At 38.4% G+C, this 72,089-nt stretch overlaps 2 protein-coding genes across 6 annotated transcripts; both read left to right on the forward strand.

The window, feature by feature from the left end:
• Window positions 1–1,595: 1,595 nt before the first annotated feature.
• Window positions 1,596–47,674, forward strand: LOC129770564 (protein I'm not dead yet-like). 5 transcript variants are annotated; one of them, XM_055773483.1, is made up of 10 exons: window positions 1,670–1,688; window positions 2,101–2,205; window positions 34,876–35,038; window positions 35,100–35,613; window positions 35,668–35,750; window positions 35,809–35,876; window positions 35,934–36,321; window positions 36,396–36,493; window positions 46,876–47,156; window positions 47,223–47,674. In XM_055773483.1, exons 3-10 carry the CDS (start codon window positions 34,995–34,997, stop codon window positions 47,505–47,507), a joined length of 1,761 nt encoding a protein of 586 aa, XP_055629458.1. In that variant the 5' UTR covers window positions 1,670–1,688; window positions 2,101–2,205; window positions 34,876–34,994; the 3' UTR covers window positions 47,508–47,674. The 5 variants fall into 5 exon arrangements, with proteins under 5 accessions (XP_055629456.1, XP_055629460.1, XP_055629455.1 ...); XM_055773481.1 differs by lacking the exon at window positions 2,101–2,205 and having other exon boundaries at window positions 1,596–1,688; window positions 47,223–47,673; XM_055773485.1 differs by lacking the exon at window positions 2,101–2,205 and having other exon boundaries at window positions 1,603–1,781.
• A 10,613-nt stretch (window positions 47,675–58,287) lies between these two features.
• Window positions 58,288–60,149, forward strand: LOC129770563 (uncharacterized). Its single transcript, XM_055773479.1, has 8 exons — window positions 58,288–58,461; window positions 58,525–58,771; window positions 58,841–58,982; window positions 59,039–59,121; window positions 59,179–59,376; window positions 59,439–59,613; window positions 59,674–59,759; window positions 59,827–60,149. The coding sequence occupies exons 1-8, from the start codon at window positions 58,360–58,362 to the stop codon at window positions 60,036–60,038; spliced, it is 1,245 nt and encodes a 414-aa protein (XP_055629454.1). The 5' UTR covers window positions 58,288–58,359; the 3' UTR covers window positions 60,039–60,149.
• The last annotated feature ends 11,940 nt before the right edge of the window (window positions 60,150–72,089 follow it).

Below are 72,089 nucleotides of genomic sequence, written 5' to 3' on the forward strand. Positions count from 1 at the left end.
TATGAGACCCGTATATTTTTATTTTTTGTTAGGGTGATCATTTCCATTTTAGGGTGGTCCAAAAAACATTTTTTCGCATTTTTGCCAAAAATGACTTTTTTCAAAAATTCATAACTTTCGAACTTCTAAACCGATTCAGATGATCGACATATCAAATTCAAGCCAATCACCTGGTCTTTTACGAAAAAAATACTATACCTGCAGAAAATTTGAATTCTGCTCTCGTTATTATTGATTGTATTAGTTTTTTTTATTGTTTTCATAGTCTCGGGACCAAAGGCGCTATAGTTTTTTATATTTTTTCTGAAAAGCTGAGGATTTTTCACACAACATATCTTGAAACCAGGGAAGGGTTTGTTTTCGTTTTTGAGTTATGATTTTTCAAAGTTAGCCGATGGTCCAAAAATTTTTTTTCCATTTTTTTCACTACAAAAAAATCATAACTTATGATCTACTGGACCGATTAAGATGATCGACACATAAAATTAAAGCCGATGAGCTAGTCTTGTTTGAAAAAATATTACACTCTGAATAAAAATGGATTTTGTTTTTGAAATTATTGATTATATTTGTTTTTTAAAGCTTACATCGTTTCGGGACCAAGGGCGCCATATTTTTTTATATTTTTTCCTGAAAGCTGATGTTTTATTACATAATATATCCGAATACCAGAGAGGTGTTATTTCTCGTTTTTAAGTTATGATTTTTCAAAGTTAACATGTTTTTAGTTTTCGTTCAACATTTCTATGCGACTAGACTGGATGTATGTGATTATAACACAATTAATTGGAAATGTGTTATTTTTTCAAAAAAAGCCAACTAGTAGGCTTTAATTTGATATGTCGATCATCTGAATCGGTCCAGTAGTTCAAAAGTTATGAATTTAAAAAAAAAGTCATTTGTGGCAAAATTGCGAAAAAATGTTTTTTGGACCACCCTAAAATGGAAATGATCACCCTAACAAAAAAATAAAAAAATACGGGTCTCATAATTTGCGATAAAGAACAAAACTACCACTTTTGACGAAAATGTGAGAATCACTATATCGGTTTGGCATGGAATGGCTGTATATAAATACAAATGCTTTTTGATAAGGGCATTAGGTGCTTTTTACAGACGGAAATCGATTAAGAGAGCCACAGAAATCCCAGAAGATTAAACGTGTCCCACTGGGCTGCAATCAGATGCTAATTCTTTAAAATATTCATCTCAATAACATTCCAGCCACAAAAACACAATTTTAGCGTGTACAGCGCAAAACGATTCCCCGACTGCGTTGAATTGGCGCCCTTCTCTAATCAATGGATTGGAGCGCTGGAAATATAGAGTCGAGAAAGTGCGACCATGAATCAGATCCACCACGGTCAAGCCTCCCGCAAACAATGATAATAGTTCCTTCCATTTCGATTGCACTTCTTACCTCATTACCTTACCTTGCCTTCGTTTGGGATTCCCGAAGTGAATACTTTCACGTGTGTGAAGATTAGCGATTGACACTTATGTATGTTCTCCACGCTGAGTGACAGTGGGTTGACTGGGTGTATGTGCAGCCAATGCACCCCCCAACATAACTACAAACGAATTAGTACAGATCAAACGCTAGAATAGTGAGGGCGCGAAACTTCGTCGGTGACCAGTAGTCGTCGTCGTCGAGCTCAATTGAGCTGTTCGTCGGAGAGTGGTTGTCGGTACGAAATGCGGTCATTGTTTGGATGATCATTTTATTGTTTGGTTTGCCTTAAGAGTGTGGTTTTATGCGTTTATTTTGCATAGTGTTTTAGGTGACTAAAACTGCACCATATTGGTTTCTTTTCCGGAATGTGAAACGTGAACAATTTTCTCAGGGTATAACAGTTTTCAGTGAGAGCTAAAATATCTACACTTAATTGTATAATTTATCTGAGAAGTGAACGGTGGCGACGCAAACCACAACTCAAAGAAGTTCTAAAGTTCTAAAAATACCCGTCATATGTGGTTCTTTTGAGGTTCATAATGATATCAGTGGATTGTAACTGGATCAATTGGGTTTTGGGTAATCTACATTTGAGTCTGATTTGAATTCATCTAATCACATTGTAATAAAATAAAATCTTCAATTAGTGGTTTAAAGGTAAAAATAATATTGTTGCAAACAATGTACGTGACATGCGTTGCACAAAAAATACTGTTTTGAGGAAATGGGATATTCTTTGAAGTGCAGTGCCGGTAAGAACACAATTTCATTTGTGCTCAGTGATAAGCAGTGAGCTAGTACTATTCAAATAAGGTGTCGTCTTTCCAAAATTTTTATGTTACAAACCATTTTCAATTGAATTATAAAACAGGTCATTTAAATGAAGTAAAGCTTAGAGCATTTAGAAATCAGTCAGATGGTCTGCTTAGTGATTCAATGAATCAGAAGATTTTGATTGATTGAGATATAGATGATAAAATGTATTGGGTGTTGAACTTAATTCGTTCTGTTTTTTTGCATGAAAAACACATTTATTTGAATAATAAAATGAATTGAGGGGCTTAGAATGCAAGTGGTGTAAGTGACTTGATCGATTTCTCGTCATCAACTTTTTTTATACCATCCGATAGATGAGGTTCTGACCTTTTTTCAAGACTGTCAAATACAGCTGGGAATGAATTTGCAGCTAAGTTATGACCAAAAGAGAGAGTCGATGTAGAGAAATCGATCAAATCACTTACACTCCTTTCATTCTAAGCCCCTCAATTAATACATAATCCAAAGTATTGGCCATCACGAGCTACTACTTTTCCCCATATTTCTGACAACTTACGGATTCCGTCGCGAAAGAAGCGTTCATCTTTTGAAGCCAAGAATGAATCGGGCCAATTTCTGATACCCTATTCTGAAATAAAGCGTATTCCACTCAAAGCGTTCTGCATCGATTGAAACAAATGATAGTCGGAAGAGGCAAGATCTGGGCTACAAGGCGGGTGAATCAGTTATTTATTCGAACAGCAACATGAGGCTGAGTATAGTCATGATGGAATATTATCGACTCTTGTCTGGTTGCATAAACTGAACGTTTTTCGGCAATAGCTGGCGTCAAACGGATCAGCTGATGCACGTAGAAGTCACCATTGATCGCTTGACCAGGTTTTAACAGCTCGTAGTGGATCACAATTTTGGCACCGTGGATATTCGGCTTCGGCGTTGTTGTTCTTGGTCGTAGTGAATCCATTTTTCGTCTCCGGTAACGATTCGATACAAAAAAGATTTTATTTTGTGCCGTTCAAGTAACATTTTGGACATTTAAAATCGCCGTTCGACATCGCTCGCTTCCAATTCGTATAGAACATAATTTCCTTAACTTTGGATGCATTCTGTGGCTTTGAGTCGTTTAGTAATAGCTTGTCGAGTTACTCCCGTTTTTAGCTTTAACCCTAAAATAATTACTTGGAAATCATCCAAATCTATTCGATGGTGCAGAGTCATCATAAACTTTCACAAGCATTTGATATGCTTCAGCTGCACTTTTCTTTCAATGGAAACATAAAATAGGAACCTCCCGCCAATGGTGCTTATTTGTAACGAAATTCAACATTTTCGACGAATTACGTTGCACTCCCAATATTTTCAGGAAAAAATTTAATTATTAAATTATTAAATTTTTTAAATTATTAAAATTATTAAATTATTAATCGTTATTTTGAATAAATTGACTATCTTCTTCGATATCTCGACTCATATGCCGTCGCACGCAATTTTTGGTCACTGCTTTGTTCACACGAATCTTCTATTTTTCCATTTTCCGAATTCCGCTTCACTATTGCCCAAAACTTCTTTTCTATTTAGTGGAACTGGGGACAGTTACGAGTATTCAAAACTTTTTTTTATTAATTAGACTCTGTCACCCAGTACAGTTTGACAGCCAGCTACATCTGGCCAGAACGTCAGTGGATTTTTGATAAAGGTTCGAATCCGATTTATTCCGTTGCGTTGTAAAGGGTGTGTCACATCAAATTGCATCACGGAAAAAACGCTGTAGAAATTTAATTTTTAGGAATTATATCTTCAGCTTTCGCTTATAATCAGATAAGAGTGTATAGATCACGTTGGCCATACTTCACTGTCAATTTTTCGTAAATTTGGAAAAATGTCGTCGAACGAAAAAGAGCGTCGTGAATTAATCCTGTGCACTCATTTCGAGAATCCGGAGTTGTCACATCGGGACATCGGTAAGATGCTTGGAATCGTCCAATCCACGGTCAGCAGAGTACTAAAACGATACTTCGAGAACCTAACCATCGACCGGAAGGTGAAGAACGGCAAAAATGGACGCTCCGTCAGTGAAAAAGATCACAAGCGCGTAGTTAAGCAGCTTAGACGTGATCCGAGAAGTTCGGTCCGGGATGTCGCCAATAAGCTGAATTTGTCAAGTTCATTCGTCCAGCGGACCAAGCAGCGGGAGGGCCTGCGTACATACAAGGTTCAGAAGGCTCCTAACCGCGACGAAAGGCAAAACATGGTGGGGAAGACGCGAGCCCGGAAGCTGTACACCGAAATGCTGACGAAGCCGCATTGCCTGGTAATGGACGACGAAACCTACGTCAAAGCGGACTTTCGTCAGCTGCCGGGCCTGTTGTTCTTCTCCGCGGAGGACAAATTCAGCGTTCCGGAGGAGATTCGCAAGCAGAAACTATCTAAGTTTGCCAAAAAGTACATGGTGTGGCAAGCGATCTGCTCTTGCGGAAAGCGGAGCGCCCCCTTCGTGATGACCGGCACGGTAAACGGGCAGGTTTACCTTAAGGAGTGCCTACAGAAGCGCGTACTACCACTATTGAAGCAGCACGAGGGCCCGACCATCTTCTGGCCGGATCTCGCTTCGTGCCACTATTCAAAGGACGTGTTGGAGTGGTACGAAGCCAACGGCGTCACCTTCGTGCCAAAGGAAATGAACCCGCCCAACGCGCCGGAGCTTCGCCCAATAGAGAAATATTGGGCGATTATGAAGCAGGCCCTCCGGAAGAACCCAAAAGTTGTCAAATCGGAGGCGGACTTCAAGAGAAAATGGATTCCTGTTCAAAAAAAAACTACAACCTGACGTTGTACAGAACCTTATGAACGGCGTAAAGAGGAAGGTGCGAGCATACGGGCTTGGGCTCGAAGTATGAATAAAAAGAAAATGCCAAAAGTTGTTTAATAGTTTTTATTTTACTGTCTAAAATTTTCAGAAGGATCGGTCTACTGGGCGAATTTCTACAGCGTTTTTTCCGTGATGCAATTTGATGTGACACACCCTTTATTTCGAGCTCACAGACTTACTCGTCACACTAACTCCGGTTCTCTTGCTGCAACTATCCCTTGCTAAATGAAACGGTCATTCACGTTTCATATCATCGTCCATTTAGTCTTTATGAATGTAAAATCCTCCCAAGTTGTCACGATTCATTTGTAGTATTTCTGGGTTGGCAATATGGCCAAACTTTCACATTGTTTTTTTTCCAAGCGATGTTCCTTATAGTTCGAAGTTCGAAGATTCGAGTTCGAAGATTTACTTTAAAAAATCTTAGTTTTTGTTTACAGTCCCTTACCAGATTGGAGGTTTGCTTGCCAATTAATCAGCAAAAAATAACTTAAACTTGTTGGAAACATTTCATTGAGCCGAAGTAATGCAAACATTTTGTTCCGGATGTTTGAATTTCGTCCTTACGTACGTTCGTCTTTGAATAAATGGGTGGGTTATATCTATGATAAAACCGCAAGGTTGACGTGGGACTACCTTAGCTTAGCAATCATTTGTTTGTATTGATTAAATTTTCGATTGAATGAAACAATTTCCGAATTCAATTGAGTCCAATGTATTTGCTTTGTGAGTAAAAAGATTGTATAATGCCATGTAAGGTCAATTCATGAATTGTGATAGATTATGTTCTACGTTACAAGTAAATTTAATGACAGTCCTTCTACTTTTGGTATGATGACACCTAGGTTTAGAAGTCTGTATTAGGTAAACACATTTCAGTCGGAACAAAAATGCCCTCCACTTGCATATACTTGCAATGCCAATTTCTCCACGCTCCATGGATTTGACGTCTGTGTTAGGGAAACACATTTCCCTTGCATGATTTAAAGTTTATGTTAGGGAAACACATTTCAGTCGGACCAAAACGAACCCCGACTTTCACGTATTTGCAAGGTCAATTTCCCCACGCTCTTTGGATTTAAAGTCTGTGTTAGGGAAACACATTTCAGTCGGAACAAAAATACCCCTGACTTTCATGTATTTGCAATAGCAACTTCCCCAAGGCTGCTTGGTTATGATGACTGTGTTGGGGAAACCGTAAATCGGGCCAATCAAAACGAAGCAGTTAGGGCGTTTGGATAACGCTTAACATTTTACAGTTATTCAATTGTTTATCTAATGAAAAATAACATTTTATTAATTGCGATGGGAGCGTAGAAATATTCGCTATCAATTGTCGCAAACATCTTTCCGATCCAGTAAGAAATGTTCGAGTTATAAGCATTCGGAATCTTTCATTTTTTCCTGCATGTTCTGTGTTTAAGTTTTCATTTTACCCCCCATATAGTCCTGTTCTGACCGAGGGATTTCTCGTCAAAGAAATTTCCTCCCACTTACACTGTGGTCACGCGTATTCTAGAGCTTGCCCCTCGGAAGACATTCAAGGCGTGTTATTTGGCTTAAGAAATCTCAATTAAGTATTGATTAATGACGCTAGTTAATGCATACGGTTGAGACGGCAAAAGTTCCACGGGGAACGTTAAAGCCATTCAAGAAGACTAAGTACTAAGTAATAAGTACAACATCGTATTAGAGCTTACGATCGGTTTATGCAAACAGGGTGCTTACAGTGTATCTAGTCTAGTCCCAAGAAATGTCGGACAATCGAGCAGGTGCTCGCGATGACTGACTTATGGATGCCAACCAATTCTTTCTTCAGAACAATTTGAGTTCCAAAGTGAGAGCGGCAGGAACATTTTTTCAGAAGCTCCTACACAAATCCTTGAGTTCCACGGCCAATAGTCGGCACTTGCATTTTGCACAAGCTCTACAGGCACGTTATCGGTCGGGACTGTATTGCTGTCGTTCGGGATGAAAAAGATAATGTCACGGGTGGCGAATTCAGGAATTTTGTGTGGGTCACGTAGCACCTTGTTGAAGCACTAAACTATTTTTGGATGAACGACGGTTACCTTCTTGTGCCAGAAGCTCTGAGCATCATCAGGGCCAGGTGCTGTTCAGTTACACAGATACAGCGAGGCTTCACAGACTTCGCTCTCGTTGACGACGATAACTTAGATCTCTGCGATTTCATTACAACTCTCCTCCTTCCGTCGACGACATTTGTCTTTGACGTGGTCTCTTATATACAGGCCCAGAGGCTCGTCACATCGCTGATATTTAGTTGGTAGTACCTCGCTTTAATCGGGCTTCTCGTCAAATATGTGGTCGTAAAACTTTTTTTTTGTTATCTTAGAACATTCGAGGCGCTTTGCAAAGTCAGAATAACGTTTTACCCGTTTCGATTGAACACTGAATTGCTTCCTTCCTTTTGCGGTGCGTCTGCTTCGAATCCGTGGCTGCCATCTCTTTCGCCCCGCAGACTCAAGCCTTTTCCGGAGATTTTTTTATGGTTTGTGTGGCAAATCTGTGTGACCGTCTCGTCATAATAGAAGACCCTGATCGCGTAGCGGCTGTTGATCTGACTGTTTGTCTTCTGGTCAGTGGGGTTCCTGTTTGTAGCCTCCATTACACAATGGTCCAGGACGTGCATTTAAGTGGAAATCCGCATTTAAAGCTCGACAGTTATTATCTAGATAAAAATAGTATTTGACAAAGTTGTTACATAATAGAGCGCTAATTTTTCTGTTATAATAAATAGGGTTAGATGAAATAAACTTTCTTATCTTTATAGATACACATTTTTGTAGAATAAGGTTTTTTTTCTATCTCTCGAAATAACCAATATAACGTCTTTTATCTAAGTTGCGTTAGGGCCGACAGGAAAAAAAAAATTTTTTGCTTTAACTTTTATATTTCAAATTCGAGCATTCACATTTTCGGAGTGTTTCCAGTTCACGCCCGATCAAACGAGTTGTCATCATACGGTCTCGGACACGTAGAAACAATTGAGATCAACATGCAGAATCCTGCCCTTTGAAGAGTTGGAACCATTTTTACTATTAAAGAGACAGTTTCCTTCAGTTTCCACAGAAAAAAACTGTCGGAGATGACATGATTTTAGAATTCTCCTTACAACTCAATCCGTCGGATATCCGACCTCCTCCGAACATTTGTAAATTGGGCATTCTTATATAACATGTTTTACCTGGAACTATCTTTTTAGAAGTTTGTATTTTTTTCATTTGCTATAAAAATAATGAAAATTATTGAAATCATAAAATGTGGTAACGCAAACAAAATTTGTAACTGCTTCTTGATTTGTTTCCGTTTTTCAATCAAAAATTTGAAAGGGTGGTGTCCAAGACGCTATGCATTAAGATTTCGTAACCCGTAAACGGTTCAAATTGATGAAAATTTTCTCATGCTTTTGTTCCTCCTATTTGTGTGCTTTACTTGAATAACATGCCTTGAATGTACTCGGAAGCGGCAAGCTCTAGAATACGTGTGACCACAGTGCAGGCCGGAAGTTTTTTTTTACGAAAAATCCCCCGGCCAGAACGGGAATCGAACCCGAACCCCCTGCATGATTGTGTGGGGCGCTAACTACTTGGCCACGGCAGCACTTCGTAATAGAGGCGAATGAGCTTTTGAGGTGAAGGTGGAAGCAAACCTTTGTAGTAGTATAAGTAAAACCACGTGTAAAAATGGGATAATAGTGTTTGTAAGAGAAGAGCAATTTGTTTCGTTTGTTTTGATATTTGTACGTAAATTGATCAGTTCACTTATCAGACTGTGTGGCGCTTCACTGACACGAGTCTTAGAATACATTTGAAAAAAAAAAACAATTCAATACTGAAGTATTGCACGTTGCACGTTGGAGAGCCTTAACCCTGCTCTTCGTTGGCCGAGGCATTTTGATTGAATGTAATACTTTTCCGTTTACTTTTTTTGAAAGCATAGGCAGCCGTGGCACTGTTCCTAGCTCTGCAATACAATTTTCTTAACCAATGTTCAAGATACTAAAATTTACATTATAAACCCATTTAACATAAAAATAATAATTGTATTGATATCAACACAATTTTATTTTATTGATTTTCTTGGCATGAAACGCTATGACTCAGGACTACCATTTTATTGAGTGGTTTTTATATCTGTTTCAATGATGCTGTCTGGCATCAGTGTTGAACAAAGAAAGATGTTTCCACCAATACAAATAAAACCATTGCGGAAAATTGAAAAATGAAAAGTTAACTTTCAGAGCACTAGCTCGAGTTTTACGACGTATTCCACTATACATTGTGACGGCAGATGAAAATTTAATGTGAGTAATCGATTAGATTTTGGTCGTTATTACTTAGTGGGAAGTGTGTGCGAACGATCATTTTCTTCACACTGTTTCGCAAAATTATTGATTTTCGGGCGAGGGGTAAGGAAGGAAGAAGAATGAAATGAGCGCCATTGTGGCAGCCATTTGTGGCTAGCCTCCACCTTCACCTTAAGTTCAAACCCTCTATATATTAAACTAAATCAAACCGTCGGTTTACAACTTATTTGGTATGAATTCGTGTGACGGCATTGAATTTCGTTCACTGTTTTAGGGTAGTATTCTTGATTTTCTGGCGGAATGAAGACGTTTTTGAAATTAAAATTATGGATGAAAATTAAATTTTCCATGAGAATGATTCAGTAACAATGCTGGAAAGTTAAAAACACTCTTAAGTCGATGTTTACGCGGAGAATACGTGCCGAGTAAACAAAAACCGCGTAGATTCCAAAATCTGCGTAAAAATAAACCGGGTAAATTTCAAAATTCGTGTGAAATTCTAACAAACAGTAAATTATTAGTTTTAAATGCAACCCATAGTCTAACAATTGATTAACTGAAATTTTTTGCATGCTACGATCGTGATATCTGTTTCTCCTTTTATTTCTCAGTTACTAATCAGTGATACAATACAAACTTATTTCATGAAAAGTCACATTAAATTTTTAAGCGGTTGATACGTGCCGCATAAAAAAACCGCTTAAATTTCGGAATTCGCGTAAATTCCGAAATCTGCGTAAAAATAAACCGCGTAAATTCCTAAAACCGCGTGAAAAATAACCGAGTATAATAACAACGCGTGAAAAGCTAGGACATATCAAGCATTATCGAAATAAAAATCCCGCGATCTGATTGGTCCAATAGTATAAACAGTTTGTGCTCTCTCAGTTGTGTTGTAGAAAGAGCATGTAATGTAGCGATAATGATGCAACATGTCTTCTAATATGTTCTTAGTTGATACTTTTAGATATTGGGTTCAATTCCCAATCAGTCAAGGATCTTCCCGGGTTGGAAATTTTCTTGACAGGCCTTGGGAAAGCTTTGGATCTGAAGTTGAGATTATGATTATGTCAATGTCGATACGGATAGAAACATTTTTTTTTACAGTTTATAATGTTCGATTAATAGAAATTCATGCCTGCAACAGAGTCAGTTCGTTTTTGTTTTGTTTTATAATGCTGGTCTCTTAACTTTAATGTAAACATAAATACTATCTATATCATTTTTTTTTGTGTACAGTTATAGAAAACATCAATGACACGTAGAAATGGATTTATTTTTCTTTATTGTTCTGCATTTGCAATTTTTTCAAATCCTGGAGATCACGGCTTGACTCATTTTGCTAAATAATGTCACACTTTTCTTTGTTGAATTCTGATGGTTACACAGAAACAAAAAAAAATATATTCCTTTTCCACCACTTTACATTTGCTGCCGGTTACGACTGGTAACTTTCAAACAACTGCAGAGCCATTTTATTCTTCCTTTAACTATCTATACAATCCATTTCTTATTATCATATCTACAGTGAATTATAGTGACTCCTAATAGATACCTAAATCTACAACAACTATACCTGATACCTGACCGACCGACATAGGACTGTGATTGTGTGTAGTAATTGCATTTAAATTGAGTTTTTTATTGTTCCAAATCTGTTTTTTTTTCTCTTTTGATACATCAAATGCATGTCCTGGAAAATCCGTTTGCTGTATGTACTTGTATTCTTTAAACGGGTTACATAACATAACGTGGTAGAATTCGGTACCACATTCTGTTCAAAAATGTACACAAAAATACCATTAAAGCCATTACTACCCTTTTCTTCTGTTTATTCAATCATGCAGATGAAGACAAAGAGTCTTCATGTATCATTTTTAAACACAAATCTAAATAGTTAAGAGCCACATAGATATGAGCCTGAGTCAAATCAATCTATGACAACAAAAATATATTATAGATAAAAATAGTATTATCTCCTTCGTTACCACGTTGTCCGGAAAATACCATAATCTGATATACGTGATTATACCCTTTCGATCTTCTAAAGCAGCAGGCAGTTAAATTCATTAATTGCATTTTTACATAACCAAACAACATGTTCGCTATTATGACATCCTGGACCACAATTGCATAAATTGTTAGTAGCAAGACCTACACGATAAAAATGTGAATTGAGCACGAATTGATTGGGCAACATACAATACAATAACTGATAAATGCCTATTATCGGTAAATCGGAAAATTTGCCATTATACGCAACAACTCACATTGTGAGCTAACGCCCGAATCTAGACAAACATATTGCTCGTTGCGTCGTGGAGGAAAGCGAGTGGATAGTGCAATCGCAAGAAAACATACCCATTTAAACCGTTACATTGTTAATTTTTTTTTCTATATTCACTGTTCATGTTTTAAGCAAAAAAATAGTGGATAAATTTCCTGTCTAATGATATATAACACATCATATGTCGCAATAACCAATTTGAGTAATATGCGTTTGAAAACTCTTAATAAATCGTTACATTTTTCGTAGAGTGACTCCCCTATATAGAAATCAAAGAAATAGTCCTATGTCAAAATTTATAAGAAAATGATCAAAAATAATTAGCCCTTTCCATATGTTAGTCTAGATAAAAGTTCGCAAAACTAAGTATGGCAAGTTGCCTAATTAGGCAAGGTCTTCACGCTCAGAAAGATTCATTAAGTCCTGAGAGAATCATGTCAACATCTGGTCGAGTTGGCGCGAAATCCATCAACTGCGACATATTCTGATATAGAGGCGAATGAACTGCAAAATTTAAAACCTCTCGAAAACAAAGAAGCAAGCAACTATATTCTGTTAATGATATTCTAGACAGCGTTCTGCCAACGTCATATTTCGATGGAGAGAGTTACCGTCGTGCGGGGCTTCTTAACACTTTTTTTTTTCATTTTCATCATTTAAAAAATTTTTAACTCCGATTATTGCGGGTGGATTTTAACAATCTTGACATATATTTAACCTGAATGTATAGATGACATTTGTGCGAAATATGATCTGAATTAATTGAGAAATAAAACTTTTGTTCATAGAGCGATCAAAAATAGCTCCGTTGCACACGTTGGGGACTACTTTTGACATAGTCATTTGAAAATCATCATCATCAATTACATCAATTACATAGGATAATGCAGAATTAACATTTTTTGGAACAAGCGGTTATGGATGGCTATACATATGTGCATTTGAACGAATTTTTCAAAATAAATTTATTACATCAATATATTTTACAACGAGGTGATTTTGGGCTTTCATCCCCTTTTACCGGGTGTCTTAGATATGGGTTTCGAATCACGTTTTGGAATTTCATCAAGAGAAACACTTTTTCCAGGAGAAACCTTTAGTTTTTTTCTTCGGTTGAGGCCCAACTGGACAGCCGATCACGTCGTTACGATGTTCCTTTAGAAATTGTTCAAATGAGTCTCCAATCAACTCGGGCTTGAAGCTATCAGATGGCAGCTGGTTAATGAGTTCGTGGGGATTCCATGGTACGATACCGCATTTCCGGAAGCCCGATATTAGAATACGTCTAGTGTGTGGTGCTAGTGCCTTCAAAAGTTCACTGATAAGGCTTCCGAGGCGACCTTTGGGAATAGTTGCGTTTTTAGAACCCTCACAAGAGGCACGCCACCGTCCTAAAATTTTCCGCCATTCACGCTTCATTGGAGAGAAAAATGCTACGTCGAGCGGTTGTGTCAGTTGAGTTGCATTAGGTGGCAAGCAGATAAATTTAATATATTTTTGACGGCAAATTTCAATAACTGTTGGATTCAAATGAGATGAGAGGTTGTCTCCGATCAGCGCAATTGGTCTTTTCAAATGCCTTATAGCTGAAAGAAAAAATGTCTTGAACCAGTCCTCGAAAATTCTTTCGTCAAACCAGCCAGAAGCACTTCGATTGTAGCGTGTTCCTCGAGGGCCATTAAGTGTCCAAGAATCCCATAAATGTTCTGCCTTGAACACCACGTATGGTGGCAACAGTTCTCTAGTTGCACTTCCGCAAAACATAACGGAAGTAGCAGATTTACTGAAGTTCCTCACGTTTTCAAAAAACTTTAAGCCACGCTTACAGATAGCAAGCTTCTTACCCGGATCATCTGACAAATTCGTCTCGTCGTAATTAAAAATGTTGGAAGCCGGAACACCTTCCAGAGATTCCTTTAAGTTGGCCATGTACTCTGTGATTGTTTCTCGTGTTATTGCTGCGCGTTTTAACTTTATATTTTGTGCAAAACGTTTGCTTAGTTGCTGGTGATCGCGTAGGAATCGTGCCACCCAGTCTCGTGAAGGTTTGTTATTTACAAAAGATGGCACTTTTCTTTCCTGCTTCGTCAAATAAATTCGAACTATTTCCCGCAGATCATCGGTTCCAACGGGGAATCCCCACTCGGACAAGCAGCTGAGATGGTCTGAAAACGATAATTCTTCCGCCTCAGTAAAAGCTTTCTGATGTCCGGGCTGTTTCTAGTGCGATTCGCATAGCTTGTTGTATATTGATTGTCGGCTGCAATGAAGTTTTTCAAAAATAACTAATTTCAACGATAAAATAACGTTGCTGCTGTTGCGATTTTATTTTAGTCTTATCAATGCCCTAGACTAATGAAGGAGAAGTATGATAACTGCTAACTGCTACTTGCCTAATTATTTTCTAGCTTTTAGTACAGTGTTATGTTTAATCACAATTAAACCGTTTAACTTAAAAAGTTTTTTTTACTTATTTTATTTTCTACTTTTTAGTACATTATCTGTTTCATAAGAATATGCCTCTACAATAAAACCATTGTACTGTATTCTATCAGTCAAATAAATTCATTTGATACCGATATTAAGAGGATTGCAGAAATACATAATGTGTTCTCCAAGTCAAGTTCGTTCGTTTGATACACATATCTCAATGAACCTTTTTTTTTTGAGATGATATGGAATCAGCTATTTTGTAGCGGCGGCCAAATTTGATTTTTCAAGATAAGCAGTTTTAAAATGACAGCAGAGATAAAGGTGTTTTATAAATTCGGTCAGTTCCTATTGGTCAAATTTCTATTAAGTTGGGACAACCCTACATACATACAAACATACATACAAACAGTTCAAGCTAAATAAAACCGTTTAATAAAGTAATTTGCTATTTTGTGATTGCGGCCATCTTGGATTTGGATTTTTCATGATCTGCTGTGATCTACTATTCAAGCCTTTCATTTGATACCCATATTAATCGGGATTTGAGAAATATGTAGCCCGCCATTTGTTAGTGGCAGCCATCTTGGATTTGAATTTTATTAAATAACTGTGTTCTACTAGGCAAGCCCCTTCATTTGATACCCATATTAACGGGGTTTTGACATAATATGTAGCCCGCCATTTTGTAGTGGCAGCCATCTTGGATTTACATTTTTCATAAATAACCGCTTTCTACTAAAGGGCTTGACTAGCTTTGCTACTATGGAGCAAAGATGCGCACTTATTGAATTGAACTTCTGAACTAACTTATACCAAAAATAAATGCTTTATCATCAGAAGCAGGAGAAGCATCATTACTAGAGAGTATAGGCACCGTCCAGTTGTCAGGAGGGGGGTGTTCTGTGTTTTTTAGGGGTGGAGAAGAGTGGGTCTTATAGTCGAACATACCACGTGGAAATTTTTGGGAGGAAGGAGACTGCGAACTTCGTCCCACCCACAATTGATATATTGATATAAAGCATTTCGAACACTCAAGTTCTCTCAGAAATTATTTTTATGTACGTAATCTATACTCGCGGTATATCATTTCTTTTTTGACATATAAACTTGATGCAGTCTAAGACGCATCAATCCTGATACTGACTGTTTAAATCCGTGGCTCCGTTCTTGAGTTAAATCGTGAGGAACGGACCCCAAATCATTTTTATTTATATAGATCAAGTTTATAAATACATAGTTACCTTAACTTGATTTACTTGCAACTCATTGTGAAAACACAAACATAAACGAAACATAACCGTTATTGAAGAGACAGATGGTGGTTCCACATGAAGCTAGAAGCCCAATCTCTTCCTGCTAGTTTTGCAACTTTGTGGAATTCGTGTTGGAGGTTGTTGGCTTCCGAAAAATCGAACACCATGCGCCGTAAATCTTTGAGAGTCATACCATAGAAAACTTTGTCCAGTGGCCTGCAGATCCTCAGACTGCTCACTCGTAAATACCTATCTGAACCGCACTAGGTGTTTGCTGACACATTCCAGCAGAGGTAGAAATGTCAATATAAGAAGATTCAAATCATCAATCACTTTCTGATATGAGCCTCTTCCTCAGAGTTGATTCAGAGATACCGAGGTCTGCCGCAATCCGACGCTTCGAGACTCCCTCCCGAAGCCTCTGTAGGGTCATTTGACCATTTCTGGAGTGCATTTCTTCAAATCAGTTTTCTTCTTGTGGGTCCAGTTAAAAAATTTGTTGAAAGCATTTTATAATTTTTTTTTTTCAGAGCAAAACAGCCATTGCGCACCTTTGCCCCGCAAGCAATTTTTGAACTAATCGAATTTAAAAAAAAAACTCTTGAACTTTTTCACAAAGACGAATACGCACTATCATCTACTATAGAATGAAGGTTTCCTTGACAGTGTAGTTTCGAACTTTCCAGTTATTATAGGTAAGTAAATCGTCATCTCCAAAAGTGAAAAATTAGATCAAAACATCGGAAAACACCTTTTTACCTCATAACTTTTTGCCACTTTCATGAAATGTATCTTTTTTATATGTGTGAACTGCTGGTGTAATGATGTATCAAACGAATACACTGTTGTCGAAATTTTATGCTCGTTTGTTTCAAAATGGCCAATGCGCGCCTTTGCCCCGTATCACTCTATAGAATTTATCACTGCATGTTTTGGTTTTCATCGGTTTGAAGATTTTAAGTGGCTTGCGTTGGGCAACGACAACACATTTGAAGCTAAAAGGATGGTTGCGCAGTGCGAGCCGAAGATAATTAATTATGTGGATTAAGTGAATCAAAACAATTGTCGATTAATTTGCAGAAAAAACACGGATCACTACGGTTCACAGAAGAAAAACTTGTTTTTTTTTTTTTCTTAAATTAGACTCCTGATCCAGTCAGAGCTCTGATCAAGCACAGCTAATTGCTCGGTGAGGGGAATCATATATTCCTAGCTTTTTTCAGAAGCATCCTTAATTGCGTTTGATTGGACTCCAATTGATTGAAAATTCATGACATTATGTATTCGTTTTGTTTTTATTTCAGTATTATTGTATTATATTATATCGCTTTTTGCTGTATTGGTTATCCTTCTTCAATTTACTGATCAGGTCATATCGGAGCTCTTGTATATTACACAAAACAAGTTCATCGATCCATCTTGTAATGAGATATTAAAGAGTCACTCCACACCGAACTCACTAAATAAATAGTGAGCTGTACATGTAAGCGATATTGCGAGTTGAAATGAAATAAATATAACTTTGAATTGATAATTAATATTGTGTTCTATTGTCACGGTACAATTGCGACTTGTAACAAGTTGCCATCATGTTTAGAATGTTCTATGCTTTAATTAGATTTGAAACTAATTGATTTTTATTGCTCGAAGTAGGAGTATATTAGTTAAAGAACTTAAGATTCCTGAGTGATGAATGGAAACATATTAGAAGTTTGAGATCCAGTACAGTAAAACCTGTTTTGTGCGGTTTTTTTGTGCAATTGTTTTGTGCGGTTTTCTGTTCTTGTGCAGTATATGAAAAGAAGCATATTTGAAGAAGTTGTCGTCCATTTAGTTTTTTTTTCAATGGTTTATATGCATTTCAGTGCGAAAAAAGCATATTTGCGTCTCAATTGTCCACTTCTGAAATCATTCCCCTCCTCCCATCAAATGCTCTAAGTTCTTCTAAGTTTTTGCATGACATAATTTCTAACAGCAACACGTTTCGACATGCAACTAAAAGCATAAAACAGCCACGCGAAACCGAAAAGGCAAACTGTCCCATCGCAAAGCACGGAAACAAAAGGAAATTGAACGGTAAACTGCGTGAATTTGAGTTATTTTCTTGGGGGAATTTTTTTTATGCGGTCCCTATCTACCGCACAAAAAAAGTTTTTTTTTTCAAAACACCGAACACGACTTTTTAAAGCTACTGGCTAAGCTTTGCACGATTTTTTGTATAAAACTGATTTATTTCACCTTCATTTCATTTATTTGTATACCTGGATGTAGTCTTCCATGTTTCACAAAAAATACTGCGTCCGGAATAAACATGTTCACGCTGCTGTTCACAGTTTTGTGTTTGAGTACAAGCATGATTTTTTCGTACCTATGTTAGAAAATGTGACATGTTTGTATTCGTGGTATGTTTGGACATACGATGTTTAATCCCAATGTTTCACATGATGTTCGAACATGGTGTACAGTTTCTCTTGCATTTTAACCCCAAGCACCGGCAGTATGTAGAGTAGAAGAAGCGAATCGGACACCACACCACTCAACGCGTGGTGTGTTGGTATGTTGACATGGAAAAAATGCTTTCCTTTCATGACAATGGGTGCTTCATCAAAAATATTGGGCAAATAAAATAAACCTCGTTTTCTGTTCTGAACAAAATAAACATCGATTGATATGAGAGTTTTTCACATTTGATATCATTATTTAGTGGACGCATCAATTTATATATTGAATTCATGTAACATTCGCTATTATTAGCTATTTGAACAAGTACTAAAATTGAATTATTCAGCAGTGACATGTTAGGCGTGACGCTAACCACTCGACCACGGGAGCAACAATTTTGGCTGGCTCTTTGAATACAAATGGCCAATACTGCTTGTTCGCGACGATCATGACCTGAGCTATAAAACGAACGGAGAAGAGGAGAAGAAAGGAGGATGCAATCGCATACACACATAGCATATGTAGTGCAGTGTAATTGTAGCTTTTAGTTTTTTCCTTCATTCAGTTTGTGATAACATCGAGAAATTAATGGTGTGTTTTAGCCGCTGAAATTTCTCTGCTGGTTCTGCTGTGTGCCGTTGAAGGTTGCATCTAAAACTAATTTTTGGGTATTTATTTTTTTGGTCAGCATTTGTACGACGTCGCTCGCTATGCAGTCGGCTCCCCAGACTTTAATTGCCAACATGCACGCAAAAAAAATAGAAAGCTTCTTTCTATTCAGAGAATGTTGTATGATCGGTCAGCTGCATCCCAATAGGAAGTATCCCATGTCGGGCACACGTACAGAGCACTGAAGACTGCAACATCCCAATTATGAGAACACTTGTAATACTAACCTCGAGCCAACCGCGAGTAATCGGTTACATATTACTAACATAGTTGTAAGCAAACATTGTCAAAATATTGAACTCCCGGCCCCGTCAGGCTGACGACATATGAGCCTTAATAAAAATATATATTTTGGTGCATGAACTTATAGCCTCTTAGTTCGTGCAATTTTTGAAATGCGAACTAAATTTCAAGTTCGTTTCTGTGAAAAAGTATTCTACGAAGAAATGTTTTGGGATGAATAATTTCTTTCCGTGTATGAAAAGAAACGAAACGAAAGCAATGAATACTGCGACATCGGGTGATATGTTTGTACATGATGTTCTTGAATTATAAACATCGTGTTTGTTTTCACATGTCTATGTTTGTGTATCATTGTTCGTGTTGGGGATAGACACTCAACACTAGCGAGAATCATGTTCGAATTCAAACAAAAACATGGAATTTTCACATCGCGTGGACATGTGTAAGTGTTTTTCGGAAGACTGCCTGGATGTGGGTTTGAATGTGGGATGTTAACTTATTTAAAGTGAATGGCGGAATCGGCAATTCCAATAAATCACTTCCATTAATTTTCCTCTGTCAGGATTTTGATGGGACCAAATATTTTGTGGTCCTATTTTTCAAATTTTTAGCCATCATGAGCATAAATATCATAGCGATATAATAAATTTTCAAAAGCTTGATTGCAATTGTTTGCTTTGAACCACTCCAAAAGTTTCTATTGAAACTAATTGTTGCGATACGGAGATCAAAGGCTCCAAAACGTCGAGTTGAAGTGTCAGATTAAACTGTTGGCGCTGAAATAAGTATGCATGATTGTTCTATATGTAGGATGATATATTCTTCTTCTTCTTCTTCTTGAATGGTACTAACGTTCTTAGAAGAACTTCGCCGTCTCAACGTAGTATTACTTGCATCATTTTCATTAGTACTTAGTTGAGATTTCTATGCTAATTAGCACACATTGAGTGCATTCTGAGTGGCAAGCTCTAGAATACGCGTAAACTCAGTGCAAGTCGGGAGAACTTTCTTTGGCGAAAAAAATTCCTCCGACCAGAACGGGAATCGAACCCGTCCCCCGGTATGTTAGGTATGACGCTAACCACTCGGTTACGGGATCAATGATGGGATGATATCTGCAATCATTTTTTTTCGGAGCTGTAATCTTATCGAGGAAAGCACATGTCAATAAGTACCACATTTGATGTACCATATTTGATGTGACCAAAAACGAGATCGAATGCTGCGCATCAACATAAAATGAAAACACACACGAGGCAATTCCAATTGTCCAAACTGTTTGTCCTCAATCAATCAATCTCAAGAACTGTCTAAATTCAATGGTAAACATATTATTTTCATATAAAAATTGGAAGGAAAATTACAGCTACATCTCTATTGCTATTGTTTGAATACGAAACCACAGTGGAAGCCTAACGAAGAAAACTTCTTCAATTCAATCGAATATTGTGCTTACTGTCGAATCGTGACGGCTTAGGCAGTAAAAAATGAACTTATTGATGCATTAGAGAACGTAATGATCTTTTGTGTATCACCCTTTTCGTTTTTGCGAGAAAAATCTTCGAATTGAATTACACCTTAGTGCATCGGAACGTGTCAAGCCGAATAATCGAATATTCTCACGTAGATAGACTTAGACATTTTAGGCATCATCAAGGCTTGACGTGACCTCGGTAGACACCGCTGCTAGTTCTCAAATCAAACTACAATAGTGGAAAACACGTGTGCAAACAATTATTCGAAAATTGAACGTTATGCCCACTGCATCGGTAAATCATTGGGCAGTGAGGCAATTTGATTCCTCATGATAATTAGTGGGGATAAAGTTTAGTTTGGAGGGATAATTGCTATCCGCACGTGGCTCATCAGGATTATGGCATATTTTAGTGGCCTAGTATTGGTACTATGAGTATAATTATATTAGGCACTTTTAGTGAAAATAAACGTGAATTTTTATCGTCACTGTACACCTTTTATGTACACGGTGCAGATGTTAACATTTGTCAGATCAATTAATGCTCGGCTGATAATTCTATTATTATCAGTCATGATAAGTGTGGACAAATCATTTGGACCGTGACAATACCTTCTTGCCGTTATAGTGTCTACACGCGTTGATAAGCATTCCTCTCTGTATCGCTTTATTTTGTTTCATAAAACTTTTTAGAACGATATTTGTTTTGATATTATATTTCTCATGAGTTTGTCAACGCGCTAAAAACTGATAGGACAGTTTCGTAAACTTGAATGCGTTTAGTATAACTATTTCTTGATTATTTTTCAGTTTTGTTTGAAAGTTTAAAATATTTTTGAAGAAATGTTCTATGGAGAAATGACAATTTTTCATTGCTCTAACATCCAAACACTAGAACTAGAAGCAATTTTGTTTCCTGATTCATGATTTTTGAAACGGAGTTTAGTTCGTTCTTTTATACAATCGACAATTTTTCGTGAGAGAATTATCAATCGAGGTAGCCTCAAAGTAAATGTATATCTGAAGATGAAATATACGTGATTTTAAAGGGTAGTCCCTCGAATGCAAATAAAAAGAAAACACCCTAACCGTTCAAGCCAGTGGTACCTTCTACTCCCAGCACTCCAATTTGCAATGAAGTCTTTTTTACCCGAAACATTGATCAATCGATAAAAGGAAACGATTGAACATATCAACACGTAAAGTTTAAAGCCTCTTAAAAACAAAGAATCGAATCGATTATCAACACGATAATTTAGATACAGAGTTTTTTGGGGATACGTCAGATTAATAATTGACTTGGTGACTTTCTGCTGCAATATTTGCAAAATTATAATATTTTTTTCGTCTCCATAGTATCACCTCTATGACTCATACACAAAAAATATGAGTCAAAAATTCCACTAGAAACTTGTAGCTTTAAATGGTGCATATTTCAACTCCTAGTGTTCATTTATAACTAAATTATAATCTTTCAAAAATCACTGAAAATCTCGATTCTGCACTTTGCTTAGCTTTGTCAAGTTTAAAATCACTGTTCAACGTGGAAGAAATGTAAGCCCCTATGAAATGTTCTTATGAAAAGTCGTGTGGTTCATGGAGCAGTTAATGTAATGTGTTTTGCCTAAATTACGGCGATTGAAGCAACATTCATAATACACATCATGAATGGCCAAAGCATTGACCGTAGTTGCTCGCGTCAGGGTTACCAAATCTACAGAATAATCTGTATTTATTCAGATTTTTCAGGTTTTTTTAAAACCAAGTATCTGTAGTCACAAATTACAGATTTTTGGGAATTCATTTTTTTTTTTTTTTCCAATTCGTTTATTTGTAAGGCTCAATCGCATAAGCTTTGCGGAGCCGCTAACTCAAGTTTTGTTTATACAAAAATTTCATCTTAAATCTATGTTTAGTAGGTTTCGACCGATTACTCGCGGTTTACTCGAGGTTAGAGGGGCAAGGTTTGGGAATTCATACAGAATATAAAGATTTTTAAAATAATATTATTAGAGGCTTGATGTCAATAATTTTCCCCACCTCACCTATTTCATGAAATCATCTCTTTTTGACATTCGCGTGATGTTCTGTTTTTTCATGTTCGATGTAAGATGTAAAGATGCAAGAGTATATAATAAAAAAATAATTTAAAAAAATAACAAAAGCATAGTGAATGCGAAAATCAAATGTGCAATGATACTGTCGTTAAATTCGATACGTTTTAGATCAATTCTTTCGGAATTATATTGGGAGTAGGGGAAAAGGGGGGAATTTGGACCACCTAAGCAAATCGCCTAATATTTACCAATACGGTCTAAATCAAAAATGTCACATTGTATACTGAGCTACACTTGTTTTCTCTCAATCAATAATGTTTAATCATTATATCGAGCTTCACACTACCAAAAATATCATAAAATAAAAGAAATGATTTTTGGACATTAAAATTTGATGCGGGATGATTTGGACCGTCTGTGGGGTGATTTGGTCCAGTGTGTGTTTCATCGAAAAAAACATGCTTATGTTTATGTATAGTATTTTGGAATAATGTTACAATCAATAACAGTGTTTTGGGATCGATACTAGGTGTCTTGGCCAGCTTCCAGACCAGAAAAATTGGATTGACACCATCTCGAATTCTGCATGAATCTTTTCATTGTTGGTCGAGCATTTTCAAACACATTTTCAAAGAAAGTCCGTTCTTGATGACCTGAGTTGCTCTTTCATGCTCCTCCTTCATCCAATATTGTCTGCCCATTCTCTTCTTGTAATTCCGTGACATCTTGAATCAATTAGATCAAAGAAAAGCCTCAAACCTGTAGGACCAATTCACCCCACAGAAACGTGTCCATGTCACCCCACACAACATGCAAAAATTAAAATGCAAATAAATTTAATTTATTGTTATCAAACTTACAGTTTCGCTGCATCAAATTGTTCCTCTTCTGTAGGCGAACAGAACTTTATTGCACAATACACGAAAAGTTTGTTTAATCAACGGGAAAAACCTTAAAACCACGATCGGAAAACTCACGTTTTTTGACAATCAAAGTGCTTGTTGTGTTCATGCTACCGTTTCCTTCTACCTGTCGAATTCTACCAAAGTTTTTTTTTGCGTTAGTTACATACGGTTCAATAATAAAATAAAATGACATTATAAAAAATCCAAGTTGAGCCGTACTTTTTGAGATAAAGGGGTGGTTCAAATCACCCCGTATGTCCAATGCATTTTTTTAACACGGACCAGGAAAATCGGTGTAGTCCTTGTGAGAAAAACGCATTTTATAGATCTATCAAGTTGCAGTTATCAAGGAGAATTCCGTGGCTCGTGGCATTCCAAAAAGAATTCTGAGTTTACTTTTGGTGAAATGCAAATCTTTACACCCGAATGCGCTTGTGCTGAAATTAGTCCCTACATTACGAAGAGACAAAAGAAGAGTTTCAGCACGACTTCGAACAATGGAAAAAACGTATGGAAAGGTGTGTGAGGAGCCAAGGGGAGTATATTGAAGGGGAGCATACCGTTGTACCGTAATTTTTAAAATATAACCCTTTTTCGTAACCAGTCTCGTTATTTAATAGCCATGCCTCGTATATATAAAAATGGATTTTTGTCTGTCTGTCTGATTCTTATAGACTCGGAAACTACTAAACCGATTGACATGGAAATAGGTATGTAGGGGTTTTTGGGGTCGGGGAAGGATCTTATGATAGCTCGAAACCCCACCTCCTTCTCTAAGGGGGGGGGGTGGTCTGCCATACAAATGAAACACAAATTTCTACATTACTCGAGAATTAATCAAGCAAATGAAACGAAATTTGCCACTTGAAGGTTTTAGGGTGCAATAAATGATTCTATGGTGGTTAGACACTCCGCCCCCCTCTCTAAGGGAGGCTACTCTGCAAATGAAACACAAATTTCCGTATTACTCGAGAATTAATCAAGCAAATGAATCGCAAATTAGGCATATGGAGGTTTTAGGGTGCAATAAATGTTTCTATGGTGGTGAGACACTCCAACCCCCACTCTTAGGGGGGTGGGCTGCCATACAAATATACAAATGAAAGACAAAAAAAGACAAAACTAATCAAGCAAATGGAGCCAAATTTGACATGCGAAGGTTTTAGGGGACAACGTTTCTATGGTGAATAGACACTCCTCACCTCTCTCTGAGGGAACAACTGGAGAACTAATCAAACATATGGAATCAAACTTAGCATATAGAGGTTTTAGGGATCGATAAACGTTTCTATGGTAGTTCGACACTCCTCTCGGGAGGGGCCTCCCATACAAATGAAACACAAATTTCTGCATAACTCGAGAACTAATTAAGCAAATTGAGCCATATTTGGCATGTGGTGGTTTTAGGGGGGCACAAAACGTTTCTATGTTGGTTTGACACACCTACCCCCTCTCTAAGGGCATGGGGGCTGCCATACAAATGAAACACTAACTTTCAATCAAGCAAATGGAGCTAAGTTTGGGATGTAAGGGTTTCTGAGTACGAGAAATGTTTCTATGATGGTATGACACCCCTCCCTCCTCTCGTAAAGTGAGAGGGTCCCATAAAAATAATGCACATATTTCAACCAAACATATTCCAACCAAACATGACAATTGAAAATTTTCGGAAAACTCTGAAGGATAATGAGAAAATTCGAAAAATTAAATTCGCATGCGTTCTACAATTACATATCCCATGAACGTGCGCTTAGTAAGAAAACGTCAATGTGATAACGAAAAATAAATGTTGGGCGGGACGAAGTTTGCTGGGTCAGCTAGTATAAATATAAATATTGACATATTCGATAAAAATTATCCAGATTTTGAGTTGTTACCTAATAATAACATAATATATTTTAATTCTTCACCACTATTACATTTGTGTGTGTTCCAGAATATGTTATAATAAGAGAATTTACGTAGCGTATTTTTTTATAAACGTATTACGTTTATAGTAGAAAAACATACCCCGGTAACTGTTTAACTTCCATTACACCTTAACGAAGTATTGTACAGTGTATTTGTATTTTGGCGCTACATGAATACCATCAACGTCGTCTTATCTGTTTATTACAATGCCAAAAAATTATGAAGTTAAATATATGACTAAAAATTAAACTACATATATCAATACAATTTTTGGAAACGAACTATGGCTGAACGAAATAGTGTGATAGCCTCTTCATTCGAAAGATAACACGTCTACGCGTCATATGCTTGTTAATTATTGGTCCGAAAACTTCTTTCAATTGAATAAAATTTCTAATTTCATTTCAATAAAATTTAAATTGAAAATTGCTTTGAAAACGGACTATTGAAATCACACAAATCTGTATATAAGCTAGCACCCGCTCGTAAATTCATTTCAGGAACGTCTTGATGTTTGCTGAAGCGGACACGGTTTGCGGGGAGCGTCGAACGACAACGAAGTGTCTTTGTCAAGGCAGTTGGAGATGGAGTTTGGATTGCGTTGTCGCTACGGGCCCTTCCCATGGCTAGAGACGAATGAGTTGCTAACGTTGATAGTCTCTAGAATTCAAGAAGAATAAGAAGAATTTCATTTAGTTGCGAAGTGACATGAGAATGGTCTCGGTAGCTCGCCAAACACCATGCTCTTCTCTCCCAGTTCCATTTCTTTTCTGTCGCCGGACTGAGAGGAGCCGCATTGTTTGGTGAGAGCAGCAGTTCTATTATCGAATACTCACGAATACTGCTATCGACGGATGATTCCAATTGTCGGGGGCTGGGGAGGGGGTATTATTAGCGCTGGGAAAGATGAAATTGCTAAGAGCTATACGCTTGTTATTTATTGATTGCTAAGCCAATGGTAGTCCTACGTCAACCTTGCGGTTATATCACATATAATTATTCAGCCATTCTATGCGAAATAGTGGTTCTAGTGGTTCTCAGATTTTTGTCAAAAGTGGTAGTTTTGTTCTTTATCGCAAATTATGAGATCCGTAGTTTTTTAATTTTTTTGTTAGTGTGACCATTTCCATTTTAGGGTGGTCCAAAAAAACCATGTTTCCGCATTTTTGCCAAAGATGACTTTTTTGAAAAATGCATAACTTTTGAACTACTAGACCGATTCAGATGATCGACATATCAAATTAAACCCATTTTCTTGGTCTTTTTTGAAAAAATACTACGCATGCAGAAAATTTGAATTCTGCTCTCGATGTTATTTTTTTTTTTTTATAAATTCGTTTATTTTTACAGGCTCAGTTACATAAGTTTAAAGGAGCCGAAATCTTAAATATATTTTTAAAACTATATATAATCTTAAATCTATGGTTAGTAATGTGGGAAACCGATTACTCGCGATGGACTCGAGATTAGAAGGGTGACATATTTTTCTCAGGAAAAGGATGGGGTATAAGGAACTTATTACAATGTTGATAATCACACACACTCAATTCTTAAATCTATTCGTACTTCTATTGTGAATTTACATTTCATTCTCCTGTTTATAGCAAGCGGACCAATTACTCACAAAGGAAGAAATGGAGGGTATAAGGATATAAGGATAATCACACACGAACATCGATAGATTTAAGGAAAACATATATTTGGGACATGTAATCAAGGTCTAACCGAGCCAACACATCTCTCACCGGCACATTGGACTGCCTTCCTCTAGCCCGAAGGGAGTTCTCTAAATTCGATCTGGCAACAAGATACACCTCACACGACCAAACAACGTGTTCGATGTAGTGGTAACCTCGGCCACAAACGCAGATATTGCTGCCGGCCAGATTGAAACGAAAGAGTAGCGCGTCTAACGAACAGTGATTGGACATGAGTCGGGAGAAGGTGCGAATAAAGTCCCGATTCAAGTCCAGACTTTTGAACCATGGTTTGAGGCTAACCTTAGGGATAATCGAGAGAAGCTACCGGCCCAATTCATCTTCGTTCCATTTGCGTTGCCAGTTAGCGATGGTATTTTTACGGACTAAAGAGTAAAATTCATTGAAGGCGATTTGACGCTGATAAATTTCGCCTTCAATCGCACCTACCTTTGCTAATGAGTCAGCCCTCTCATTACCCGGAATTGAGCAATGAGAAGGGACCCACACAAAGGTAATGACATAACAGCGTCTGGATAAAGCACTCAAAATTTCTCGTATTCTTTCAAGGAAGTACGGCGAGTGCTTTTCCGGCCTCACTGAACGGATAGCTTCCAATTGTCGACGGAGCTAAGACTATCCGTTACAATGTAATAGTGTTCAACAGGTCGTGAGGCGACGCTGTCCAGCGCCCAGTGTATCGCTGCCAATTCAGCAATATACACTGAGCAAGTAAACTGAAGACTATGGGAGGTGCTGAAAATTTTGTTGAACACTCCAAATCCTGTGAACTCGTTTATAGTGGACCCATATGTAAAGTACATATTATCACAATTGATACCCCCATACTTTGCATCGAAGATCGTTGGAGCGATCCTCGATTGTTGATAATCTGAATATTCATGGATATCTTGCATCATGGACAGATCAAAATGTACAGAGGAATTGATGTAGTCAGGAAAACAAACACGGTTGGGAAGATACGAAGAAGGATCAACCTGCATGGAGATGAATTCATGATATGGGCTCATGAATCCAGATTGAAAATTTAGCTCGATCAGCTGCTCAAAATTTCCGATCACCAATGGGTTCATAACCTTACACCGGATGAGGAACCGAAGAGATAACAAATTGAAGCGATCTTTTAGTGGGAGTACGCCTGCCAAAACCTCGAGGCTCATGGTATGCGTTGAGGGCATACATCCCAACGCAATACGGAGACTAAGATACTGAATTCGCTCGAGTTTAATTAAGTGTGTTTTGGCAGCTGATTGAAAACAGAAACAGCCATACTCCATCACTGAGAGAATAGTTGTTCGATACAACATTATAAGATCTTCGGGATGGGCTCCCCACCAGGTGCCGGTAATTGTACGGAGAAAGTTAATTCTTTGTTGACATTTTTTACTCAGATACCTAATATGGGCCCCCCAAGTACATTTAGAGTCGAACCAGACCCCAAGATACTTGAATGACATAGCATGAGTGATCGGTTTACCCAAAAGTTGAAGCTTTGGTTTTGCTGGTCTATGCTTCCTAGAAAAAACCACCATCTCTGTTTTCTCCGTGGAGAATTCGATCCCTAGCCCAATGGCCCAGGTTGAAAAATTGTTCAAAGTATCTTGTAAGGATTCTTGCAGGTCGGATTCGTTTGATCCTACGACAGACACCACTCCATCATCTGCGAGTTGTCTTAGGCTGCAATTTTGTGTAAGGCAGTTGTCGATGTCGCTTACATAGAAGTTGTACAAAAGGGGGCTTAAACATGAACCCTGGGGGAGGCCCATGTAAGAGACCCGACTTACTGCCGAATCTCCGTGAGAAAAGTTCAAATGCTTCTCACATAGCAAGTTATATAACATATTGTTCAATAGAGGCGGCAGACCCCGAGAGTGTAATTTGTCTGACAAAACCTCTATTGAAACAGAATCAAAGACCCCCTTTATGTCCAAGAATACTGAAGCCATTTGTTTTTTTCCAGCGTAAGCCATTTGAATTTCTAAAGAAAGCAACGCAAGACAATCATTCGTCCCCTTGCCCCTGCGGAACCCATATTGTGTATCTGAGAGTAGGCCATTCGTTTCAACCCATCGATCAAGGCGAAACAAGATCATTTTCTCCAACAATTTCCGTATACAAGACAGCATTGCTATTGGGCGGTACTAATTGAAGTCGGACGCGGGTTTTCCGGGTTTTTGAATAGATATAACTCGTACTTGTCTCCAATCATCTGGAACAATATTTTGCTCCAGAAACCGATTGAATAAATTCAACAAGCGATGTTTCGCCACATCAGGGAGGTTTTTCAGCAAGTTGAACTTAATTCTATCCGATCCCGGAGCAGAATTGTTACATGAAAGGAGAGCAAGAGAGAATTCTACCATCGAAAACTCGGAATCAAGATCGCACCTATCTTGTGGTATATCTCGAACAATTTTTTGCACAGGAGCGGAATCAGGACAAACCTTCCGTGCAAAATTAAAAATTCATCGATGTGATTATTCTTCGCTTTCATTTGTTGAAGAGCGATTTCTCATGTTTCGAGCCACTTTCCATAATTTTTTCATTGACGTTTCTCGTGACAAACCTCCCACGAAATTTCGCCAATACGCACGTTTTTTCCCTTTGGTCAAATTTTTGAACTGATTCTCAAGGGTTAAATACGTTTGAATATTTTCAGGGGTTCCACGTTTCCGAAAAGCTTTAAATGCATTCGATTTTTCTACAAAAAGCTTTAAACATTGGCTATCCCACCATGGATTGGGAGGCCTTCGGCGAATGGTGGAACCTGGGATGGGTTTCGTTTGAGCGCGAACCGCGCTGTCATGGATCAAACGAGAAAGTAAGTTATACTCCTCCAATGGAGGTAAACCATCTCTGGAATTGATGGCTAGAGTAATCGCGTCCGCATATTTTTTCCAGTCAATGTGTCTTGTGAGGTCATATGCCATGTTTATAGATTCAGAAGAATTCGACCCAATGGTGATGGAAATTTTGATTGGCAAGTGATCACTACCGTTGGGATCCTGGATTACATTCCACTTGCAATCTAACGATAGTGAATTCGAGCAAAGCGAGAGGTCAATAGCGCTTGGGTTAGCAGAAGGTTTAAATACACGTGTTGTTTCCCCAGTGTTCAAAACGGTCATATTGAAACTGTTACAAAGGTCATATATCAACAATGAACAATTGTCGTCGTACTGTTCCCCCCAGGCAGTTCCGTGAGAGTTGAAGTCTCCCAAGATCAATCGTGGCTCAGGAAGGAGTGAGCACATGTCATCAAGTTGTTTGCGGCTAACCGCAGCTCTCGGAGGCCAATACAAGCTGACAATACAGAGGTCTTTGCCTCTGATGTTTGCATGACAAGCAACAGCTTCGATCCCTCCAATAGATGGAAGGTCAATTCGAAAAAATGAGTGGCACTTATTGATCCCCAATAGCACCCCTCCGTATCTGTCACCACGGTCCAAGCGTATAATATTAAAATCGTGGAAAGAGAGATCATCTCGCGAAGAAAGCCAAGTTTCGGACAGAGCAAAAACATCACAATTGAAGTTATGAATTAAAAATTTGAATGTATCCAATTTAGGGATAAGACTACGACAATTCCACTGTAAAACAGTGATATCTCCGACCTCTCTATTTGAATTAGACATCAAGAGAGATAATCATTGCAAGGAGGGGCCATGTTTGCATCAATTGTTGCAAAATTGTCTTCAATACTGGAAACATTGATATGACAATGGTTCTGATGGAGTCGGAAACATTAAAGCATGTGAAGATTTGAGCCACAAGGTCAGTCAACTTTATAAATCCCGATTGGGAAGTTGAACTTGACGGTAAAATAAGGACAGTTGGGGTTTTTGATGTCCCTTCGAGTGCTGGGTCGTTCGAAGGTGAATTATTCCCACGGAAGCCAGGAGGAACCTGATTTTGCTTGTCCGCTGCACTCGATTTTTTAGGCATGCTAACAGAGGGTATAACCGGAGGGGCTTGTCCTTGAACTTTGGGAGTGGTCACATTTTTGCGCCGGGGATTCCCTTGGAAGATGTACGGTGTGCCCTCGTTAGCTGTATCCGCTTCCATTTCATCAACTGGCAGCGAAGCGAAGACATTGTTTGCGGTTAAAGGTTGTTGCTGTTGGGCCAATGAAGAAGCGCCCTTTAAAATTTCCGCAAAAGTGCGCTTCGAGCGTTCCTTTAAAGAGCGCTTCTGCTTCTCCCAGCGACTCTTGTAAGTTTCACAAGCCGAGAGCACGTGCGGAGTTCCTCCGCAATATGGACACTTTTGCTCAATCGCACTGCAGGATTTGTTCACATGTTGCTCTCCGCAAGTGGCACAGCGCTCCTTGTTGGCGCAGTAAGCTGCTGTGTGACCAACTGACTTGCATTTCAGGCAAGTCATGGGCTTTGGCACGAAGAGTCGCAGCGGTAGCCTCAATTTGTCCACCATAACGTAGTCAGGAAGGGCGGAGGCAGCAAAAGTGACTCTAAACGAGTCGGACGGCGTAAATTTCGATTCTTTCCCTTCCTGGGAATCTTTGCCGAGTTGTCGGCATTCTAAGATTTTAACCTTAATCAAAGGCAGCTTTTTAAATCTGCCATCTCCTTCCATAATTGATTTGCACGTCAGACCCGTTTCGGTTATCACCTCCGAGATTTCTACGTCATGGGAAGGCACGTAGACACGATATTCCAGGGTAAACCTCTGGTCGACGACAATACCGTTTGCGTCTTTCCGATCAGCCACGACAACACGCAGTTTGGTCGGTCTAACCTTCGAAATTTCTGTCACGGAGGAGTATCTTGCCAGATCTTTCATGATCTGAATAACATGCCGTGCTTTTCCGTTTGGCTTAGGCCTGAAGAAAACAACCCACGAACCAGTTCCAGGTGCATCTTCAGGATAGACCTTGACACGTGGTGAGAAGACAACAGGAGGAGAAGGAGATGACGAGGATTGAAGGGGATCGGGGACAACAGGATGGTGAGGCGAAATCTGAGCTGGGGTAGGAGCGAGGGGGGTTGGAGAGGAGATATTTGCAGGTTTTTTAGAGGGGGGCTTGCTAGAGTTAGCAGACTCGTCCCCGGACGAAACATCCTCTGGTGTAGGAACGCGTTTAAGTGTCTTCGCTATTCCTTTATTAGAACTTTTTTCAACCAGAGGGGAGTCATCATCAGAGATCTCCATATCTGGAGATCCTCCCCCTCCTTCTGCCATTCTGTAATTGGTACTTATATTCTAATATTTTGTTTTTAATAATAACAATAATAATAAAAAAAATTTAAAAAAATAAATAAAAATAAATCTTATATCTTATTTATTTCTATTCACCACAATGCACCCCAGTGCTGATGAACTGGCAACCGCTGCTTGATTCTCAATCGGAGCGCTTGAGCGCTCGGCACTATCACACACCACTAAGAAGTGATGCTCTCCTTCACACTGCTGTAAGTGAGCAGCGAATCGCGCTGGTATTGTGTGCGTGCAACTGACCACCGATGTCCGACTTCGATTGCGATGGCGACAAATCGGCGAAAACTGAAAGCCGGCTGGCCTTGCCAGGCTTTGATGATTCTGCTTTTCTCACTAATTCCGAGTTCACACTGCGTTTTACGATATCTCGAACAGTTCGAAAACGCGCGAAAAAAGCACACCTGGGCGATAAAAAATAATAATAATAACAGCCAACGGTAACCGAAAACAATGCTTTAACGGAGACGCTCACAGCGCAAGACCGGTTACTCGAAGCTTATGCCGAAGAATGGTCGCTCGTTGTTATTGATTGTATTCGTTTTTTATAGTTTTTCTGGAAAGCTGAGGCACACAACATGTCTCGAAACCAGGGAAGGGTTTGTTTTCGTTTTTGAGTTATGATTTTTCAAAGTATCAGTGTAAGCCAATGGTTCAAAAAATCATTTTTTTCCATTTTTTCCACTACAAAAAATCATAACTTTTGATCTACTGGACCGATTCAGATGATCGACATATCAAATTGAAGCCAATGAGCTAGTCTTGTTTGAATAAATATTACGCTCTGAATAAAAATTAATTTTGTTTTCGTAATTATTGATTATATTTGTTTTTTATAGCTTACATCGTTTCGGGACCAAGAGCGCCATATTTTTTTATATTTTTGCCTGAAAGCTGAGGGTTTTCACATAATATATCCTCATACCAGAGAGGTGTTGTATTTCGTTTTTATGTTATGATTTTTCAAAGTTAACATGTTTTCAGTTTTCGTTCAACATTTCTATGCGACTAGACTGGATGTATGTGACTATAATTCAATTAATTGTCAAGTGTGTTATTTTTTAAAAAAGGCTAGCTAGTAGCCTTTAATTTTAAACGTCGATCATCTGAATCGGTTCAGTAGTTCAAAAGTAACCAATTTTTGAAAAAAGGCATTTTTGGGAAAAAAGGGGAAAATGAGTTTTTGGACCATCGGGTAACTTTGAAAAATCATAACTCAAAAACAAAAAAAAAGAACGCCTCCCTGGTTTCGAGATATGTTATGTGAAAAATCCTCAGCTTTCCTGAAAAAATATAAAAAACTATAGCGCCCTTGGTCCCGAGACTATGAAAACAATAAAAAACAAATACAATCAATAATAACAAGAGCAGAATTCAAATTTTCTGCAGGTATAGGTATAGCAGGTATAATTTGATATGTCGATCATCTATGAGTCGATCTAGTAGTTCAAAAGTTATGATTTTTTTAAAAAGTCATTTTTGGCAAAAATGCGAAAAAAACATTTTTTTTACCATCCTAAAATGGAAATGGTCACCCTAACAAAAAAATTAAAAATATGGGTCTCATAATTTGCGATAAAGAACAAAACTGAGAAATGTACGATGAAAAGCTAGGTTTGTTTTCTCACTGGATGTATACAAATTGTATTTGACTACTACTTTAGTTGCTCCTTTTGTTGGTATAATTTGAGGAGGCAGGGATGTAGCACGTTTAGATGTTTGACACATTACCTTTCAATTATTTATCTCAAAAAATATATAATTTTCTCTAATTGATAGATATGTAGATATTTTTCAATACAACTGATGCAAACATCTTTGCAACATCTCAAGAAACGGTCGAGTTATATGCGTACGAAATCTTCCACTATTTCTATATGTTCAGTTTTTATATTTTCATTTTACTGATTATATCTACCAGTTAGATGTAATCCTACGTCAATATAGATGATAAAAGCGAGAAAAGTTATCAAGAACTTAAATTTAGGCTACACGAACTCTGTGGAATAAAATTGGTTGAATATCTCATATTGGATTTAGGATAAAAATGATGGTGTATTCCTCCGCATCGTGAAGCGAAAACGATTGCTGGCAATGTATGAACTATGTCAAACACTGTTGAAATAATTGACCATAATGTCATTTTATTATGCTGTCAACATGAAGGGAGGGCATGCACAAAACAAAATTTGTCGATGCCCTCTCTATCGCCTTCATATGCATTGTTTCTGTTCAATCGAAACGCCGCCGGGGAACCCAGTTCATTTAGTACTATTAACGGTTTGCTACTAATCACTAAACCAACGCGCCATAGTGTTATCGGATTTGGATTGACCGTGGCAAACAAACGTTATATTCAATGGAGTGGCTTGAAATAGCGCGTATATTTAATCATACGCAAGTGCTGTACCATAATCTCCGGAGGCCGTAGACTGGAAACTGGAAAGATTACCCGACTTTCATTAACGCCTAGATCTTGATGCGAAAGCATGACTCATAATAAAAATTCGAAAAGGAAACAAGGGGCATTAGGAAAGGTTAATTATTTTCGAGCATCCTTGTGGCCGGGTCCGATTTTAGGTTGTGCTTTTATTGCGTTGATACAGCGTGCGAGTGGTTGTGGTTTGTATTTTCGCCGCGTGATCACGCTTACGCGCCGATCAATTGAGATGCTAGGAAACGACTGACGCGCTCAAGGATCAGTCTACTTTGATACATTGAACTGTCGAACGCTTCGCCGCCCGTTGCTCGAATCGGAAGCTATGTGCGAAGCTATTGTGTCAAAACACGTTTCGTAATACTGATCGATTTATTCAACTCAGCGGATTTGGCGAGCTTGGCGGCAGGGAAGTGTTTGCTTTCTATTCGAACGTAAGCATTCTGCTGAAAGACGTTGCTTTGTGCAGAGACCTGAGAAACTGTTAACCGTAGTGTTTTAGCAATGACCACGCAAAGTGAAAATGGTGCAGCAGCTGAAGATGAGTCGTAAGTTTATGGTTCATTTACAAAAAAGGGATAATTTGTTTAAAGTGTACTTTCTCCGCAGACCTGCGATTGATGATTCTCGAATGTCATGCTGCCTACGAATCGGGCAATTCATCCGGGTCTACTGGAAGACGCTATTTGTTCTGGCAGTGCCAACGCTAGCTTCCACGCTATTTATTTTCGAAACCACCCCAGCGTACCGATGTTTGTATGTTGTGATAGTGATGGCCCTACTCTGGGTATCGGAAGCCCTCCCACTGCCCGTTACATCAATGCTTCCCATAGTACTCTTTCCGTTGATGGGTATTATTGGCACCAGCAAGATTTGTATGGTTTACATGAAGGAACCGATAATTATGTTCATCGGTGGAATCATCCTCGCGCTTGCCATCGAGTACTGCAATTTGCACAAGCGGGTTGCCCTAAAAGTGATATCTTTGATCGGATGCAGCCAACGGCGGTTGCACTTTGGGCTGACCATTGTCACTATGTTTCTGTCGATGTGGATTTCCAACACAGCGGCCGTGGCTATGATGTGTCCGATCGTGCAGGCTGTCCTACAAGAGTTGGAAGCGGTGAGTGCCTTCCAAAGCGTGACTTGAAAATAGTTCAGTGGTTTAATCTTACAGCAAGGACTCTGCCGAATGTTCGAAAATGATAGCTCTGTTGAAGAAGCTAATGGTTTCATCGCCAAAGTTAAGCCGAAAGATGAGTGCGTAACCATTAATTGAACGTTTAACCGAAGTGATTCATGAGTTTTCTTTAAATAGGACCAAGAGGCCATCACGAATGACGATATGTTACTACCTTGGAACGGCTTATGCGGCGAGCATTGGAGGTGATCAAATAATTTCGTGACGTAAATACACAACATTCAAACAGAAGTTCTTCGCAGGTTGTGGCACGATTATCGGCAGTGGGACGAATCTAACCTTCAAAGGCATCTACGAAAGTCGCTTCCCGCATGCTCCGGGAATCGATTTCCCCGATTTCATGTTCTTCAATGTACCCCTCATGTTGGTGAACACCGTTCTGGTATGGGCTTTTCTTCAGTGGCACTTCATGGGATTGTTCAGACCTAGTAGTGAACAGGCGAAACAATCCAAAATCGGCAAAGATGGGGAAAGTGTGGCGAAAAGTGTGATCGAGACACGTTACAAGGAAATGGGTCCAATGACATCGCACGAAACCAGCGTGGCCATCCTGTTCGTGCTCTCCATTGTGCTGTTTTTTACCCGCAGTCCAGGGTTCATCCAAGGCTGGGCAGATTTACTCCCTGGAGTGTAAGTGGAGATATCTAATTCTTTATTTGTTCAAAATACGAGGCACTGACCTTCATTTTTTTTTTTACATTTAGACCCATCAAAGATGCCACCCCGGCTATATTCATTGTCATCGCCCTCTTCGTAATGCCAGCAGATTGGCGCTGGCTGAGGTACTTCTGGAACAAATCAGGTTGGTAGATTAGATAGTGGGGGTGGAGGACACGACAAGCGATCATTGCGTTCGCTTTGTTGATTCTACGAGGAATGGGTTTTATTGCAGTGAATATGGGATAACTAGTAATTGTTTTGTAAACAAACTTGTGTACGTTTGTGTTTACAAACACCTCACTTTCATTTTCATAACAATAATATAGGCTAGGGATTTCAAAAAGTAAACAAATAATTACTTTGCTGGAAAAGTTACCCACTTGAAGGGAACAATAACAGGGTACCGGTTACACTATTTGTCATAACAAAACTTACTAACCGTTACTGTTAGTGTTTGATCTGGTGGGAAGTTTAAAAAACTAAGAATTGTTGGAATAGTCATGTGGAGCAAGAATTTGTGCATGGGAAGTTTTTAAAAGAAATTCAAGGATGAATATTGCACATCATTTATATAAATCTGCACACAAAAATGATAATAGTGTTACTTAGTGCTAATGAAATATGAAATATAACACACATTAATGTTATATTTCACGAAAAAAAACGTTCTATCGTCAAATCTCAACTATGACAGAGTCGATGAACTTTTCGTGAGCTGTTTGCATAAAACTGACTTGAAAAGAACGATACATAGAACGATTTTGTTATTTTCATTTCAAGAATGAAATTTATTATGCAATGAAGTTGTACAACATTTCAATTAGTGGATTTAAATGCCAAGCATAAAGTAAGGAACTTGAAAGTTAGTACTTTTTGAGATTTTAATTGATTTTCTCCAAAAAATACATGATGAACTTGATTATTTCAATTAACCAAAATAAAATTTTCAAATTGCTCTACAATTCGTTCTTTGGCGTCAACCTGTTATATCTCCCATTTTCGTTATAATTATATTTTGATTTGAGTTTTTTAATCCACAAATTGCACTCCACTGTATCAACACTGGCAATTCCGGTGTTCCGATGTAAAAGTGCTCTAATGAAACCATTACGGAAGGATTCATAGTATTAGTGTCCCAGAGGTATACGAACATATCATCTGACGGTGAATTAACAGATCTCAAAAAAATATTTTCCACTGAAATAGATGAGAATAGTACCTACGTACCGTAAAATCAGGCTCGAGGTAAACGGATTGTTTGATTGCGAAAGCCAACTTACCCTGATAAGCAAAAACTTTTTTTTCAAAACTTCGCTCTACAAAACTCAAACTTTTCAACCGTTACCTCTTGTCCGACCAGCTAATAGGACCGAACTGGATATTGTCTGAAAATAAGAATAAGACATCCATTCCATTTCATTTTAATGGAATTGTACAATTTTTTCGCACTCTTTATTACATTAAATGAGCTGAAAAATAACAGAAAATGTTCTACTCCCCAATACATGTATATCATTTGTATAATATATATGCTAGAGCCAATATGAGCGAGCGAAACAGGAGACACATTTAAATGAAAGCATATTAAATCTTTTCGTATAGTTTGCCAAATGCACGGCCTAGACAGAGGAAGATATATTCTCGTTTATTTTTTTCTTTATTCTCTTAGAAAACACTTTCCAACTTCATTTTATGGTGAGGTGTAGTATTATCACGCTTGAATATCACAGCGCTGGCAGCTATATGAATAGCGTGGTCGTGTGAAATAGCTTTGCATTCGAGCCGGCCTTTGTTCGATCCCCATAGACGTCGTATGGACTTTTTTGGCACAATCCCAAATGAAATAAGAAAAGAAAACAGAAAGAGATGTCTGCTCGTATACATACAAACCATTTGGCATCATTTCTGCCAAAAACGAAATGTCATCTGCCAACGCTAGTTTGGGTGTAACGGGTGTTAAATAAAAAATGAGAATTTTTTCAATCACATATAAAAAAAATTTTTTTTTCATTGATTTCAGTATTTTTTATTAATAACATAATGTATTTTCTTCAAAAAAATGTCAGTGAATGTTTGAATAAGGGCCGTGGTCTGCTGTTCGACGCAACTTTGTCGCGATGCTCTCACAAGAACGTTGTACGGCACTTATGTCCATTTTCCGGATTCAATTCCCGATTCTTGTAGTCAGTTGCTTCAGTTGCCTTGGCCCTCCAATTGTTTTTATACACTAGGGCACTGAGTGAGCCAAAGAAATCCTCTATTGGGCGGCACTGGGGCAAGTATGTTGGGTTACGATCTTTCGGCACGAACGGTATCTTTTTCTCCTCAAGATACGCCAGCGTCTTCTTGGCGTAATGGGAAGACGCCTTGTCCGGCCAGAAGACGTACTTCCCATCCGCGTGATGCTCGTTCAGGAACGGCAGCAGGATTTTATCGAGACACTCTTCTCGATAGATTTGTTGGTTGATTGCCAGACCGCTCGGCTTAAACCAAGGCTTTGAAATGCCCCGGTCGAAAATGGCGATGTACAACATAACCTTTTTTTCAAACTTGTGCTTGAACATGCATTTCACTTCAGGCGGTGTGGATGACTTGTCGCTGGAGTAGTAATTATCATTTCCTGGAATATGCGTTTTGGACAGCGGAAAATAGCTTTCGTCGTTACTGAAAGGTATTGAAAAAAATCTCATTTTTTATTTAACACCCGTTAGTAATCAAACCTTAGTCGCTCAGCTGTATCTTAGGTATGGACTTCTGGCAGAAATATAATATGGAACCTACCTTGCAAAGCAATTCGCTAGCTAACCCCGAATCAAGAGCTCTCAACGAGAGCGAAATCAGGATTGATTCACCGGTAGAGGAATAAGAAAATTACAAGTAATTAACAACACATCAAGTGAATTAAAGTATATTTTGCTGACGAAAATCTATTTATTTGCTGCCCCCTTGTTGGAAGAACGTATCGAAATGAGCGCCGAATTGATAGGAAAACCATCCATAAACAATATCCGTACACTTTTCACCCAAAAATACAACAATAAGTAGGAACAGTATGTGTATTCAAACATTATATTCGTTATGAACAAATCAGGAATTGTTCGTCTTTGCTTGAATATACAATGATAAGCAAAGTAAAGTGTCCACCACACCATTTTTTTGATTTATTTCATTTCTTTGATTCAAATTAAACTAAACACACTGTAATCTATTTTGACATTCTTTTAAAGTTTCACTTGTGCAAAACTGAAAAAAGAGTTTCACGAAAATAAACAAAAAACTAAATTTGCATTGAAGAAACAGTGACCAGTGACTTCGAGAATCGATATGTTTTCGATAAGTTTCCATCGGAAAACCCATCGATTGCTCATGTTTTGTCATTTTGATATGTTTTGAAGCAAACGGTTCAACCTGGTTCATTTGCAACACATTTACTTCAGTTGGAAAGAATGAAGAACGCAGTGATTTCGACTGCAATTCCCTTTTGTATCCGAAAATTGGAGGTTCGTGATGCGCAAACCGATTAATGTATACCAGCAAAGCAGTTGTTAGATACCTCACAGATTTTCACCAGTTCGGTCTATTTGAGATCCCACAGAGGGGTCATAATCTTCAATTCAATGTCGGCTATCTTTGAAATTCTTGCGGAAACCATCAGAAATTATGGTATACGGTTTACCATGGTCCCAAACATGACTCAGGCCTAAATGCGCTGCAGCGTGTTTGTCTCTCCAGGAAGAGCTTTCTTATTTTAGCAATGCCAATCGCGATTCCTCAGTACATTTATCGTTGATGAGAATACTATTACTGTGAGTCAGCCATGTAACCCAACGCCGCACCTTTCTTAATGAGAATGCTTGAGGTCAAACATGAGTCAAATACCAAAACTTTGAAGTATGCTTATTTCGTAGACTAGAGAGATTCATCTGTTCAACAGAGCTGACGTTACCCTAGACCAGGTACTATTCCGCTAACGTTTGCAAGATCGCTTCTCCTCTAACTTTCAGAACAGTTCGACCATGTCTTTAAGTACAAAATAGATAATTACAGAAACCTTCGTGATCTGAACTTATTTCTTTGTACAGCTTGATGAATTAACAAGTTTTCAGAACTCCCAATTCATAGTTGACATATTCGATGATTGGCTTGCTGACAGAGCTATATGAATAATGCATATAATAAACACCTTTGGCGACTGAAGCACGTTACCTAACCTATATCCGAAATTCTGATTTGTAACCAAAAACTACTTGTGCGTTATCGGCTCGAACCTGACTTTATCCCGCAGTAAGCAACTTGATTAAAAATTATTGATGTTAGCGATGATATGATCAAATTTGGTAAATGTTTTCAAATCACTACAGAAAATAACGCTACAAATACAACCAGTTACACACTATAGTAGACATCCGTTGGAATTTAGAATACAAATAGAAGCAATAGCTTAAAAAAGTTAAAAAAGCTCAATTTCTGACATGAAACTTGCCGCGTTCCGATCGCACTAGATTTTCCAAGAAGTACCAAATTCAAAATAGAAAAAAATGGTAGTTTATGAGCTAGACCACCAGTGTTTGGCATGTCATGAGCAGATGCTGAGTTCACATTGGGAGATATACCGGTGTTTCAAAATATTAGGTTCTATCAACTTTGAGTGTTAGCTAAGCGTTCGATTCTATTCAGCAGTAGTGTTACCTTTTTTTCCAAAATATATATTTTAATAAGGCACTTATGGCGTTAGCCTGACGGGGCCGGGAGTTTAATAATTTGACAATTTTTGTCTAACGACTATGGTAGTAATATGTACCCGATTACTCGCGGTTGTCTCGAGGTTAGTATTACAAAAGGTTCTCATAATTGGGATGTTGCAATCTCCAGTGCTCTGTATGTGTGGCCGACACGGGATACTTCCTGTTGGGGTGCAACTGACCATTAATCAGCGACGCCCCCTAGTCTGTCCCTCATATCAATCGTGGTGCATCTCTCTTGACTCGAGGATTCCAGGGTAGAATGGTCACGGGCCGGTGCAATTTTCAGCTCGTGTAGAGTCCAACCTGTGGCTCTTGTTGAATGATCAATGGACCGAACAACCTTCGACCTGTGTTTTGTTGCCGCGACTAAGTAACAGTTTATCGATCGGATAGGAGGGATATGATACAGGGATACAACGGATGAAACATCATTAAACGTTGACATCGGTGTTTCTGAGGAACAGGTATAGATGAAGCAGAAGATCAGGGTCACGGCTACCTAAGATATCCCGGACGGGGATATCCGATTGTCTGCCTAGTGCCCTCAATGCTCTGGAAAGCTAAGAGCGGGCAGCATGGAACCGGATACACGACCAGACAACATGCTCGATGTCGTGGTAGCCATCGCCACAATCACAAAGATTGTTTGCTGCGAGCCCAATGCGATAAAGATGCGTTGTAGTGATTGGGCATAAGCCGAGATATCACGCGAATGATATCACGACCTACATTCAATCCCTTGAACATGCACTCGTCGAGACCTTAGGGATAATCGTGTGAAACCAACGACCGTACTCATCTTCACTCCACATGCGCTGCCAACTCACGAACGTGTGCTGACGAGGTATGTGAAAAAATTCGTTATATGCCTTTCAATAAGTGTGCCTTCTGAAGCGCCCAACTCAGCTAGCGAGTCCCCTTACTCATTTCCTGAAATCTAGCAATGGGAGGGAGCCCATGCTATGGTAATCTTGAATCATTTTTCGTCCGAAACACTCAATAGTTGTCTTATTCTTGTTAGGAAATAAGATGAGCGTTTTTCAAATTTCATTGAGCGGATTGCCTCTATTGAACTGAGACTGTCTGAAAAAATAAAATAATGGTCGATGGGCAGTGTTTCAATGATCCCTAGAGCATAGTACAGTAAACATTCACTAACTGGGCGAAAAGGGAGGACCAGTTATCGGCATTTGCGTTTTAACTGGTCCGGCATGTTATGCATTTTGATTCGCGTTGATCATGAAATTGGATAAACATAAAAATTCCAATGGAAGTTTCGCATTGAGTGTGACAACTGATATGAAATATAATTTGAGGAAATTATTTTTCTGTAATTTAATCAATGTTTTTGTCATGCGAAAACAATATCAATTTTCATAACATTTCAAATTACATTCAAATGCTCCTCACAGCAAATCTTCCATTTGAATATGGCGTCGATTGTTTACAAAATTCTGCCTTCTAACTGGTCCAAGAACCAGTTAACGTTCGCCCAGTTAAAACGCAGACCAGTTAAACCAGGACCAGTTAGCGAACGATTATTGAACCCAGTTCAGCGACATACACGGAACAATGATCTTTGAGTTTGAAAGAGGCACTGGTATTTTCATTGAAGATGCCGAAGCCAGTGGACCCGTTTATGTGTGAACCATCAGTAAAGAACATTTTATCAGATCTAACTCTTCCACATTCTGCCGAAAATATCGGCGGAATAAAATCGGAGCGTAGATGATCTGGGTTTCCATGGATTTTCTGTCGCATGGACAGATCAAAAATAACAGAGGAATTGCAAAAGTATGGGAAGCAAACTTGGTTGGAGATGCCCGGTGAAGGGTGCACTTCATGGGTAAGGAAATCATGGTACAAATACATAAAACTTGACTGAGGAGTCATGTTGCGCCCTTTTCACAAAACAGTCTTCTTGATCCCAAAGGATCGCCATCGATCGGTCATCAGCGTAGGTCAACTCGAACAAATACGCACGTAATGACGCTACGGAAGAGGTCATAGCACTTGCGTACTATTGTGCGAACATGGCATTGTGCTATTGAACCTCGAATCGACTGCATGTGATAGCTATTAACGTACAGGTGTAAAAAAATAAGTTATATTCAAGCGCAATAGGCAGAAGTTTTCTAAATTAAACTCTTAAGTGGCTTTAGTGAGGTATTTAGTTTATCCAACTGCAAGTGAAATTATTAATAACACATACTTATTTTGATAGCCACTGATTGCGAAAAGTGACGAACAATCGATCATATAACTAAGATTATATTCTTAAGAATTGATTTCCTAATCAGATATGATTAACAATTGATGAATAATTATTTTAGTTTCTCATAAAAATAAAACCCGCAGTGCGAACTAGGTCACAGCTAAGAAAGAAGTTACCGTCCGGCAGTAAATTTCGGACTGCATTGCATAGATGGGCACCAATGTGAGTTGAATTAACCACTGCTATGAACTATTATTCAAATCAATGTAAATCGTTACAGGAAAATTTAATACGTCTTAATAAAGAAGTATTCAGGTTTTGGAAACCCCGTCTTGTTACTTCATCGGTAACAAGTCAGTTGGAGTAGATTTTCGAAGTTATCAATCACCAATGGAATCATGATCTTGCAACGGATGAGAAATCTGTAAGATAATTCTGTGAACCGAAGAGTAAGCGGAATTACTCCTGCCAAGACTTCGAGACTCGTCATATGTGTCGAAATGTTAAAATGAAAAGGATAATGTTTCCTTGTAGACATTTTCTTTCGAACAATAATGTCGATAATGAATAGGCTACTAAAAAAAATCATAACTTTTCGTTATTACTCAAATACCACTGCTGTTCGAGTGTTTTATAACCATTCTCAACTATTATTCATATCTAGTATTATAACAACTGTGCTCCCGTGGCTGAGTGGCTAGCATCACACCTAACACGCCGGGGGTTCGGGTTCGATTCCCGTTCTGGTCGGGGGAAGTTTTCGTCAAAGAAATTTCCCCCGACTTGCACTGTGGTCACGCGTATTCTAGAGCTTGCCACAGAAAACTTTCAAGGCGTGCTATTCGGCAGAGAAATCTCAACTAATTACAAATAAAAATGACGCAAATAATACTACGTTGAGACGGCGAAGTTCCTCTAGGAACGTTAGTGCCATTTAAGAAGAAGAAGAATTAAAACAACTATTGTCAAATTTGAAGAATGTGTTCTTGGTGCAACCTCTTAGTTAATTGTAAGTTAATTGACAATTGCTAATACAAATTACTTACAAATGCTTCAGTAGGTAATCAATTTTTGAAAAAAAAATCCCAAGCTAAAGATAGAAAAAAAAATTAAAAAAAAAAAAACAGTGGGATGAATGAACCTAGTGACTTTCTACCAATCTAATGAAATCTCTTGAATTAAATTAGTATATGTGTGTTTTATCAATCAAGCTCTAACGAATTTCAGAACGTAAATTAACTTGGAACCGAAGTTTGTATGTTGTTTCTTGATGTACTTCATTAACCCCTTGAACGACAATTCATTTTCAGTCAGCACTGCTCTGGCAGACGCTTTTGTTTTCATTGTTTTAAGAGGAGGGAATTCTTCTTCATCTGATTGTTCATATTCACTCAATTCAACACTGTCACCGATACTGCTCTCATAAAAGGCATCAAACCTCAATAATTTTTGTTTATGGCGAGCTGGACTCGTCATTTCCGTTCAAGGGATTAACGTAACTGACATGTTTGATCTCTTAAGTTTAAATGTAAAGAGAAAAAAGTAAAATACGCGCTTGTCATTTTCAAGACTACTGGGTCCCGTTCATGAATTGGGAAACCAACGGTACACCAGACTACTTCAATGGAGTTGATGTACCGTCTTATTTGCAACCGCATAATTTCAAGTCATATTGTTTTCTTTATTCACGGACTTGCAAATGTATTAACCCTTTGCAATAATTCTTACTTGACAAAGCAGTGATGTGCAACATTGTGAGATTATGTATAGAATATGTATAATATGTATATGAGATTATGAAAGATGAACAAGATATATTTATTTTTATGTAAACGTTTGATAAGTATTCACTAAAAATATGTTTTGTATCCATATAAAAAATATATGCTATAATTCGTATAATATCTTTCGAAACAGTCCCCTGAATACAGTTCAGGTGTTCTCATGTATCTCCAATATAATTAGTTTGACGTTTTCCGCCTTTCCTCCTTCTGTTTGAACATACACGACAATGCTCTTTGCTGCAGTACAGTTTTCCATTAAGTCTTTCCTTAAGCATGAGTGACAACTTTTGTTTATACTTAATACCGTTATGTATTATTTATAGGAGCACCGTTTAGATTCGTGAACAGATTCACTAGACATTATATCATCTATCAGAAAAAGTGTGCACAGTCAGTCACTCATAAATCCGTTCGACACAAATTTAATCGTTCTATGCAAATGTGACAACCTTGCCTTGTCGTAAAATAAACGGTAAAATAATTCATTTATATTCCATAAATCAATAAACGTCAAAATGATTCTTTCTATCTCTTTTACTCTATTACTGTTCATCAGATTGGCAGATCCGAAAGCAATTTTGAGTAGTTGAAATTCAAAATCATCACTCGGTGTAGTTTAAATACATATAAGACATAGTCCTGACCCTAACTTAATTTTTTTTTCTGTACATTTCTTCACGTTTCCACCAAAACTCTATTCATAATATAAAATCATTATCAGCCACAATTTTCGTTCTTGATTTTTCCCCACTTGCAGAGAATGTGTTATTTTTTTTATATGGAGTTAATTTTCATTTCAAATTTTAGTTATAAAAGCGTGCTTATTCAACCAGAAAAACCAATACCATTTTTGCTTCATAGAAATGGAACACGGAGCCCAATGTCGTCTATGTAGAATTGCGAAAAATTCAATCCGTCACGTGTTCTCCTCCCTCCAGCTGGTGTTTTATCAGGATTAATGATAAGAGCGAGATTGTCTTTTCATAATTCGAGCAAGTGCGATTTGAAGTATTTCAACAATTCATTGTGCTCATTCAAAAAGGCTTCCAGCTCGCTGGCGATGCACCTAGCTTTTGGGCGAATGTGGGATACTTACGTATGTATGGAAACGGACGTAGCGCCATCTGTTATCTGACTACGTGAATCAATTCGTTCTTTCTGAATAAAAAAAAAACAGTTGACAGTTCAATTATTTGGATCACAGTTGTCACATTCTCATGCTTGCCAAATTTTTTGTGCATAATTTCATCAAAATCGGTCGAGCCGTTTCGGATTTTTTGATCACAAACACCGTGACACGAGATTTACAAATCTATTTATTTATTTCGGTTTGGTTGTGTGTATCGATCATTGGCTGGTGTTTTTGTGGTGCGATTCGCAAGGCCTGCGACCAACCCCACTATCTCTCAGGAGGACCATCGTGATACTGCTGTTTTATGTCCTGAGCACCACCAGGACTGGGCAAAGACGCTTATAACGGCATCAATTCGCTTAGAGGAGCTGTTTTCGGGTTTCATGACTTTTCTTGGGGGCTGGCAATGTCCATTGCTCATCCCACCAGACCCTAGACAGTTCCCCTGAGCCAGCGCAAGACAGAAAAACGATCTTTGACGTATAGATGGTTTTTCACAAAATTTATAGACTGTTAAAATTGCAAAAATATAAATAACATAATTTTCAATATTCCACATCTTGAAAGCAATATTCCACATCTTGAAAGCTACCATAAAAACAAAATCATTTTCACATCTTAAGTAATCGTTGCTTCCATTTTTTCTAGGACCCCTTCCAAAGGAGCCGTCTTCATCACTCGTCACCTGGAAGTACGTGAACCAGAAAGCCCACTGGGGTCTCATATTTCTTCTTGGCGGTGGTTTTGCTCTGGCCGAGGCCGGAAGTGTCTCAGGAATGTCAGCCTTGCTGGGACAATCTCTGTCTGGACTACAGCATCTTCCGCCATTGGCGTTGCTATTCGTCGTGTGTCTAACAGCGCAAGTTCTCACCGAATTTACCTCCAATGTTGCTATCTGCAATATCATTCTTCCCGTGCTGGCGGAAATGGTAATTCGGATAAAACTATTGTTTCGATATAAACATAAATTTCGATGAATCATAATTTTCTTTAAGGCTATTGTAATCAAAACCCATCCGTTGTACCTCATGTTCCCTGCTGCCATGTCCTGCAGCTTCGCGTTTCATCTGCCAGTGGGAACTCCCGCGAACGCAATCGCCGCTGGTATTGCGCATATTCCAACCAAGGATATTGCCGTGGCCGGTATTGGACCAACCGTCATCACACTGCTAGTCATGTGGCTTGGCTTTCCCACGTGGGGATCCATAGTGTATCCTGAGGTTAACTCGTTCCCGGATTGGGCGATAGAGAGCCGCGGCAGCAATGCTTCCCTATACTAATGCGGATACGGATGCAGTTTGTAGGTTAGAGTAGATGGATATTCCTTGTATTTATAGCGATTTAGTTAAGGATCTGCTGAGCAACATATCATTTGGTATTTAATGATGTACAAATTGTAGAAAATACAAAACATTCAGCGAATGGTGTCATACTTTGTTGAGTTGTTAGAATATATATTCTGAAAAAATAGATTTTATGAAAATAATGATATAGTTTATTTTAGATACTATCACTTCCATCTTACAGTATCTTAGGTCTTTATAGTTAATGTGTCTTTTACCGGGAGTAGATAAAAAGTAGGATCAGGCAAAATTGTATCTATTTTCAAAAACGGGCCGCACTCGATTATATTAGGCTGTCAAAAAAGTCCTGCGGTATTTTTTTTTTGAATTTTCATTTGTTCATAAAATTAGTTACAATCATCTGTTTTAAGTCAAATATGCGCCGTTTTGTTCGATGACTTGTTCCCAACGAGATGCCAACTTCATAATATCCCTGTTATAGAAGCTCGCTTCCTTATTGGCAAAAAACTCGGATAGCCAATTTTCACAGGCCTCTTTTGTGGCTAACTTCTGACTACCTAGCTCGTTTGCCATGGACAAAAACAGGTGGTAGTCATCTGGTGCAAGGTCCGGACTATACGGCGGATGCAAAAGAACCTCCCATCCGAGCTCCCGGAGCTTCTGGCGCGTCACCAAAGAAGTGTGTGGCCTGGCGTTGTCCTGATGGAAGACAATGCGGCCTCTGTTTATCAAAGATGGCCTCTTCTTCATGAGTGCTACCTTCAAGCGGTCCAGTTGTTGGCAGTACAGGTCCGAATTGAGCGTTTGGCCATAGGGAAGCAGCTCATAATAGATTATTCCTTGACAATCCCATCAAACACACAGCAGAACCTTCCTGACCGTTAATGAGGGCTTGGCCACCGTCTGAGCCGCTTCAGCGGGCTTCGACCACGACCGTTTGCGCTTCACGTTGTCGTAAGTGACCCACTTTTCATCGCCAGTCACCATCCGCTTCAGAAACGGGTCGATTTTGTTGCGATTCACATGCGTCGATACGGTCAAAGATGTTTTTTTGCGTCAACGTGTGTGGCACCCATACATCGAGCTTCTTTGTGAATCCAAGCTTCTTCAAATGGTTAATAACGGTTTGATGACTTATTCCCAGCTCTTGGCCGATGCTACGGCTGCTACTATGCCGGTCTTTCTCGGCTAATTCAGCGATTTTGTCGCAATTTTCGACGACAGACCTTCCGGAGCGTGGCGCATCTTCGACGACCTCTAAACCAGAACGAAAACGTTGAAACCATCGTTGTGCAGTGGAAATGGAAACTGTATCGGGTCCATAAACTGCACAAATTTTATTGGCAGATTGAGATGCATTTTTGCCTTTGTCATAGTAGTACTGTTGTTATTTGCGACACTATAATTCACGAACGACTTAACCAAACAAAACACTGTCAAGGACTATATTATAGCGCATAAAAATACCTTTCCAACAAGCTATAGTATGACTCGATACAATGAATACAACTAGAACTACGCGCTTACAACGACAGCTAGCGGAAATACCGCAGGACTTTTTTGACAGCCTAATATATAATTCGATTATATACAATTTTAAACTCGATTATATGCAGTTTAATTTTTTTTTATAATATATTTTAAATACGGCTCATTTCAAGAAAAAAAAAGTAATATTCAAAGTTATGGTGAAACATTAATTGGTTATTTTAAAAACAGTGGAGTAAAAATCATGATTTTTGAAGATTTGAATTGAAGGAATTGCTTAAAAGGCGATATTGCAGCAAAATTAAGAAGGATAGAAGTTGAGTGTCGAAGGATGAATTGCAGAGCAGTTGAAGAGCTTTAGTTTGATAGAAACAATCATGTTTACTATACATTTTTGGGTAAAATTAGTAATAACACTTAAAAACCCACTAACTTCCAACTTGGCTTCCAAAATGTTATTGGAATCCCCTTATCGCTTGAGAAGGAATGGATTCCTCCTAGGAATTACACAGCAAAAATAAGACCCCCTTTCCAACAATCGGAAACGACGATCGATTGCGGCATTCGTAAAAAAATAATTTTATAACGCTGCTTTCATGAATGTGATTTCTTCGATATGGTGAAATAATATCCACTACATCGTATCAAACATTTCGTATTCTTCACTATCAAATCCATAATCAATAGCACCCATCGTTATCGAATTATCATCGATAGCTGGATTTTCGCATTCTCCTTTCAGTTCGGTTGCAGAAACGAAATGGAATTGAGAGAGAACAACATAATGCACAGGCCTGTGAGCGTGATCTTCCGCATCTCACATCGTAATGCAATTGAATGAATTTCCGAGTGTGCGCTAGCTTATATACGGATTTATGTGATTTCAATAGCTTGAGGAAGAGGAAGAGGTCTAGATCGTCTGCGAGATATAGTCCAGGTAAAAAAGTGATACATCGGAAATTTCAAAAAAATTTCATAGAGTATTTTTTGATAAGAGTAATAAAGTCGTATTAAAAAAATGGAAAATAGAATTTCTTGAACTAGCAACACTTCAAATCGGGCACCCTTTAGATAGTGTTTAGTTGTCTTTATACTGCTACAATAATTTGAATGTGTTAGAGTACTTTTTAAAATTAAATACGTTATTCATAGGGGTTGATATATAAAAATCTGTGTTTTTGGTCTGAGAAATCTTTTCATTTTAATATTTATCTATTCTTCATTAAATCCAATTTCAATTGATATCTGTATTCAATTTATGAGAAAGCTTATACACTGTAATAAAAATACTCTGCTCAAATGAGGTGTAATGGAAGTTTATGGGAGTAACCTACTTTGGAAAGTCGAAAAAATCTTTTTTTGCATTTTCGGGATGCTCGTACCTTCAGAAATGTTGGATCGAAAAAAAAATTATATCTCATCTCGTTGAAAAGCGACAACAAAAACTATGGGATCACTTCAAGTGAAGTATCATTTTTACGTACGAGTTTAAACGCATTTTTCTCGAACTCATGTTTTTTACGCTGGATAATTCATTTTTACATGTTGGAAAAAATTCTGCCAGATTGATCCACTAGATTCTGAAAAAACCACCAGCAACGAACTGTTTCAGATAGAGCATCAACCCGCCCAGCTACCAACAGTATAATAATCACTATATTGGGGTCCATAAAATAAAAAAAAAACAATACATCACCAAATATACCGCCGATGGGGGTGAAAATGGGTCAAAAAAGGTAGTTTTCGAACATTTTGTTGAATACTTATCGTAAATTATAGTAAAACACACTTCTGATCACGTGGAAATGTTCTCTAATGATGAACACTCGTAATTGTCAAGTAATTGTATAATAATATTAATTATTCACTGAACTACGATTAAATGTAAGTTGACCCAATCTCACCCCTAAGAAGGGGGGGAGTAGTGAATCTTACTTTCTATTAAGAATTATGTTTAGAAATCAATTTCTATATAATTTCAAGATAATTAAACAACATGTTAGTGTCTTGAATGATTATTTGAGTAACGAAAATAGTGTCAATCCATCTAGAAGTATGATGGAAATGTTTATATACAGCCATTACCTGTCAAACCGATATAGTGGTTCTCAGATTTTCGTGCAAAGTGGTAATTTTGTTCTTTATCGCAAAACATTAGACCCGTATTTTTTATCATTTCCATTTTAGGGTTGCACAAAAAATCAATTTTTTCCCATTTTTTCCAAAAATTCCTTTTTTTAAATTCATAACTTTTGAACTACTGTACCGATTCGGATGATCTACATATCAAATTAAATAGGTGACCATTCCCATTTTAGGGTGATCCGAAATTTTTTTCCCTCATTTTTCCAAAAATGATTTTTTTTGAAACTCAACATTCGAACTATTGCACCGTTTCAGATGATCGACATATCAGATTCAAGCCAATAATCTAGTCTTTTCTAGTCCTTTCGAAAAAATATTATACTTACAGAAATTTTGGATTTTGGTCTTGTGATTATTGATTTTTTTTATAGTTTACTTTGTCTCGGAACCAAGGGCGTTATATTTTTTTAAGCTAAGCTAAGCTAAGAGTTTTTTAGATAACATATCCAAAATTTAGAGATGTGTTTTTTGTGTTATTGAGTTATGATTTATCAAAATTAAGCGATGGTCCGAAAAATCATTTTCCTTTTTTTTTTTTTTCCAAAAATGACTTTGTCCAGTCGCATAGGAATATTGAACGAAAACTAAACTGTTAACTTTGCAAAATCACTCGAAAACGGAACCTCTCTGATATTCGTATATGTTATGTAAATATGTTATGTAAAAAATCTCACCATATAAAACATATGGTGACCTTAGTTGCGAAATCATTTAAGCTATGAAAAACAATTACAATCAGTAATTACAGAAACAAAATCTGGGTTTTTTTTCAAGTGTAATGTTTTTTAAACAAAACTGGCTCATTGGCTTTAATTTGATATATCGGTCATCTAAATCGGCTCAGTAGTTCAAAAGTTATGAATTATTGAAAAAGGTCATTTTTGGAGAAAAGGGGTAAAAGTTGATTTTTCGGACCACAATAAAATGGAAATGGCCACCCTGATGAATTTACGATTTCACGATGAGGAATAAAACTACCAATTTCCATGAAAATCTAACAATCACTATATCGGTTTGGCATGGAATTCAATTTAGTGCTTCACCCATTCTCACCCACACTCAGTGTAAATAATACGTTATTTCGAAAATATTGAAATTCGAACGGAAAGAATTTTTTGATCTTCAAAATCATGACTCATCTGGCGAGACTTTAAAGAATCATTCTATCTAATATTTACAATTGTAATAGTTCGGTATAATACTCGGCATGAGATTTTTTCTAAGGTGCTATTTGATGGCTATTTACATATCAAACTTTGTTGAATTATTAAATAATAACTATTTGTACATTTGTGCATTGGAAGTTGTGGAAATATGTCAAATTCTTGTGCGGTTTTTTTTTGCGTGATTTTTTATGCGGTATACCAAAAGAAGCATATTTGACGAAGTTATCATCGATTTATTTATTTTTTCGATGGTTTATATGCATTTCAGTGCGAAAATACCATATTTGCGTTTAAGTTATCCACTTTTTAAATCATTCCATCCCTCCATCAAATGCTTTAAGTTGCGCATGACATGATTTCAAAAGACGCGTCCACATTACGCCAATCGGCCTTGGCCGCCCGGTAAAGCCGATTAAATGTGGACGTACCGCCCGGGCTTGCCGACAAGTGGGTCCGGTTCGAGAAAGTTGAACCAAAATAAAACGAAGTAAATTAGCGTTGACGACATAGTGCTTCGTGTGTTCGTGACGGCTTCGTGCATCCGATGGGACTTCGGATTCATGCACCCGATAGGGCGTCCACATTACATAACGAACCGAATATGCCGCCTGGTACATGTCGATCGGCATCATTGTGACAAAATGTGGACGCGCCTTAATAGCAACAAATTTCGACATGCAACTAAAAGCACAAACAGCTACGCGCAACCGAAAAGCCAAACGGCGTGGATTTGAGTTATTTTCATGGGGGAAACTTTTTCTATGCGGTCCCTATCCCCCGCACAAAAAAGGCTTGCCTGTACACCCAGGTTTTGACGTAGAACTACGTCTTTCATTAAGGGTGCCAAATCAGAAAACAGGTCACGTTTTTATGAAATAAAGTTAACGTTAATAACTATTTTTGCCGCGAACGGATTTTGGCGATTCACATACTAAACGAATCGGAAATTCCGTAAGATTTGTTTAATATGCTATACATTAGAATCCCCTGGTTTGTAAATGGTTAAAATTCATGAAAACTTGAGGCGTTTCCATTTCCCCATACATTTGTTCTGTCCATTTGTGTGCTTTCCCGAACAGAGCTGTCAATAACGAGCAAGTTATCGACGACCAACGGAGGGGAAATCGTAGGATTCAAAGTCCCCATGAACAAAGGAAAAGTAGAAGAATGAAGGGGAATACTTGCCTAGAGTATAAACAGTGGATCTCGCTGAGGCAAACTTTCATTCGGCATCGGACTGTTGAGCAATCCAGTTCACTTTGCTTTCGCTGCGCTTCGTCCGCTGGTGGTGAAGGCGGTCGCTCTTGACAAACTCATCAGCGAATTCGCATCGATGGGCGTTACGGCAGAGAACAAGCTGTGTGGCATAATTCAGTCTTTTTCCAAGCTGTTAACATTGTTTGTTTTCCGTCATCATAAGGGCTTCGTTGGTGCCTTTGAGAATGCATCAATGCATTAAACTGACGTTATGGCGAAGCAGGCGGTAAGGTTGAGGGCCAAAAAAAATATTTGGGGAATACCAAGCATCTTGAATGTCTTACTGGAATGTTATAAGTTATTTGGGTTCGCGTGCCAATCGCAAAACTGCCTTCAACTAGGATTGAATTTGCGCTAATATTGATCATAATGAAGCATTGCTACTGTTTTCGAGTTTGTTATTAACAAGAAGAGTTTATTTCGCTTGTTTAGTCACCAAGAAAGTAAATGTCGTTCTGGAATTTTGATGTTATTAGGTTTCGCATGCCAGTAGCAAAACCTCCTCCACTAAGGGTGACAGCTGCGCTTCCCTCGAGCATGAGAAAGTAATGCAACTTTTTTCGAGGCCAGTAATATTAACATAAGCGTTTCTTTTGAGAATAGCTCAAAATGATGAGAAGTGTTTATATTCCTAGTAGTTTCAAGCCACCAATGTATGGCGACTTATATAAAATAACAGTGTAGTTCTACGTCAACAATGCGGTCGTATCTTGGACACAACATCCTATAATTTTTTTTTCGCGCGGGGATACGTACCTCGTAAAAAAACCGCGTTAATTGGAAAATCCGCGTAAAAAACCATGTCACCTAATGATAGATATCAAATGGGACTATCTTTACGTAGAACGGAAATAAAAATTTGAATGTTGCTCGCTTCCGAAACCCGTAGTTTTTTCGTGCAATTTCGTTGGTTACTGGTAGCTATAGTTCGGTTTTCCTCACGGATGAGGTCATCTGATGTTGCTAGAAGATTCCCTAGTAATTTGTACACTCTTCTGCCGATGCCCGTGCTGTTAGATCGTCCAGAGCTAATTAGACAGGGAAAGACATTCACGAATGCCCGTAAAAACCCCGTCCCGTTGTACCGCCCGGCGAGCTCCCCGTTGCCCAACACCTAAAATCCACCTAAGAATCGTGATAAGGTGCGGCACTAAGCGCTAAGCTCCGTTACAAGCACTAATTACCGTAATTTGCTCTGATGGAACATGAGAGAAAAATGTGAGCTGAGGGGGAGATGTGATTTTGCACTGATATTTTTTTACGCGGGTACCGCGTAAAAAAAACCGCGTTAATTGAAAAATCCGCGTTGATTGGAAAATCAGCGTAAAAAAACCTCGCAAAAAAAACCACGGGTGTATTCTAAAAAGATACTAATAAAAGTATAAAACTGATTTTATTCACATTTATGGTTTGATGCACAAAGCGAGTGGAGTTCTTTTTTACAAATTGAACAAATTAGATTTGATGGTTTTTATTCAATTTATTCTATTTATATCTCCGATATGTTCTCGAAAGACGAAATCCTAAGTTAAAAGGTTACAAGTTATCAGGAAACAAGAAAAGCTTTATCGCGATTCACGCATATAACAACATATTGGCATATAACAACGGCATATAACACTATTGCGGTCCCCTGGCCTCAAACGGTAATGTCCGAACACCTAACTTTAAATCCAACATCCGTAAAAAAACCCTGAAAATACGTTATTTTTCGACCTTCTAGATTAGGGTCTCCCTTGAACAGTTACCGGAATAGGAGAGTTTACGCTGCACAACGTAAATAAACTCATTATGTAATATTTCTGGTAATAACTGAAAATAATGGAATGAATGAAAATGTAGCATACAATTGTTTCTAGTACAATAAGGAGAGATTCTTTGTTGCTGAATATTTTGCGTGTTCGGTTACTGAGCGAACGATCGTGGGTTTAGTACCAGGACCTTCCATTGAAAATGTTCCAAATGACCTTCTACGAAGCTAATGACGAATGAACTCGAAAGCTTGAAGCCTTTATGGTGCAGAGAAGAGCGAGGAGTCTAGAAATGAATGCAACAAAAAATATTTTCATCTGTAAGTTGTAGCATGGTACACAAATTCAGATATGCCGGCCCCTTGATTCTGCAAAGCTTCGGAACTGCTTCTTTTGGGCAACTTTCCACAAGAGGCATTTGTAGGGTTCCACTGAGTGCTTAGACGTCGATAGAACTGGGATGACAGAAATCATTCCATTCTAGCGACGCGGCACTCAGTATTTTCTTCTTTGTTTTGGAACATGTCTTTTGTGGAAACGTTGAGCTGCATCCTCACCCAAAGGGGGAGTGAAAGAGCTGTTCCTGTTTTAGGTTTGAAACTCTGCAAAAGAGCAGGTGCTTTGTGCCCAAATATGGGTTGGATGGAAGGTCCGGCAAGATCAGGCACTTGGGATTGAGGCAATTGTTGCCCACGATAATCGACTTTAGAAATGTTATGTACTTGCGCACTTTTGTGGCATTTACATAACTGAGACAAAATTGATCTCGCGCCTGGTTGATCTGAGGATTTAGAAATTCTAATCGGTCACTTTGTCCTGGATCGTGGAAGAGGCTGGACTGGCGGACTTTGCCAAAAGCCTCGGTGTGTTAGCTTAGGTTAGTGAGTCGCGGTTATTCCGAGCAAGACAGTTTTAGGGTTCTTTTTTCTGGAAATTTCAATTTATTTTTTCCTAGATTTAAAAGTAGTGGCTCAGAAGGTAGAAAGAATAGGAGTGTTATCGTGCGAAGCGTGGTAAAATCCCAGGTAATCTGTGCTTGTTATATCCATGGGTGCCACGTGTGCTGACATTCCACGTGGGTGGAAACATATATAAACAGCTGCGATTCCGACACACCGTTCAACAGCTAGAGCCGTTCCAGACCCCACGGTGCAGCGAGAAGGTACCAGCAAACCACGAGCTGAAGAGCGCGAAGCGCTGGCAGGAAGCAGCAAAAGCGACGACGACCGACGAAAGTGGAGGAGTTCCGCTAATCCGTGCAGCAGCAACATCCACGTCAAGCGGGAAGAAACCCCGCTAATCTCAGCAACGGCACCGTCGACAAGAGGGAGGAGGCCCCGCTGATCTAAGCAGCATAAGCAGCATCGAAAGTTATATTGGACAGCGAACTCAAAAAGGTCTTGAGTAACAAACGAAAACTTACTAATTCCATGCGCATGTCGAAATTAGTGCGGGTACGGTCGTGAAAACCTATGAGTAGCGATCGTAGCCGAGCGAGTTAGTCGTCCGGTCTGCCAGGTTTGAGGGTAGCCGGTTCGAATCTCGAGTTGATATATAATATGATCATATAGAACAAATTTACATTTCCACGTACGTGAGATGAATCACTGAATGAATTTTGAGATACCCAAAAACACTAGGTCCCAGCGATGACATGACATTTTCCGCTGGTTGTAATTGTGATTTGTCAATCAAATGAATTGCGTAGATCGTGAATGACATACGCACAAAAAATAACCACCACCCACCCATATACCTAAAGGAATGAATGTGAGAGGGAGATAGAGGAAACGAGCACAGGACGACAAGCACGATTAAATTGATTAAATGACTTTTGAAGCACCTGAGAAATTTTTGTGATGGAGGAGAATAATTATTAGTAGGAAGTTTGTTGGAAAGTTTTAGAGAGGCAAAATAGATAGTGTAGTGGAGTCTAGGGTAGAAGAGCAAGTTAAGGGGAAATTAAGGAATTTTGATTTAGTATAGAGTAGGAAATAAATATGTGTATATAGATGTGTAAAAATTTAAATATTATTGAACTTATAAATAACCGTTTAATACATTTTTTTCTCTTTCGGAATTGAAAGTAAAAGTTAGTTTTTTTTGTTGTTAGTACGCAGAGTCTTGAAACTGGTTTTGTGAAGGGAACTCGAGTAGCGAGCCTTGCTTTCCCCGTTGGTTTTTTTAGGTTGATGATTTTGCTGGTTCCGGTTACCCAAGCGAGAAGGGAATACGGAGACCGTTGGTATTATTACCTGTGATGATAACGCAGGCAAAAGTGGGATCTATTTGGCGATCTGAGGTCGATTGTTGCTAGCAACAATTGCCACAGCAATCAGTTCGTTTCCCAAAGTGCTTGGGACGGTCGAACCTGAAACTTTTCTGTGTTTGGGGGTTCAAAAGAAAAAACCTGCCCTTTGGCAGAGTCTCAGCTGGGCACCGAAACAGTGGTGAACGGCCTCCTTCGGGAGTGGCGCTTAAGCCGTTCACTAGCAACTCCCCCATTCATTCATACCCGACCGTCTCGGGTTACAAAATCAACACTAATATTGGACTTTTTATATTCGGCAGTTCTGTGTGAATTCCAGAAAATCTGTAATCTACAGATTCTTAGTTTCAAAAAGGCTGAAAAATCTATAGAAAAACAAATCAACCTTCTTGTTGTGTTTTATACATTGTAGAATGTTAATCGTAGTCTCTGGAAGACTTGAAAACTTGTTTCAACAAGGTGCTCTCTAATAAAACGACTATACGAGATATCGTTGTAAAACATGGCACACCTCAAAGTGCACTACAATTTCGTACCAGCTCTCAAAGCTAGCAAGAACATTGTTCAGGAATATGAGGCATACACGGTATACCCTAGATATATTTGTTATCAGTATGTCGTTACAAACTGATAATTTTCCACTCATCGCAATCCAATAGCTGCAATAAGAAAGTGATTTATTTGGCTGTCGGATGTGCTTTGATACGTTGTCATTTTGACAGGTAAAACTTATAATCTCAACAGTGGTTAAAATGAACCTGATTCCAAGAATAATGTGTTGGCTGTGGCCACTGATCGTATCGTCGCAGACGGAAATACCAAACAATTACATTTGTACGGAAGATTTTTGCGATGTAAGTACCTGTTGAGTTACGGTCGGAATGCACCAGCAACTGCTAACTTCTTCCAATTTAAAGAATTGGCTTGAAAACAATGAGTGCGAAGGGTTGAAAACGGCATGTAAGGCACAGAACGCGACACACAACGGAATCATATTTCCCTCGGCAACCCCATGTTCGTGTTGCCAAATGTGCATCGAAAATCTAAAACTAGGGGACGATTGCTCCATGGGAGGATTGGGGTCACCTATACCCACCGGTATGTGCGGACCAGGACTGTACTGCATGGTGGCCGAGGGCGAAGAACATCCAACCTGTCAGCGAAGTATGTAGTTTGCATGTCATGCATAGCTTCACTGCGTATTGGTACTTTTCAAATTTTGTTATCTTTCAGTGCACGAATCGAGCAAATGCTTCACAGCTCAACGAGTGTTTGATAAAATGCGGGAAAACGGAACCATCGGACATTTGATGCAGAGGCCGGAGTGTGATGCGGATGGAAACTTCGAACCGGTTGTTTGTATTCCTGGGCAGACGTAAGTGTTTGATAGCATTCCTAGACAAATTATCAGACAGTCGTTATGATTTACAGGTGTTATTGTGTCGATGAGGACGGAGCCCGAATATTCGGGGAAGCAGTTTATACAGCCAATATTCAGATTTCGATGAGATGTGGTAGATTTATTTTTAATCTCGACAAATCTCAGAATTATGTAAAAATTCTATTTATAGAATGCTCTCGGTTGGCCGCGAAAGCACAAAAGCTATTGAATTCTCGATACCCTATCTTCACAACACGATGCGACTCCAAGGGATCGTTCGATCAGTTGCAGTGCGTTGCAGATATTTGTACATGTGTCGATATGCACAGTGGGGAGCCGACATCCGATAGGAAAAATATCACCCGAGGGCTGGCTGGTCTTCCCTGTTGTAGGTTCACAACTAGCGAAGTTCATGTGTACGAATTGAATAATAAGTATTATGTTTATCAGTTAACAAACGAGTGCATGAAAATACGACCTATCTGCGGGAATGCGAATTGGTAAAGTTGTTCCAGATTCAAGAGATTCATGAATACGAGCTGCAGGGATTCAACGTTCTCGAGTTCAGCACGGATATTTGTCAGCCGGATGGATGGTACAGCAAAATTCAAGTCAACAATACCCAGTGAGAAGTAATGATGATTCGAATGTTAGTAGATAATATAATTTGAATCCAACATTTCAGCAAATATTGCACGAATAAGGAAGGAAGCATCATTGAACCTTTTGTAATTGCAAGAAACTCACCTGGAGCTGCGAAAATGAATTGCAGTGAGTACCATGATAATGTTAGCGCAAAACCGTTTTTGAGAAAATGTGTTACTATCCTTCTACATAGATTGTGCAAGGGCTAGGAAGCTGCTCTTGGAGAACCATAGTCTTGAGGTACCGGAATGTTGTCCGAATGGCAACTACAAACCATTGGCATGCCGAAGGGGTCAGTGTTACTGTGTGGACGAAAATGGCAATCAGGTCGGGGTGGAAAAAGCGGCCAAGCATATGGACGAGTTGGAATGCCACAATGCCGAGAATGTTTGCGCTAATGCGTAAATATAGCGAGTGTTTTTTAACTATGTTTTACATTCCTCAGTTTAAAATACAATGACGCGAAAAGTGACCCGAAGGTCAATTGTAGTGTATGTCATATAACCTAAATAATAACGAATAAAACAAAATCTATAATAAATGATTGTCTTTGAAGTGTTAGAAGTTTCCACTATCGCACAAAAAAAAAACAGATAAAACGGTTGTAATTTACTCAACTCTAAACCTATGAACTAGCAATACAGTCATCCTAGTATTATAGTACAACTAATTATTTATTTATTTCTCTATTTTAGCTGCAAAATCAATCAATTGAGCTTCTGCCTTGCGTTTCATAGAGAATATCAATATTTAATAATTTGGTTTCTGATAGGTATGTATTTCTCTTCCTCAAGAAAATTATATTTTGAAAGTCTTTTGGAAAAGCTATTTCGAAAAAAATCATATTTTTGATGACGTTTCAGACAGATTTTAATGTTCAAGAGAAAGACAACAGCTTCTTACAATATTTTCTTTTTTTTAGAATTTGTTTTGGCAGATTTCTTTGTTAGTTTTGATACTCAGCAACTGTGCGAGAAAGGCTTGATTCACTGATGGTTCCAAACCCGCTTTGCTCTGTGCATCAGGGTTGTCATATATACAGAATAATCTGTATTCATGTAGTTTTTTCAGACTTTTTAAACCAAGAATCTGTTATAACAGATTCTCAGATTACAGATTTTTAAAAATAACGTTCCCATATTAGTAATGGCTTGATGTCAATATTTTGTTTCATCTCACCAATTTTATTCATCTTCTTCTTTCTTCTTCTTATATGGCACTAACGTTCCTAGAGGAACTCCGCCGTCTCAACGTAGTATTACTTGCGTCATTTTCATTAGTACTTAGTTGAGATTTCTATGCCAAATAACACGCCTTGAATGCATTCTGAGTGGCAAGCTCTAGAATACGCGTGACCACAGTGCAAGTCAGAGGAAATTTCTTTGAAGAAAAATTTCCCCGACCAGAACGGGAATCGAACCCGAACCCCCGGCATGTTAGGTTTGACGCTAACCACTCGGCCACGGGTGCACGAATTTTATTCATACAGTATTTGAATCTGTCTGGATAAAAGTCATTTTTGAATTCATATGTAGCGTAAAGCAGGACTGCTTCCTCATGTTCGATATAAGGCTATAAGATGCAAAAGTTGAACAAAAATTACGCAATTCTACTTAGCTCTGTCCAGCTGTGACTATGAAGTTATTGTGTTGACTGAAACGTGGCTCCATGCTGGCATCCTGAATTCGGAGCTATCTTCCTGTTATAAAATTTTCCGTTGCGATCGCAGTACAGCCACCAGTGACATCAAAAGAGGTGGAGGAGTTATAATTGCTGTGAAATCTACTTTAAACTGTAACTCAGTAGCTATTCTTGACAGCGATGATTTGGAGCAAATTGCCGTACGCATCATATTTGGGGCTGTCCACATACCACGTGGACAACTTTAGGGGGGGTAGGGGTTACGAAAATGTCCACGGTGAAGGGGGAGGGGGTTTTGATAATGTCCACGTGGATACGTTGAGTAATTTTGTCAAGTAAAACATTCAAGTTAATAAATAATTCAAGTTAATAGTCAAAAATAATTGGATGAGATCTGTTTTGTATTTACACGATTTTTTGAATTTCACGCCAGCCCTGAGTACTCAATATTCATCAATAAAAAGACTGAACTGCCTGAGAGTGCTGCTCGGTCAAACATCCATATTTTTTCATATGACTGAACCTCTTCCCTGAAAGGTATATTCTGAAGGTCACGCACATGAACTAGGATCCATCAATTTATTCCAATCGTTAATAGAGGGCCATTGAATCCGTCAGGATAAAGACACCCAATAACACAAAAAATATTGGATTTTTTGTAGTATTAAAAATCACGACGTAGATGCGGGTTGAATTCAGCTTTTGCTCTTGATGACAAAACTGTTTGGTTTTTTTTTTCGAAAACTCTCAAGGATTTCTGAACATTGAAACGAACAACAAATTCTTCCAGTGTACGGGCCGTATCTCTGGAGATCTATTTCTTGCAATGATGTTGTTCTTCATTGATGTCTGGTAATTTTTGTAATACGCCTCTTTTGAGTTGTCTGGAAGGTTCATGCTGCTACTGCTGATTAATTAAATGGAAAGAATGGTCCTTGATGCACATGAATTAGTAGATTCGCTACAGATGTCGAAAATCATCGTCCATGAGAAACGAAACATCACGAAAAACATGCATGCAACATGCAAACATGCAACGATGCATGGACTACATATTAACCCATATTACGAAACCCGATCGGATTTGACATATCGCAATCCGAACGAAATAAACTTTTGCATTCTGCATTTCAATGTTGCAACATTTGCACAATCCGACAGGATTTGACTCGATCAGATTAAGGGGGATAGAGACACGAATTTCGAACGTTTCTTCGAGCTCCGAAAAAGTTAAACAAAGAATAATTTTACCATCCATTATATCAATATTTGTTTATCTGTCTTTCAACAAAAAGTTGTGCCATGGCGTACACGATTCCAGCCCTTTTTATTCACAAACATTACCAAACAAATCGCACAGATTCTGAATGAGTAAAGATGCCACAAGTCAAAAACGTGTTTTTTGACAAAATAGCGGAAATTTGAAGAAAAAAAAGCGGTTTAAAACATTTTTTTTAAGTTTCTTGATTTTTTTAAAATAGTTACGAAACTATGATTTTTTATAGGTTCATGCGATAGAGAGATGCATACAGATTGTATTCACATGAAGATAGATCGGATAACTAGAACTTGAGATATTATGTAAGCCAGTTTGAAAAAAACATGTTTTGAGAAAAACGCGTTTGAAGTTAATTGTCATGGCCGTCCTAGATAAGATATCACTAAAATAGCTATAACTTGGTAAATAATGAGATTTTAGAAAAGTCTCTTCTATGGTATATTCTTAAATGCCTGAATTAGAAAAATATGAAGAAAAAAAAAAGATTTTTTTTTCAAATTTCTAGACTAGAATACCCTCTTAAAGAACGCATCATTTTGCTTATTTCAAATCTGACCGGATTCCGGAATAAGGGTTTATTTTACCGAAAAACACTTGAAGGGACTTATCTCAATCTGCGATTCGTTTCATAAACGCGACGAAACTACATATTTGTAGCGAATTGTAAAAGGCAAATCATTCACAAGAATGTTGAGTTAAAAAATTGTAATGGGTTGTATCTAGGACACAACCGACGTAGAACTACGGAATTATATTATTCAATCCACTTGTTCATCACTTCGGATATTATTTTAGAATGCATCGAAATTTTTGTAATATTATTTTAGCTACACCCATACCTTGCTATGCGGCCGCTCTTTATACGGCATTTCGTCATAACGGCCCTCTCCATTTAAGGCACGTTTTTGATTTACGGCCTAAAATGTTTCGCTATAACGGCAAAAAATTGTTTTTCGATGTCGATATCAATACATAATTTATGGAACATGAAGTTGTTTCATTTTTGTTTATAGATTATGATTTGTTTTTGAAGTCTGTTATTATTTTATGTACAAATAAAATGAAAAGATGATATGTATTTTGAATGATAAACCATTATCCATATTTTCCGTATTTACAACCGATCCGATTGAATTTGTATGAATTTGTATTAGAATAATTGATTCTCTATACGGCTTTTCGCTTTGCGGCCAAGTTTCGTGGAACGTATCTAAGCCGTAAAGCGAGGTATGGGTGTATTTAAATTTTTACTTCAGTAGACTCGAATGGGTCAAGTAGAGTCGAAATCTATCAGTACTTCTCGTTTATTTGGCTCAACTCGCATCAGACTTTCTCCTTCCCACTCAAATATCTATCACAAACTATGAACCCTTTTGCTTCTATATTCCGCTTGAGATGTAATCAAACCCCACAACATGCAACAGTAAGATTACCCTGCTGGAATTTGAAAGCATACTTTCATGAAATATACGTTTATCTAAATAAATGCACTGTATATCTATATTCCAAAATTCTGGATAGTTTTCCATATCCGCACTAGCACAAAAAATTCTCGTATGCTGCTCTTCTTTGTCGTAGCACACCTCGATACAGAGGGCTTCCTCTCCTTGTATCGAGTTGTGTGTGTATGTGTGAGAAATCAGCATGAGGCATTAATGATATCCGCTCGTTGTGTTATGCTAGCTCACTCGCATCTGTGTTTACATTCTATTCTATTTTTGATTTCCGCCTCTAGCCCTGAGAAGGTCCCTTGTGGAAAGAAACTCTATTCCATACTCCTTCACCCGACAAGAAAACAATCCTCTCCCGCTCGACGCTCTGCGGCAACCATGTTGCTTTGATGATCACCAAACGAGAAGTGGTGTGGCTTCGAATCGCGGATGGCTTTTTTATACCAGATATATTGAAAACGGACAGATACGAATGTATCAGTTGCTCGTAATTGATAGCTCTGGTCGGGAATGCACAAAAATCGGCAGAACAAATGTATGGGAAAATGAGAATGCTTCCAGTTTTCATCAATTTAAACTGTTTAGGCGTTAGTGGATTGTACTGTCTAGTAGGTCAAACGAATCTTAGAGTATTTCCGATTCCATTGGTATGCGAAGTATCAGAATTTGTTCGTTGTGAAAATAGTTGTTAATGTTAACTTTATTTCACAAAAACGTGACATGTTTTTTTTAATTTGGCACCCTTCCTGAAAGACGTAGTTCTACGTCAAAAAAATCTTAGCAAGTGAATGGAACCTCGAAGCAGGTTTTCGCTTGAAGAAAGTTATGGCTGGGTCTGGTAGGACTGGAAGAAATCTGTATCATGAGCTTCTACCAAGCAACTAGTTTCGATGAATTCCAACAAGTACTGCTAGCAGCAGAACGTATGAAAATCAACGATCCAGAACGCTTCTAGGGCACTTCTGAAACTCCACCCGCCTTACACACCAGATATTGCATCTTCAGATTATTAACTGTTAAGACTTTTGTAAGAACTTCAACTTACTGCATAGCATAAGTTCTGAGAGGATGGAATTCTCAAGTTGCATGAAGGATGCTGAAATATTCAGGAAAAAACGGTGCATTTTTGATCGAAAAGATGCATGTCTACAAAAATATGCTTTTGGTTTTTTCCCTTAGAATCGGCACGAATTTCTCAGGACAATATTTAGCATGATTTAACAATTAACGGAACGTCAATGTCAACGGATTCATGATCACGATGATACTGCAGATGTTTTGTTTTAACTAGGTTCATTATAGCCATCAGGCACTACCGAACCTGTAAAAGCGAAAGTCATTGATGTTTAGACGATAAAATTCTGTTTTCAAACAAAGTGCTTGATTTCATTGTCTGATTTTTTAAAAACTCAAACAGCCAGGCAGCTTTAATAAAAATACGCAAGAATAAGCTCACAATCCATATTTTAAAATGGATATGGAGACGCTTGTCCACGGAGGGGAAGGGGGGTGGCTAAAATCATGCTTTTTCTGTCCACGTGGTATGTGGACAGCCCCTTTCCTCATAGATCTATCTACATCTGCAGCATCTACATACGACCTAACTCGAGCCTTGCATCGTATTCCGGACATAAGAACGCGGGTAAACAATTCTCTAGACACGCAACGGAGTCTGACTGCATCGTTTTGAGGGGTTACAATCTTCCAAATCTTGTGTGGACTTTTGAAGATGATGTGAACGGATTTATTTCGGCAAATGCTTCCTCAGAGCACGAGATTGAGTTAACAGAATCACTTCTTCCATTCCATTAAAAGTTATCCGTTCGTGGGGGTTTTTATTGGGAGCCAAAAATAGATGCCATATTGAAAATCAAACAGCTGAAATGGGCCTGGTGCAGGTAAACTCGCTATCAAACATAAATGGGAAATTGCTTGATTTGGCCTTTGTGACTGATCCATGTGACACCGAGCTTATCGAACCGCCATCTCCAATTCTAAAAATTGACTCTCATCATAAGCCGTTTACACTACGATTACAGACAAGTTACAACAGCAATCTAGCGATGGATGAACTTACTACAGTATGGACTTCGATTTCCGACGATATGATTTTCATGCACTGAATGTAAAACTGGCTGATATTGATTGGATTCGACTGCTGCAAAGTACAACAACGAACGAGGCTGTTGAGTTTTTTACGAACGACTTTTTGACATTTTTCGCGACAACGTTCCACTCAGAAGGAGGTTTACGCACCAAACCTTCAAGCAAGCTTGGTGGACTGCTGAGCTTCCCCATTTAATACGTATGTAAATCGTGTTCAGTCAAGCCTAAAAGAAAATCCGTCGGGTTTCTGGTCTTTTATCAAAAACCGAAAGAAAAACCGATCGATCCCGTTAAATGTTCAGTACAACGACTGCACTGCAAATACAGCTATCGAAGCAGCAGATATATTTGCTGAGCCTCTGCAAAACGTGTATTCCTCGGAATATTCTGTTAACTCTCCTGAAAGTACCAGGGATATCCCATGAATTGAAAAAGGTCCCGGGCCTGATGGTATCCCTCCAATGTTGTTGAAAAAGTTGGCATCGGCTTTCGTTCATCCTTTGTCCTTGCTTTTTAATTCATCGCTAAAATTCGCAATATTTCCTTCTGTCTGGAAAAAATCATTCCTACTACCCATATTCAAATCTGGTAACCGTTCTGACATAAATAACTATTGTGGCATAGCCATATTATCTTGTATTCCCAAATTATTTGAATCCATTGTCAATACTAAAATGTTCAATCAGTCAAAACATTATATTTCACCGAATCAACATGGTTTTTTTAAGGAAGATTCACTGCCACAAATCTGTTACAATTTGTATCCTATTCTCTTGCGGTAATGGATAGAGGCAAAGTTGTCGAGACTCTTTATACAGACTTCAGCAAGGCTTACGACAGAGTAGATATTCCAATGCTTATTTTCAAGCTCCAACGTATGGGAGTAACTGGAACTCTATTGAAGTGGGTAGAATCTTACCTCACCAATAGAACACAGTTTGTTCGCTTTAGAGGAAAAATCTCTAGTCCAGTGAATGTCACATCCGGAATTCCACAAGGTTCTCACTTAGGCCCTTTACTTTTCATCCTATTCGTAAATGATGTGTCACTAGTATTAACTAACCTCAACATTCTAATATATGCTGATGATACGAAATTGTACATGGAAGTAACCAAATGTAGTGATCTTGTGATTTTCCAACAAGAAGTAGATGTTTTCTTCGAATGGTGCGTGAAAAGTCTTTTAGATATTAATGTGAAAAAATGTAATATTATATCGTATACTCGAAAACATGAAACTTATGACTTCATATGTTCTCTAGGATTTGAAACTGTAGAGAGATGCGTCAAAATTAGAGATTTAGATTCTTGATTCGAAACTCACTATTGGCGAACATTACAATACAATGATCAATAAAGCAAATAGTATGCTCGGTTTCATGAAAAGATTTAGTTACAATTTCAGTGATCCATACACAATAAATTTTTATTATTTGCTCTGGGAAGGCTAGGTTGGACAACATATCCCCTTCCCCCATATGAAGCCCGTTGTATGTTAATAAACATTGAAACACTTGAGAAACGCAGAGAAAATGCCACAATTTCATGTTTAATTGACTTAGTTTCACACAGGATTAGTTCTGAAAACTTACTTGAAAATCTAAATTTTTATGCACCAACACCAACTTCATTTCGAACTTTATATGCTATGAATGGTCCACTTAATAGAATGATGAGAACGTACAATAAGTACAGTAATGTAATTTATGTGACAATGACGAAGAAATTATTGAAAAACTCATTAACTGAAAGATCATTGTATTCGTGAATTACAGTTTTGTCATATATGTTTGCTGCGTTACATTTAATAGATAATAGATTTTCATAAATATAGCTATCAATTATTTATTAAGTATATTGTAATTGTAATGTAATGTATGTAATTGTAGTCTACAATAGTTTGACGAAATAGAGAAAATTTTCAATTTTCTTTCTCATTGAAAAGTATTTGCCACCAATGACAGTTACTCGGCATGACGTACTTGGCGTGCTAAAAGTTCTCGATGCTAGCAAAGGGGCTGGTGCTGATGGTCTACCGCTGTCCTTCCTCAAAGAATGTGCTGATTCTTTAGCTTTCCCTATCGCCATGCTATTCAACCGATCACTACAGAGCAACATTTTTCCTGATGCGTGGAAAGTTGCCGCTATATTTCCGATACACAAATCCGGGAGCATCAACAAAGTTGAGAACTATCGCGGTATTTCCATTTTGTGCTGCATTGGGAAAATTTTCGAGAGGATTATCCATGGAGTAATGCTGAGAAATTCGCAGATACTTATAAGCGAATACCAGCACGGATTTATCAAGAAGCGCTCCACGACATGTAACCTGATGAGTTATACATATGAAGTGAACAAAGTCATAGAAAAAAGCGGCCAAGTCGATTCCATCTATGTTGACTTCTCGAAAGCCTTCGATAGAGTTCCACATGAGCTGATGGTCAACAAGATGTCTCGAATAGGCTTCCCTTTATGGGTTATGGGATCCGATCATATCTTACTGATCGTAGAGCTTACGTTAAACTCGGTTTAACCCATTCTAAGGAATTTGCGATTACTTCCGGTGTGCCACATGGAAGTATATTGGGACCTCTTCTTTTTGTTCTGTTTGTGAGTGACCTGTGTTTACGATTGCGATCAAAATTGCTGCTTTTTGCGGATGATCTGATGATATACCGGACCATCACTTCAGCTCTCGACTGTTGCGCCCTCCAATCCGATATCCATGAACTGTTGCGCTGTAGAACACCATAATGGTATGGAAATAGATATTGCGAAGACGAAAATAATCTCCTTCACACGTAGACAGTCGTTCATTCGCTTCGACTATAGTACAAACTAGGTCTCCCTTGAGCGTGTAAACTCTATTCGTGATCTTGGTGTGATAATTGATGGCAAGCTGCAGTTCAACGAGCACATAGCACGGACCACGGCCAAAGCGTTTACAGTTCTTGGATTTTTAAAACGTAGTACGCAGTTCTTCACCGATGTGTATGCTCTAAAGGTCTTGTACTGTTCGCTTGGGCGAAGCATACCGGAATATGCTGTCCCAGTGTGGGCTCACAGTGTATGAAAATTGAAAGAGTCCAAAAATGTTTCCTGCGCTACGCTCTACGCCAGCTACCGTGGAGGGACGGTTCCAGACTTCCGGAGTATACCGATCGTTGTAAACTAATCGACCTTGAAACACTTGCATCCAGACGAACTAAACTGCGACGACTTTCGTGTTTGACCTGCTGACAGCTAACATAGACTGCCCGTCTCTTCTTCAAAATGTCAACATAACTGTACCTCATCGTCGACTACGTAATCAGCTTTTCCTTTCGCTCCCTACGAGTAGAACGACGTATGAATACTACAATCCTTTTTATGCATGTTTGAGAGATTTTAATAATGTTAGTGCAGTGTTCGCGAATTCAATATAAATAAAGCTGTTTTTAAACTTAGACTTAAGAATATAGGTTAAGATGTAGTCTGTACGAAAAAATTCGAAGACGAAATAAATAAATAAATAAGTCAACGGCTAGCTTCACAATAAATAAATAACACTTTTTATCGTTTTCTCACTAAAGCACAGTAGATGTAAATTTCAAAAGTGCGCTCATACTGTCGTGAAAATCGATTTTGCTTTGAAAATACATTTTGACGTAGGATTACGTTTCCGGGTACATATAGCGAGTACAAACTGAAAAACTAGATATCGGTCATATCGCGGAAATGACAGACAACTCTTATTGGAGTCCGTCGTTAAACGCAAACTAGAGAAGTTCAGTTATGACTTCAGGAACAGATAGATTTCTGGGTTCTGGTTTATTTATTTTATTTTTTTTTGACGTGGAACTACGTATTTCAGAAAGGGTGCCAAACCAGAAAACAGGTAACGTTTTTTTGAAATAAAGTTAACGTTAATAAATATGTTTACAGCGAACGAATTCTGATAATTTACATACCAATCAAATCGGAAATTCTCTACTATTTGTTTGATACGCTATACGTTACAATTCCCTACTCTCTAAATGGTTTAAATTAATGAAAAGTGGAAGCATTCCCATTTTCCCATACATTTGTTCTGCCGTGTGCTTATCTATTCGTGCCATCAATACGAGCAACTAATGCATTCGTTTCTGCCCGTTTCCGCCAACTTATTTGGTATAAATAAGCCATCCGCGATTTGAAACCACACCACTCCTCGTCGTTGCCGGTGAGCGTCGAGCAGGAATGGATAGTCTTTGAAGGCGGAATATGGAGTAGAGTTTTTTTTTCCACAAGGGCCTTTCTTAGAGGCAAGGGCAATGAACTGAAGAAATTTAAAACCTCCTGAAAACAAAAATGGAATGGAATTGAATGAAACCTCAGTGGCGAGCGGGCAAGTAAGCACAACACTACGAGCGGACATCATTCATGCTTAATGGTGATTTCACACACACAAAGCTCGATACAAGAATGGAATCGAGAGAGGAGAGAGGAACTACTGCGATTTAAGCTTCGTCATTTCTCGTTAGTTCGCAGAGATATTTGCATCAATCGATAGGGAATATTTTTTTCAACTCCGCCTTCGAATGACGGATCTCTATAGTAGCATGTCCGAAAAAGAATCTGAAAATATTGAGAACCAGAACAGAGGGTCCAAAGCCCCTAAGGAGGAAGGTTGTAATAGCTGTTAACCATGGTTATTATGGAAAAAAAGAAATCAAGAAACTCCTAATCACATCACTCACCACAGTGAATCCTGATTCTTACCTCCCCCCACTAACAACTATCCCTTCCTTGATAAACCATTCTATATAGGCGACCCATCGCCATCGGGTGGCGAATATCATACTAACATTCCTTCCCTTCCCCTGGTGACTGTAAGGACGTGGCCGGCGTCGTTATTTACTATTTAAAGTTCGAATCACCGAACATTATACAATGAGAATGGCTTGCTACTCCCAAGCGTAATTCGGTGTGTTCTTTGTACGATTTCATCGGTTAAGGTCAATCACGGAGAACAGCTACGAAGTGTACAGTTTACCCAAGCTCAAGCTGAAGCTCAATCGATAGGAAATATTTTTACCCGCGCAGCTCAGCACAAACATTTTGTGCAAAAGTTTTTTTTTATCCCATTTATTTATTTATCAGGCTCATTAGCATTTTATCTGTAACAGAGCCGGGTTTTTTCGTGTACATATACATATGTTTATGTTTCTATAAATTGTAAATTACACAGTAGTAGTAGTAGCCATTTAGGCGTAAGGGTATTCTGTCTGTTCTTCCATTGTTCAGCAGACAGCGGACAGCAGTTGATATTGATCATTGTTGGGTTATTTATAGAACAGCAGCCCGATGTTTCTTGCAGAGCAGAGCAGTTTGTATGGATGAATCGATCTTTCTTCCACCGTGGATCGATCTCCATAGCTGATGATGGTTGCGTGGACGTAGTTATTCTATAACAACACAAAGATGGTCAATTGAGGGCCCTGTGTTTTGAACTCACGATCGATCGCTTAGTAAGCGAACGCGTATCCAAGTGGCTACGTAGAACCCCTTGTGCAAAATTTGATAGTTGTTAAATGGAACAGACATAACGGGTTCTCAGTACGGACCGGCAGCACAGAGACAGAGAGACAGAGCGGATATATTTGTTTTTGGAGCGAGAAGGTAAATTTGTGTTGCATTGAGCTTTCTATCACGAGTTTGGGAAGTAACAATAACTATGATGGATTTTCAGGCGGAATAAACACACTTTCAAGATGAAAATCATGAATGAAAATATTTCCATATCTAATAAGTAATATGTTATATAACGGGTGTTAAATAAAAAATGAAAAATTTTTCAATACCTTTCAGTAACTCAAATAAAAGGCGTAAAATTTTCTTTCTCTAAGAAAATTGCTCTTTGGGCTCCCTAGAAACAGTAGGCGCGTTTGGTTTTGCTAGTTTGAATTTAGTCGAAGCAAAGATGGCGTCGAAACAGCACGTGCTCTGCGAACGCATTGT

The sequence above is a fragment of the Toxorhynchites rutilus genome, chromosome 2, assembly GCF_029784135.1.
Source record: "Toxorhynchites rutilus septentrionalis strain SRP chromosome 2, ASM2978413v1, whole genome shotgun sequence".
Taxonomy (NCBI): Eukaryota; Metazoa; Arthropoda; class Insecta; order Diptera; family Culicidae; genus Toxorhynchites; species Toxorhynchites rutilus.

Coding starts and splice junctions, on each gene's coding strand:
- LOC129770564 (XM_055773481.1), top strand. CDS start 34,995: ATGACCACGCAAAGTGAAAATGGTGCAGCAGCTGAAGATGAGTC. Junction 35,751..35,808: donor AAAGTTAAGCCGAAAGATGA/GTGCGTAACCAT, acceptor TTCTTTAAATAG/GACCAAGAGGCCATCACGAA. Junction 35,877..35,933: donor TTATGCGGCGAGCATTGGAG/GTGATCAAATAA, acceptor AGTTCTTCGCAG/GTTGTGGCACGATTATCGGC.
- LOC129770563 (XM_055773479.1), top strand. CDS start 58,360: ATGAACCTGATTCCAAGAATAATGTGTTGGCTGTGGCCACTGATCGTA. Junction 58,462..58,524: donor GTACGGAAGATTTTTGCGAT/GTAAGTACCTGT, acceptor TCCAATTTAAAG/AATTGGCTTGAAAACAATGA. Junction 58,772..58,840: donor ACATCCAACCTGTCAGCGAA/GTATGTAGTTTG, acceptor GTTATCTTTCAG/TGCACGAATCGAGCAAATGC.